Source organism: Impatiens glandulifera, chromosome 4, assembly GCF_907164915.1.
Source record: "Impatiens glandulifera chromosome 4, dImpGla2.1, whole genome shotgun sequence".
NCBI classification, from domain to species: domain Eukaryota; kingdom Viridiplantae; phylum Streptophyta; class Magnoliopsida; order Ericales; family Balsaminaceae; genus Impatiens; species Impatiens glandulifera.
Genome location: NC_061865.1, coordinates 2796987 through 2869075, shown reverse-complemented (window position 1 = coordinate 2869075; position 72089 = coordinate 2796987). Strand labels below are relative to the sequence as shown.

General features: G+C 26.6%; 6 protein-coding genes and 2 pseudogenes across 6 annotated transcripts; all 8 read right to left on the bottom strand.

Moving 5' to 3' along the window:
* Positions 1-498: 498 nt before the first annotated feature.
* On the bottom strand, positions 499-1024 carry LOC124933832 (aspartic proteinase A1-like). The gene is made up of 3 exons (XM_047474271.1): positions 936-1024; positions 715-891; positions 499-610 (listed from the first exon to the last, which is right to left on the bottom strand). The coding sequence occupies exons 1-3, from the start codon at positions 1022-1024 to the stop codon at positions 499-501; spliced, it is 378 nt and encodes a 125-aa protein (XP_047330227.1).
* Positions 1025-8040: 7016 nt separating this feature from the next.
* LOC124933830 (aspartic proteinase A1-like) lies at positions 8041-10499 on the bottom strand. Its single transcript, XM_047474269.1, has 12 exons — positions 10182-10499; positions 10002-10086; positions 9828-9922; positions 9631-9737; positions 9384-9552; positions 9267-9306; positions 9051-9115; positions 8859-8972; positions 8593-8787; positions 8392-8511; positions 8207-8295; positions 8041-8125 (listed from the first exon to the last, which is right to left on the bottom strand). The coding sequence occupies exons 1-12, from the start codon at positions 10497-10499 to the stop codon at positions 8041-8043; spliced, it is 1482 nt and encodes a 493-aa protein (XP_047330225.1).
* A 7653-nt stretch (positions 10500-18152) lies between these two features.
* Positions 18153-20820, bottom strand: LOC124933829 (aspartic proteinase A1-like). The gene is made up of 12 exons (XM_047474268.1): positions 20497-20820; positions 20351-20411; positions 20165-20259; positions 19971-20083; positions 19720-19888; positions 19602-19641; positions 19456-19520; positions 19264-19374; positions 18985-19188; positions 18778-18903; positions 18615-18685; positions 18153-18243 (listed from the first exon to the last, which is right to left on the bottom strand). Exons 1-12 carry the CDS (start codon positions 20818-20820, stop codon positions 18153-18155), a joined length of 1470 nt encoding a protein of 489 aa, XP_047330224.1.
* Positions 20821-27899: 7079 nt separating this feature from the next.
* LOC124934366 lies at positions 27900-30318 on the bottom strand (annotated as a pseudogene).
* Positions 30319-38601: 8283 nt separating this feature from the next.
* Positions 38602-41088, bottom strand: LOC124934365 (aspartic proteinase A1-like). Its single transcript, XM_047474888.1, has 12 exons — positions 40731-41088; positions 40597-40626; positions 40409-40503; positions 40202-40314; positions 39956-40124; positions 39824-39863; positions 39613-39677; positions 39418-39534; positions 39152-39346; positions 38961-39080; positions 38775-38866; positions 38602-38686 (listed from the first exon to the last, which is right to left on the bottom strand). Exons 1-12 carry the CDS (start codon positions 41086-41088, stop codon positions 38602-38604), a joined length of 1479 nt encoding a protein of 492 aa, XP_047330844.1.
* A 5737-nt stretch (positions 41089-46825) lies between these two features.
* Positions 46826-47586, bottom strand: LOC124933828 (phytepsin-like). The gene is made up of 5 exons (XM_047474267.1): positions 47567-47586; positions 47339-47522; positions 47194-47254; positions 47009-47103; positions 46826-46948 (listed from the first exon to the last, which is right to left on the bottom strand). Exons 1-5 carry the CDS (start codon positions 47584-47586, stop codon positions 46826-46828), a joined length of 483 nt encoding a protein of 160 aa, XP_047330223.1.
* Positions 47587-53730: 6144 nt separating this feature from the next.
* LOC124936105 (aspartic proteinase A1-like) lies at positions 53731-56226 on the bottom strand. The gene is made up of 12 exons (XM_047476565.1): positions 55876-56226; positions 55690-55774; positions 55494-55588; positions 55310-55422; positions 55075-55243; positions 54958-54997; positions 54749-54813; positions 54550-54669; positions 54295-54477; positions 54094-54213; positions 53905-53996; positions 53731-53815 (listed from the first exon to the last, which is right to left on the bottom strand). The coding sequence occupies exons 1-12, from the start codon at positions 56200-56202 to the stop codon at positions 53731-53733; spliced, it is 1494 nt and encodes a 497-aa protein (XP_047332521.1). The 5' UTR covers positions 56203-56226.
* A 7238-nt stretch (positions 56227-63464) lies between these two features.
* LOC124936547 lies at positions 63465-66225 on the bottom strand (annotated as a pseudogene).
* Positions 66226-72089: the final 5864 nt, after the last annotated feature.

Here is a 72089-nt window from a genome sequence, read left to right as displayed (position 1 = left end):
ACTTGTCAAAAACCCTTGTGGGTCACAGGGACATAAGTATGGTTCCCCTTGTAATGCGTTGAATCAATCCCACCAAACACAAGTTCATCTCCTTCCTCTTCTTTTGTATTCCTATTAAGACAAAATGAGAAAACATGATTTCGAATAAGACGCCTTGTTCATCATGTTGTACATGTAGATATGAGTGATTACTCCTTATGTTAAGAGGAATATCACAACTAATTTTAATTAAACATAAGATAGTACATACCATACTGGAACAACATCTCATGATATATCCTCAAATCCAAGGCCAAGAATGCCATCAAACTTGGCAAACACAAACGCAAATCCGGACAGTCTTGTTACTTCAAGGAAGTCATGTAGTTGTAGTAAACTTAAGTATTAATTCATGATGATTTGGAAAATCTAAGAAAGGATATGTTGTATGTAAAACCTGATTCTTGATTGTTCAACCACCAACTAAAACATTGTCTTGAAGCTGAACCATAGTGTATCTCAGCAGATCTTCCTGCTGTGCAAAACAACAACATTATCACCTTTCTGCTTAGTTGCTTTTATATGTTCTTGATCGACGAGCAGAGTATTTGGAATGATAATAACACGTACGCTGCAGCAAAAACAGAGTCAAATTCAACATAATTTTCTCCCCTCGTAGATCATGGTATAATCTTGTGTATAATAAATATGATCAAACATACAGAAAACTAGCACTTTGCGGAAGGTATCCACAAATTAGAGCTCCCTGTATCAAAAACCACAGTGAATTCCTGTGGTGGTGTATAGATTGAAATCTCACCATAGTACTGTATGTTCTTGTAATTCTTTAGCCTTACAATGCCGCCAGCATTTTGAGAATCCAGTATTTGCGTGGTAAGTCGAGCAGCGATCCTGTTGTTTTCATCTAACTTAAACTTTTTCAGTCCAATTCTAACAATCCATCTTTGGATTCAGAAAACACCAGCTGAAGAAGGAGGGATGAAAGAAACAGAGTGATAACTGCCGCTCTAAACTTTGTTCCCATACTTGATCACCTGCAAAAGTGATTTGAAGAACTTGATTCAGAAATGCAGAGAAATACTTGGATGTTTGTGCTTTTTCGTCTTGGCGAATCGATAGTGATGGATGGTGACATTTATAGAGATGAAATTGTTCTCCAAAGAAGTTTTTGCTGATGAAAAGATTGCGTTCACTTAGGGCTGCAAATGAGCCGAGTCGAGCTCGAATTTGCTTGAGCTCGAACTCGACTCGATTTAGTATTTATTAGCTCGACTCGAACTCGAGCTCGAACGAGTTTATAAATTTGAGCTCAAGCTTGACTCGACTATTTACCTATAAGCTCGGTTCGACTCGAAAAGCTCGAACTCAAGCTCGAATTCAAAATCGAGTTCGAGCTCAAACTCAAGCTCGAGCTCGAATTAAAGCTCGAACTCAAACTAAAATTTATTTTCAAAATAAAATATCAAACTTTCATACATATTCAACATTTGAAACATAATATTTAAAATTAAAAATATGAAAAAATTATAACTATTTAAATTCTAAAATCATAATAATCCAAAAAGCATTCAACCACAATTACTAGTCAAAATTCTAAAATATAAAATTCTAAAATTAAAGTACAATACTTTATAAATTGTTTGAATATTCAATATATTAATATTTTTTAAGTCACGTTCTTCAAGCATAGCACAGTACACCTACCTGCATTTAAGCTTAAAAATAATTAATATAAAAATACATGTTAAAACAAATAACTAAAATTTAACTTACTTTAAGGTTTAAGGGTAGATACGGACAAAAACAAATTCAACCTATTTTTTTTAATAAATATTATTATATATAATTAAATTATTTGGGTACAAATATAACAAGAATTTATTGACTTATTTATAGAAAAAATCTATTAATTTATTTATATATTACAATATATTATTAATATTATAAATTCATTTTTTCTCTCAGCATATTATATATAATATATACTAACCTTTTTTATCTCTTCATAATATATACAAAATATATACTAACATTTTTTATTTTTTATTATATATAATATATTAATATTTCAATATTATATATAATATAATATAATATAATATTGTTTACGCATAATAATGTTTTTCTATATAGATCTAGGATCAATATATATTAAAAATATTTTTCTATATAGATCTATGAACACTATTAATATATATAATAGTTTTTTTCCATATAGATCTATAAACAATTATATATATAATAGTGTTTTTCCATATAGATTTATAAACAATTAATATATATAATAGTGTTTTTCCATATAGATCTGTGAACATGAACGATCTATATAAGCACACATTTCTCATAATACAAAAAAAATCAAAGTTATTTAAAAGTATGAGCAATAACTATAGTAGAAATGAAAATATATTTTAATTTACCTGTAGGTTTCTTATGAATGAATGAGAGAAATAATGTAGATGAGAGATAACATAAAAAATGTATTAGCCTATTATGAATGAGTGAAAGTAATGATGAAGACGAAAGAAGAAGAAATAGTGGAGAAGGAAGAAGAAGAAATGGTGAAGATAGAGGAAGAACAAGAAGAAAGAAGAAATGGTGAAGATGAGGAAGAAGAAGAAGAAACCGTGAGGACAGAAGAAAAAAGAAGAAAAAGAGATGAAGAGTCACTTATGAATGATACATTAGAAATTAGGGTTTTGTTTTATGACAATATAATATAATAATGTGGACTATGGGCCTTCTATATGGGCTTTGAAAATAGAGAGAAAAAAATTGTTTTAAATTTTAAGTTTTTTTATATTAAATAAATATATTATATATTATCGGGCCTGAAAAAGCTCGACAAGCCGTCGAGCAAGCATTATATGAGCTCGAGTTTGGCTCGAATATTAAACGAGCCGGCTCGAGTTGGGCTCGAACTCGATCAAAGTCAAGCTCAAGCCGAACTTTGATCGAGCGGCTCGCGAGCAGCTCACGAGCAGCTTGACTCATTTGCAGCCCTACGTTCACTGCATGATCGTGTTAGTGACGATGGGAAAATATCAGTAAAGCAAACCAACAGAATCAGAACCTTTATATTGAAATTTTCAAATTATCATCTTTCTTATTTATTACTAAGAACAATCTCATCGTATTATAATGTTACTCGAACTCTATAATTTTAGGAATCAATATATAATTGATACTAACAAATAGAAATAAATCATTCAAATTATATTAAAAAAAAATTATTTTCAAAACTCAATCATATCACTATCACCTCTTATTATTTGAATATAAAAAAATAATTAATTCATTTTTATATAAATATATTATGAATTATTTTTTAAATAAATTGTTATATATATATATATTTAATATATAGTTATATAGATATAAAACAAATTATTATTTTTTAAATAAGTATTTATATATATTTAATTTATTATTATATAGATATAAAATAATTAATAAAAATAAAATTATTTATCTATATATAAAATTTATACATTAAATTAGAGAAAATAATTTTAATTTTTTTTGGTATAACTTGTACCTATTAACGGTTGAATTTATATTTAAATAAATCAATTCAATTCGTATAACAAGAATATCAAAATAGTCGCGACATACAAATCCTTATCATCAAGAATTAAGTGTTATATAACAATCTGTCATTATTATTATTATTTAATCATTATAGCACTTGAGATTATTAATTTATTTTTATGATTTTATTAATAAATAGATAATTAATATAACTAATAATTAAAAATAAATTATTCAATTTATTTTAAAAAAAAGTTATTCTCAATATTCAATCATATTAATATTACCTCTTATCATTATTTTTTGGTGTGAAAAACGAAAAAAGACAATGGAGTTACATGAGTTTAAAGGAAATTATAGTAAAACCAAACTAAATTAAAGACAATAAAAATATGAGAGATAACAAATAACAAATGAGAATGGAACTTTTTTAATTAAAGTTCAATAAAATCAGTGATGAGGTTATTTAAATATAGAGAAAAACAAATTAATTTATTTTATATAAATATATTATGAATTATTTTAAAAAAAAATGACAAAGAAGTTACATGAGTTACCGTCTATAAAAGGGCAAATGAGTTCCCTGAGTTTAAAGAAATAAATGACAAACGAGAATTTAGAATTAATAATTAAAGTGCAATAAATCAGTGGTGAGGTTATTTGAATATAAGGAGAAACAAATTAATTTATTTTTATATAAATATATTATGAATTATTTTTTAAATAAATTGTTATATATATATATATATATATTTATTATATAATTATATAGATATTAAATGAATTATGTTTTTTTAAATAAGTTGATATATATATATATATATTTAATTATAATTATATAGATATTAAATAATTAATAAAAATAAAATTATTTATCTCTATATATAATTATTTATTATAAAAATATAGAATAAAATTGAAAAAATACTTTAATTAATACATATTCATTACTTTATATATATATATATATATATATATATATATATATATATATATATATATATATATTATTTTCTTTTATTAAATTAGAATAGATAATTTTAAAAAACTTTTGGTATAACATATCACTTACCCGTTAACTTACAATTGAGTTTATACTTTATATTTAAATAAATCAATAATCCACAAATTCTTACCATCCAAAATTAAGCGTTATATTGTAACGAGTTCTCATTCTTTATTATTAACAATTTTTGATTTATTTTATAATTTTATAAATGAATATATATTTAATATAACTAACAATTAAAATAAATAATTTAATTTATATTTAAAAAAATAATTTAATTTATTTTTATATAAATATATTATAAATATTTTTTAAATAAATTGTTATATATATTTAATATATAATTATATATATATAAATATTTTTTTAAAAAATAAATGGTTATATATATATATTGAATATATAATTATATAGATATAAAATAATTAATAATAATAAAAATATTTATTAAAAAAAATATAAAGTAAAATTATAAAGAAAATACTTTAATTAATACACATTCATTACTTTTTTTTAAATATATATATATATATATTTATTAAATTAGAGTATATAATTTAAAAAAAAACTTTTGGTATACGGTTAATCCAATTCATTTTGTTTAACAAAAAATATCAAATCATTTTGTTTAACAAAAATATTCAAATCGCTCACGACGCGCGACACAAATCCTTTATATATATATATGGGCAAATTACCTGGGCGGCCCTCGAACTATCTCAATCGCTCACTTTTGGCCCTTAAATTAATTTTTGAAACAAATCGCCCCTTCAACTTTTATAAAGGTAACTAGTGGCCATTCCGTCAACTTTTTAGTTAAACTTAATCGTTTAAGTTTAAAATATTATTTTTTATATATTATCTTTAATCTTATATTTTATATTTATATATATAATTATTAAATCGCTTATATATAATATTATATATATATATATTATTAAATTTTATATAATTATTAAATCTTTTATATAATAAATAAATAATATATATTATTTATTTTTATCTATATATATAATTTATATAATATATATTTAAAAAAATAATTTAAGTGTTAAAAGTTTTTGAATAATTAGAAGGTTATAATTATTTTTAATCTTTCAAATTATTTTGTAAAATATATATTCTATAAATTATATAAATTTATTTATATATATATATAATTAATGATTAGGGATAATCCATATAATTTATTTTTAAACTTTATTTTATATATATTAAAAATAATTTATTAAAAATAATTGTAACCTTCTAACTACTCAAATACTTTTAACACTTAAATTATTTTTTAAAATATATATTATATAAATATTATATATAAATTAGTTAAAAATAATATATATAAATTATATATAGATAAAAATAAATAATATATATATTATTTATTTTATATAAAAGATTTAATAATTATATAAAATTTAATAATAATATATATATATATAATATTATATATAAGCGATTTAATAATTATATATAAAAATATAAAATATAAGATTAAAGATAATATATAAAAAATTAATATTTTAAATTTAAACAGTTAGGTTTAACTAAAAAGTTGACGGAAGGGCCACTGGTGACCTTTATAAAAGTTGAAGGGGCGATTTGTTTCAAAAATTAATTTGAGGGCCAAAAGTGAGCTATGGAGATAGTTTGAGGGCCGCACAGGTAATTTGCCATATATATATATATATATATATAACCATCTGACCTTTTTTCCTAAGAAAAAGTTATGAATCGAATTCCATATTTGAATAAAGAATCAAATATTTATTGGTCAAATCATTTACTCCAAAGTGTGATAGTTCCTCTGAAGAACTTATTAATCAGACGAGAATAAAGATAGAGTCCCATTATAGTCCTGTGGTAAAAGTCGATATAAGTGACCAAAATGTCATAGATTCAATTACATTTGAAACGTTTTGAATTAAAGAATAAGGAGTATAATGCTAGTTCTTCTCAATTAAAAAAATAATAAAATATATAATAATTTATAAAAGTTCATAATTATTTATATGAAAGTTTTTTTTATATATATAAATGATAAAAAGACATTATAGGAATATATATATATATAAATTTAAAATTATATAAATAAATTAAAAATATTATTAATTTAATTGGTTAAAATGTTGGAGTTATATGGTTAGAAATGTTTACGTTCAACCATTTTTATGTTGAATTTAAAATATAAAGTATTATTATTAGTTTAGTTGACTAAAATATTAAACTTATAGGGTTATATTGGACTTTTGTATCACATTTTTAATTTATTTTTTAAATTTAATTATTTTAAGTTTATAGACGGGTAACTAACGACCAAAGTATTCATTTAATTTACATATATATATATCAAATTTAATTACACTAGCTGTCTATCTCCTCTTCTTTCTCTGCCTATTTAAAGACTAGCTATCTATCTCCTCTTCTTTCTCCCCATTTAAAGAGATGTTAGAGATTCCCTTATGAAACCGATCTTCAGCTGTCCTTATAGCTGAAAGCTAGCCGTTGTAGAGCTGTCAGTTGTACCGGGAAGATGACAAAAGGATTGTACAACTGCTCCTGTATATAAGTCCCAACAAAAATGGGGCTCTCGATTCGACAATTCAGACACTTTGAAATTAAACATTATTATATATATATATTTATTTTAATAAATTTTGCAAATTTTATTTTGTAATGTATTTTATTTTAATGTTTATAAAATATATTTTATTTTTGATCGAATGTATTAAAAAAATGTGACCACAAAGGGGTTAAGCACATAGCCTGCAAACATACTTAAACATTTAATCCAACATAGAACTTGTTGCCTGATGGGCTCAAACACAGGACCTTAGAGTTAATATATACCTCTTATTGCCGCTAGGCTAGAAGAGGGGATGTTGACTGAAATTATTTATATAACCCACCAAAATAGTCTAATGTTATGAGTCGACTTAAATGACCAAAATATCACAAATTGAATTTAATTTGAAAACGTTTTAAGTTAAAGTAGTCATGTTCTCCTTAATTATAATGATAAAAATATAAAATAATTTATAAAAATTCTTATATATTATGGAATGTTATATATATATATATAATTATGAGAAAAAAAAACATGATATATGATATATTAGAATATATATATATATATATAAATTTGAAATTACATAAATAAGTTTAAAATATTATTAGCTTAATTGGTTATAATATTAAATTTATAGGTAATTAATCACAGCTCTCAACCCGGTAATTTAGACACTTCAAAATTAATTATTATCATATATATATAGATATTTATTTTATTTTAATCCTAAAGAATATTTAAATTGATAATACACTCGATCAAAATGTTGTAAAATGGAATAAATTTGACCCAAATATTCTTGTAAACATAAATGAAGTTAACAAATATGTGTTTATTATTATTATTATTATTATTATTATTATTATTATTATTATTATTATTATTATTATTATTATTATTATTATTATTATTATTATTATTATTATTATTATTATTATCTTGCATCTGCAAATCCAACCCTGGATCTTCCATAGTCAAATACTGTGTGGTAACGAATCATGAATGTGTCCCCAAAAATCCTTCATAGAACACATTAATCATATATTCATCAATAATTTTTTTTCCACTTTAACAAGAAAAAGAAAATGAAATTGTGTTACCAGAATGGTCCGTAAGGAGGAGGAACATCTATGGAAATAAAGCCACTTATGCATTTTTTCGCATAACCTTCTCCAATTTTGCTTATATACTAATTCAGGACAAATTAAATATTTTATCAACTAGTTCAATAAAAATACAAAAATATGTAACAATTAAGGTAAAATAAGATAAAACATTTATTTACCTCCTTGGACGAGAGAGTAAAATTTCTACCACCAATTAAAAACGAAACTGTAGGCATGGAGGAAATTTGCGAACAATTCACCACTGATGTTTGAAATGGTCTTGGCAGTGAATCACATAGCTGATATAAACATTCTTTTTATAATTTATTTGATTCATATATTAATTTATATTATTTTGAATAAGAATAATAAATATTTACCGTATTAACATAGTTTAAAATATCATTTTTAGTTTGATGCCTCACTAGCTGACTCTCCATCCACACAACTATCATTTCACAAGTATTGCACATACCGAAAGCAAAAACATCTGATGTTCTTCTATTATTACTTTTCTCGATATTCTTAGTTCCATTAATTGGGCATAATCCAATTAGAGAACAAATTTTCTTAACCTACTAAAAGTTAAGACAACATTAGAATTTGTGTATTTTAAGAATAATCAGATTTCAATAACAAAAATAACCTCTCCTTGGAGCATTTTTAGAATGGTATGTCCATACTCTTCAACAATTGACCTGCATTCATGACTTACTACTCCAGTGACTCCAATTTCATGGTTTATCATGGTAATCATAGCCTACACTTGTTAAAATCATTCATTTTAATCGACCATTGTATTAACAATAAAACAAAACGCTTTTTCAGTTTCACATACCGTTGGACCTGACAACAAAGAAGTTCCAGAATCCGCAATTGCAGAGCAACCAGATCTGCAAATACCTTAAAAATGTACTCTATAATCAATAAATGACATGCTATCTCTTTTTTTTCATGCCACCAACCTAACCTCCCATTAAAATTATCTCTTAGTTTAAGAAATGACCTATTCTTTTATGAATGATTTTTATGAATGATTGTTGAAAGAGTTTACCTATTAATTGACCATTGATTGAAATACTACTCATATCAAACTACAAGAGCAAACACATTATAAGGTTATAAGAGTAACAACCATACAAATTAAAAATATGTATATAAATTTTCCAACCTGCCAATAAACCTTGTGGGTCACAGGGACATAAGTATGGTTCCCTATGTAATGCCTTGAATCAATTGCACCAAACACAAGTTCACCTCCTTCTTCTTCTTTTGTGTTTCTATTAAGCCAAAATGAGAACACTGGATTTCGAATCAGACCCTGGTTCATCATGTTGTACCTGCGAATATGAAAGGTTACTCCTTATTTTAAGAGAAATTTCACAACAAATTTTATTTTTACATAAGATAGTGCATACCATACTGGAACAACACCTTCAACTGATAGCTCTGGAAATCCAAGGCCAAGAATGCCATCAAACTTGGCAAACACAAAACCGGACTGTGTTGTTGCTTCAATAAAGTCCTGTAGTTGTAGTAAACTTAAAGTATAGTATTAGTATTAAAGAAACTATGATTTGGAAAATCTATGAAGGCCTAGTGTTGTATATATAACCTGATTCTTGATTGTTAAACCACCAACTAAAACATTGTCTAGGCTAAAATGACCAGTAATTGAACCTGAACCATATTGTATCTCAGTAGATGTTCCTGTGCAAAACAACATCATGTTTCAAGTCAATATCACCTTCATGCTTTACATGAAGTTATTTATATAAAAGTTGCCCACCGTTCTTTTTATACGTTCTTGAACGGCGAGCATCATATATGTTCTTTTTAGATGTTCTTGAACGACGGGGATAGAAACACCAACGCTGCAGCAGAAACAGAGGCAAATTCAACATAATTTGATTTCCTAATAAAATTTGTATGAATGATACATACATTGTATACATATGATCAAACTTACAGATAAGTAGCACCTTCTTGAGGAAGGTATCCACAGATCAGTGCTTCCTGTATCAAACAGCACTTTGAATTTCTGTGGCGGTGTACCGATTGAAATCTCACCATAGTACTGCTTGTCCATGAAATTCGTTAGCTTTACAATGCTTTGAGAATCCAGTATTTGCGGGTTAAGTCGAGCAGGGATTCTGTTGTTTTCTTCTAATTTAAACTTTTTCAGTCCAATTCTTACGAATCCATCGTTGGATTCAGAAAACACCAGTTGAAGAAGGATGCATGAAAGAAAAAGGAAAATAACTGGTGCTCTAAACTTTGTTCCCATGCTCGATCACATGCAAAGCGATTTGAAGAACTTGATATAGAAAATGCAGAAAGAGACTAATTAACACTGTATTTGAAGAACTTGATATATATAGAGATGAGATAGTTCTCCCAAAGTTGTTTTTGCTGATGGAAAATGTGGCGTTCACAGTTCACTGCATGATCGTGTAAATGACGACGGGGAAAGCAAATGAACAAGGATGTTTAAGGTTATATTTCCTAAATCTGTCCCATTTATACCCCTTTTTTAAATTATACCACTTACTTATTTTTTAAAATTATTAACTTTATGGATTTAATTAAAATAAAATATATATTTTATAATAAAAATCTTATTGTATTATAAAAATAAAAGTAATTATAAAACTTATTAAACAAGAGAAGTCAAATAAAATATATATTTTATTTTAATAAATTTGACTCGAAACATAGCTAGGAGAGACTCCATATGTTTGAATTCACTTTTCAGAGCCTCTTAACCTAAAACATTTTTCATAACTCCATATATATATATATATATATATATATATATATATATTGACTAATAATATGGGTTAATTGTTAATTTAGATCGAGTTTATTTCAGTTGGGTTAGAGTTCCTATATATTTTCTTAATTTGGGTTGGGTTGAATTTAGATCGAGTTTATTTCAAGTTGGGTTAGAGTTATCCAAATTAAATTAATTTAATTTAATTCTCTCCTACCAATCTAATATAAGTTAACTATTTTCCGACTCTAATATTTTTTTTTTAAGTTTTACTACGCTGATCTCCATGATAGTCGAATAAAAAATAATTTAAAATTTTAAAACTCAATCAATGGTCCTTCCTTTGTACATCACTTTCTTTGGTTTGGAAAAAGAAGTGAGTAAAATGAGATTACAGTTGATCTCTATTTTGTTTTCATATATAAGAGTTTGATACATTTACAGAGCATAAGTTACCTATACTTTTGGCCATTGTGGACTCACAACCTGTACAAAGCAAAGCAACCAACAAGAAGGCTCACATAAGTTCAATATAATAAACTTTCATTTCAAATAATCCACCGACCAAACCAAAACCAACCTCTAATGTGCTAAACACAAGTCTCATCCGGCTGGCTACAAGCTTACAATCGATGGCTCATCGGCATTACCAATCACGACCATCTGCTCGAGTTGTAGTGTCTTCACCGGCAGCCTAGATCAAAACCAACAACCATCACTTAGTTTACAATAGTTTCATTATTAACAGAGTCTACTACTATAATAGAAGAAGAAATCAAATCAAATCACCATGTCATTCTTCATAAAATATGCATTAGCTATTATCCAACCCATATTAATTAATGAATAATATGGTTTGGTAACCCAAACTAAAATTTAGTTTATAACACATTTATTATGTTTTTTTACTCGTTTAATATTTAATACGTTTTTGTCCCAGTTAACACATTTTAATTTGTTTGACCTAATTTAATATGTTTTTGACTTATCCAACACAGTTTTAACTCATTTAACAAATATTTGATTCATTTAACATTTTTGACTCTCTTAATATGTTTTTAGTTTTAATAAATATGTAACTCGTTTTAATCCATTTCATACGTTTAATAAGTTTTAGCACGCTTAACACATTTTTGACACGTTTAACACGTCTTAACATGTTACCATATTTTTCACACGTTTAACATACTTTTCACGTTTTTGATACGTTTAATACGTTTTTCATGTTTTTCGGACGTTTAACATGTTTTTCACACGTTTAACTTATTTTTCACGTTTTTGACACGTTTAACACGTTCTTGATACGTTTAACATATTTTTCACGTTTTTGATACATTTAACACATTTTTGACATTTTTAGCACGTTCAACACGTTTTTGACACGCTTAACATATTTTTCACGTTTTGACACATTTTTCATATTTTTGACACGTTTAACACATTTAACTTTATTTTCACGTTTTTGACACGTTTAACACGTTTTTCATGTTTTTGTCATGTTTAACACGTTTAACTTGTTTTCACGTTTTTGACACGTTTAACACGTTTTTCACATTTTTGGCATGTTTAACAAGTTTTGATACGTTTTTCACATTTTTGGCACGTTTAACATGTTTTTAATACATTTAACACGCCTTTTTTTTAACGTTTTTACACATTTAACACATTTTTCACACATCTAACACATTTTTCTTGTTTTTGGCACGTTTAACACGTTTTACACGTTTCACATATTTTTCACGTTATTGGCACATTTAACACGTTTTTACATGTTTAATACGTTTAACACGTTTTGATACATTTAACACGTTTTTCACATTTTTGCACGTTTAACACGTTTTGACATGTTTAACACGTTTTGACATGTTTAACACGACTTTGACACGTTTAACACGTTTTGACACGGTTTGACATATTTTGGCACATTTAACACATTTTGAAATGTTTTAAACATTTTGGCACGTTTAATACACTTGTGACACATTTAATATTTTCACACCGTTTAATAAATTAATTTATTTTTGAAAATTAATAGAGTTTACCATATTCAAGACTTTATTTAGTATTAATGATTTAAATATTATTTAAATAATTCATATTAATCTCACATATTATTTCTTCAACGAAATTAGTAATTAAAATATCAAAATAATTTAAAAAAAACAAAATTATGTTAAACGGATGAAAAATATGTATAATAATGTCAAAGACATATTAGACGGAGCAAAAAATAAATGTGCCAAAAATGTATTTAACGTGCCAAAAATGTGTTAAACGTAAAAAAACATGTTAAACGTGCAAAGAAACGTGTTAAACTTGTCAAATGTGTTAAACGTGACAAAAACGTGTTAAATGTGCCAAAACATGTTAAACGTGTTTAAATAACAAAAAAATGAAAAACGTGCTAAATGTGCCAAAAATGTGAAAAACGTGTTAAACGTGGCAAAACGTGTTACGTTTCAAAACATGTAAAACTTGTCAAAACGTGTTAAATATGCCAAAAATGTGTTAAACATGTTAAACATGTCAAAAACGTGTTAATCTTGTCAAAATGTATAAAACGTGTTAAACACGTCTAAAACGTGTTAAACATGTTAAAACGTGAAAAACATGTTAAATATGTCAAAAACGTGTTAAATGTGCCAAAAACGTGAAAACATGTTAAACTTGTCAAAACGTATTAAAAATATCAAAACGTGTTAAAAATGCCAAAAACGTGTTAAACATGTAAAAACGTGTTATAAATGTGAAAATATGTTAAACATGTCAAAACGTGTTAAACGTGTCAAAAACGTGTGAAAATGTGTTATAAGTGTGAAAATGTGTTAAATGTGTTAACATGTCAAAACATGTTAAATGTGCTAAAAATGTGAAAAACGTGTTAAACGTGTTAAATATGTCAAAAACTTGTTCGACTGTAATGAAAATAAATGTAGTAAAAATCAAGAGAATATATATTAAAGTTGGAAAATAGTTAGTTTATATTGGATTAATAAGAGAGAATTAAATTAAATTTATATAATTTGGATAATTTAGGTAACCCTAACTAAACCCAAATTAAACTCAACACATACTCAACCCAACTCAAATTAATTTACTCAAATTAATATTTTGAGTTGGGTTAGGGTTGGGGTTTGGGTCAACCCAAGATATGCTCACCCCTACTATTGAACGTGTGAAAAAGTGTGTTAAACAAGTTTAAACGTGTTAAATGCATCTAAAATATGTTAAACGTGCCAAAAATGTGTTAGACGGATTAAAACGAGTTACATACTTGTTAAAAAAACTAAAAACGTATTAAACGAGTCATAGACGGGTCAAACGATTTAAAATGAATCAAATATTAGTTAAACATGTTAAAAACATGTTGAATAAGTCAAAAATGTATTAAATGAGGTAAATTGAATCAAATAATTGTTAAATGAATCAATGGGTTAATCGAGACAAAAATGTGTTAAATATTAAACGAGTCAAAAATATAATAAATGTGTTATAAATTAAAATTTAATGGATTACCCAGCTTATATTATTCTTTAATATGAGTTGAATAATAAATTGATTAAATTAAATTTGAATTGAATATTAGTTGAATTTATGTCTTGCACACACACTATGGGTTAGTACCCATTAATATGTACTCAAATTCTTTATAATCACATTAATCATAATCAATATTAGTGAATTAATACCTAATTTTCTAAGATTTAAAGTTCAATTTTTTTTACTATTTAAAAATAAGAATTAATCTTAACCCACTAATATAGTTCAAATATAAAGAATTTCAATAAGAGATTAAAGATCTCATGATTAAGAATCCATTAAAGTGGGGATATCACTCACTGCGGGATAATTCCACCTTCTTAAATTCATAAATTTTTAAACCTTTTTCATTTTCGAAAAAAAAAAGAGAAATAAATTGTGTCAAACCAGAGAGGTCCTCGCAAAGTAAAATCTATGGAAATAAAGTCAATTATACATTGAGCCGCATCACTTTCTCCCCTCATTAATATATACTGATTCAGGATAAATTAAATATTTTATAACAGATCATTAAGAATACAAAATATGTAACAATTAAGGTAAAATAAGATGAACACTTATTTACCTCCTTAAGAAAGAGGTAAAAACTCTACCACCAATTAATAACAAATTATAGAAGAAATTAACGAACAATTCACATATGATTATTGATTTGGTCTTGGTAGCGAAATTAGGCCAAAAATTAAGATACACTATTGGGAAAATAAAATTTATAAACATTATTTTTAATATTTATTTGTTTCATATGTTAATTGTAATTATTTTGTGTGAGGATAACAAATATTTACCCTATCAACATAATAAAATAGCATCTTTTGTTTGATTCCTCTTATGATGACTCTCCATCTACACAACAACAGTATTGCACATAGCAATAACGAAAACATCTAATGTCTTGTATTATTACTTTTCTCCTCCAAAACACTCTCGACACACTTAGTTCCATCAACTGGGCATAATCCAATTAGGAACAAATTTTCTCAAGTAGGAACAAATTTTCTCAAGTTGCGCATATTAAAAGTGAAAAGTGAAGACATTATTATAATTAGTGTATTTAAGGAAAATCAGATTTGAATAACAAAATAATAACCTTTACTAGGAGTATGTTCAGAATGGTTTGTCCAAACACTCTAACTATTGACTTGCATTTATGGCTAACTACTTCGTTGACTCCAATTTCATGATTTATCATGGTAATCAGAGCCTACACTTATGAAAATAATTCATTATTTATCAGCCATCATATGAACAACAAAATAAAACCCCTTTTCTGTTTCACATACAGTTGGAACCGTCAACAAATAAGTTCAAGAATTCACAATTGCAGAAAAACGAGACCGGCAAACACTACTTAGTATAATCAATAAATGCCATGTTCTCTTTATTTATTTTTTCATTCCACCAACATGACCTCCCATTAAACATTATCTTTTAGTTAAAAAATGACATATTCTTTTATAAATGACAGTAGAAAGAGCTTCCTATTAGTTCATCCTTGACGAAAACATCACCTATATCAAACTACAAGAGTAAGCACATTATAAGGTTATAAAAGAAACAATTTAGAATAAGTTGCGCGGTATTTTGAATTAGTGATTTCGGCTAAACATATTTGACAAGTATTATGGGTTTTGGTATTGGTACATTTCTGTCTAAAAGATATCTTGGTAGGCCTCTTGGTGATAGAGCCCACTCCCAAGCCTCCTAGTACCCAATTATCTCAAAAATGGAGAAGAAGATACCTATTTCGAAGAGAAAGATGATTTCAAAATTTGACCTTTATGCCTACTTTTGATCATTATCAAAAGTGCATTGACCTTTATGCCTACTTTTATGATGTCCTTGTTTTTAATCCTAAAACCATAGCAGTGAAGATTGAAAGAATTATGTGCAAATTTATTTGGAACCTCCGAGTCCTCCTTTAGTCATTTGGTGAGTTAGGATAAAGTGAAAAGAGTCAATGGGACTTGAAAATTATAGATTTGATTTCATTTAACAAAACTCTCTTGTAAAAATAGTGTAGGAGATTCTCAACTGTTTATGGGTTAATATGATTAGATGTAAGTACGGACATGATTAGTTTGGATGGTTCACTAAAGCTAGTTTTCGACCAGTTGGTTGTAGTGTTTGGAGAGAAATCTCTACTATATATATTTTTTGGGCATTACATATTTTTGGTTGCGACGACTCATCAATCAGATTCTGGGACAATGTTTGGTGTAGTGTCAAAAGTCTTGTCTTGTCATTTCCAACCATCGCTTCAACATCGATATGTGGAAATGCATTGGTCAAAAAAAATTCGATCAACATTTAAATAGTTTCGTGAGTAGAATTAGATATATGAGAAGACTTAATGATAGTGAAGTAATCTTAAATGAAAAAATGTTGCTTTTAGTGGGCACAAGGCAGTGATTCCTTCTCCGCGCGATATTTTCTTTAGCAAGACATGGATTCCTTTAAGGTTGGTTATTATTACACATTATTTTCAGAGATTGCTCCATATGATTTCTTATGGGAGAAGTTATTTGATTATAAATTCCCTTAAAAAATCTCGTGTTTTGGATGGATTGAAATGTATGGAGAAATTTTGACAGACGATAAATGCATAAGATAAGGGTGCATTATAATTAGTCGTTGTAGAATGTGTTGCGAAGAGATGGAGACAACACATCATCAGTTTTTGCATTGCAAATGAGTGTTTGTGATTTAAAGCCTATTTTGAAATATGATTGAAAATTAATGGGTGGTGCCTGAGTCAATCGCCGATTATTGAGATTTATAGATAGAAACTGTGAGCTCGATCGGATTGAATCGATGAATTCCCATCCCGATTATTTTCAAGTGGACTATTTTCTTTAAAGAAACCGTATGACGTTCAATGATCGCGATCGACCGATGCGTTTACCAAAAACGTTATTATTATGGCGATTGTGGAGATCAATTCTGGAAAATCGCTAGAGACAGTCAGTGAACTCATTGATCTTCTTGAAGATCTTTGAGCTCGTTAAAATTTGATTTTATGTTATGTTTGATTGTTGGTGAATATTTTTGACCTTTGTTTCCATTGTTGTTCTCAATGATTAATCTTGTTGTGTTTGGTGACAATGTTGACTAATTCCGGCGAATTAAACACATAGCTTGTAAACCCACTTAACCATTTAATCAGACAAATAACTTGCCGTTTAACGGGCTCAATCCTAGGATTTCAGAGAGATTGAGAATATCCACCTCTTATTGCCGCTAGACTAGATAATTGTTAATACATACCACACATGTTTTGTATTATTTTTCAAAGATATTTATTTTATTTTATTTTGGCCTTAATTTGGAGTTAATTAATATAAATAATTATTCCCAAATAATTATTTAATTTAATTTAATTTTTTTTCTTTTTGAATTTATGAATAAAATATTTATTTAAAATAATCTTTTAAAATTTATAAATGAGCGTGAATTTGAATAGATTAAAGCAATTAAATTTAATGCATGTTTAATTATAAATGATATTTTAATTGGTAATCCATATTGTAAATAGACTCAAATAATTATAATTATTGTAAATGGAGTTTTTTTTACCCAAATATTATTGTGAACATAAATGAATTTAACAAATATGTGATATTATTATTAATATAATGCTGCATCTGCAAATCCAATTCTCGATTCGCCATAGTCAAATACCGTGTGGTAACGACCCATGAATATGTCCCCAAAAACCCTTCATAGATCACATTAATCATAATCAATCAATATTAGTGAATTAATACATAATTTTCTAGACTAGTTTGACATATTATGAGAAAACTTATTATATAATTTTTCTAGCTTTTAAAACAAAAAAAATTATCATTTATCTAATAAATCAAAGATCTAAAGTTCAGTTTTTTTTAACTTTTAAGAATTAATCTTTTAACTTAGTAATATATTTCAAATAAAAAGAGTATTTGAATAAAAAAATTATTAATATCATGATTAAGAATCCTTTAACGTGGGGATAGCCACTCACTTGTGAGATTCGTTCTACTTTCTTAAATTTATAAAAAAAAAATCATTTTTGCAAATAAAGAAGAGAAAGAGATTGTATCAAACCAGAGAGATTCTCTAGAAACAAAACCACTTATGCAATCATGACCTCCACCTTCTCCCGTCTTCATTATATACTGAATCAAGACAAATTAAATATTTAATCAACGAGATTAATAAAAACACAAAATAGGTAACAACTAATGTAAAATAATATACATTTATTTACCTCCTTAGGCGAGATTGTAAAATTTCTTTCACCAATTACAAACGAAACTATAGGCATCGAGGAAATTAGTGAACAATTCACATATGAATGTTTATCTTGATCTGGTCTTGGCAGCGAATTACAGAGCTGATGTAAACATTATTTTTTATCATTTATTTGTTTCATATGTAATTTTAATTATTTTAAGTAAAATTAATAAATATTTACCTTATTAACATAATTTAAAATAACATCTTCTGTTTGATTCCTCCAAAGCAGACTCTCCATCCAAACAACTATTATTTCACAAGTATTGCATATATCGATTCTTCTATTAATAATTTCCTTGTTACACTTATTACTTTTCTCGATACACTTAGTTTCATCCACTGGGCATACTCCAATTAGGGAACAAATTTCCTCTGGTTGTACCTATTAAAAGTTAAGATAACATTAGAATTTGAGTGTTTTGAGGAAAATCAGATTTCAACAACGAAATCAACAAACTTTTAGGAGCTTCTTCAGAATGATTTGTCCATACACTTCAACGAATGAGTTACATCTATCGTTAACCACTTTAGTGATTCCAATTTCATGATTTATCATGGTAATCACAGCCTACACTTATGAAAATCAGTAATTATTTATCGACCATTCCATGAACAACAATAAATAAAACATTTTTTCAGTTTCACATACAGGTGGACCCGTCAACAAAGAAGTTCCAGAATCCACAATTGCAGAACAACCAAATCTGCAAACACCTGAAAAATGTACTCTATAATTAATAAATGACATATTCAAGAAATGACATTCTTTTATGAATGACCGATGAAAGAGTTTACCTATTGGTTGACCCTTGAGGAAGATGTCACCCATATCAAACTACAAGAGCAAACACATTATAAACTTTTAAAAGAAACAACCATAAAAATTAAAAATATGTTCATAAATTTTCTCAACCTGCCAAAAACCCTTATGGGTCACAGGGACATAAGTATGATTCCCCTTGTAATGCCTTGGATCAATCTCCCCAAACACAAGTTCACCTCCTTCCTCTTCTTTTGTGTTTCTATTTAGCCAAAATGAGAACACTGGATTCTGAACCAGACCCTGGTTCATCATGTTGTACCTGCAAACAAATATGAGTGGTTACTCCTTATCTTAAGAGGAATATCACAACTAATTTTAATTAAACATAAGATAGTACATACCATAATGGAGCAACACTTCCAGCTGATATCTCCTTAAATCCAAGGCCAAGAATTCCATCAAACTTGGTAAACACAAACACATTCCCGGACAGTTTTGTTACTTCAAGGAAGTCCTTAATTTAGTTGTAGTAAACTTAAATATTAATGAAATGATGATTTGGAAAATCTATGAAAGGATATGTTGTATGTATAACCTGATTCTTGATTGTTAAACCACCAACTAAAACATTGTCTTGGCTAAACTTTCCAACTATTGAACCTGAACCATAGTGTATCTCAGCATATGTTCCTGTGCAAAACAACAACATTATGTTTGAAGTCAATGTCACCTTCATGCTTACATGAAGTTGTTTCTATAAAAGTTGCAACAGACACCCAACCCTTCACTTTATATGTTCTTGATCGACCGGCATTGTATTTGGAATGATAATAACATGCCCACTGCAGCAGAAACATAGGAAAATTCATTATAATTTTGTTCCCTAGTAGTATATATAATCTTGTGTATAAATATGATCAAACTTACGGAAAAGTAGCACTTTGAAGAAGGTATCCACAGATTAGAGCTTCCTGTATCAAAAACCACAGTGAATTTTTGTGGTGGTGTACCGATTGAAATCTCACCATAGTACTGCGCGTTCATGTAATTCTTTAGCTTTACAATGCCGCCAGCATTTTGAGAATCCAGTAGTTGCGTGGTAAGTCGAGCAGATATCCTGTTGTTTTCATCTAACTTAAACTTTTTTAGTCGAATTCTAACGAATCCATCGTTGGATTTAGAAAACACCAGCTGAAGAAGGACGGATGAAAGAAACAGAATGATAATTGCTGCTCTAAACATTGTTCCCATGCTTGATCACCTGCAAAGAATTTGATTCAGAAATGCAGAGAAATACTTGGATGTTTGTGATTTTTCGTCTTGGCAATAGTGATGGATAATGACATTTATAGAGATGAAATTGTTCTCCCAAAGTAGATTTTGCTGATGAACTGGTGGCGTTAAATGCATGATCGTGTTCATGACGACGGAAAAGAATGTTTAGGGTCATATTCCCTGAATCTCCATCAATTTATTATTGAAATGTTCAAATTACCATCTTTTTCATCAAATTATTATCTTTTTTATATCTAAATAATTAAAATAAAGATTAACTTAAATAATATATATGAAAATAAAATATATAATATACAAGACATTCAATTATATTATAGGAAAAAAGTTCACTTAGAGTATATACTTGTAAAACTATCACTTAGATGTATATACTAATAAAAGGTCATTTAAACCTATGTACTATCAAAAATTAGCTCATTTAGCCTATTTTCATAACCATGATTAATTTTTATTTTTAAATTTATATATTTATTAATTAAATATTAATATATTTTCTCTCTTATTCTTTTTCATTAATTAAACTAGATAATTTATTTTATTCTTAAATTTTTTATTATTTTAATATTAATTTCTCTTTTATATTTCATCTTCTTTTTTTATTAATTTTTATTTCTCATATTCCTTAAATTGTCATTTTTTTTAAACAATTAACAACTTATTTATGAATTTTATGTTTTACTATAATATTTTTTTGAAGGATTTTTTTTATTTAATTTAATATAATAAAAATGAAAAAGGATTTTTTTTTTATTTAGTTTAATATAAATAAAAATGAAATTAATAATTTTTTATTTAATTTTTATTCACGACTTATATTAGTAGTAAATGAATTGTTTTGTCTAATTGTTTGATGAATAAGTTTTTATTATTATTTAATTCTTAATTAATTTATTTTTGTGTTGAAGGATTTTTATTTTTGAAAGAATTTTCATTGTTATATTCAATTACTGGGATCAAACAATTTTAAAATAATTAATAATTAATATGAATATAAAAAAAATATATAAAAAAAAGAAGAAATATAGAGTTAAAATAATTAATGATGAATGCGTGTATATATATATATATTAAAATTAAAATAATCAACTATAAATACTCATATAGAAATAATAAAAAATTATAAATAGAGAGAGAAAATAGAGGGTTCATATATTAGTAATAAATGAAATAAAAATAAAAAAGAAAGAGAGAGAAAATATATTAATATTTAATTAATAAATATATAAATTTAAAAATAAAAGTTAACCATAGTTACTAAAAAGGCTAAATTAGCCAATTTTTGATAGTAAGTACGTTTAAATGATATTTTATTAGTACATACGTTTAAGTGAGCTAGTTGTACAAGTGCATACGTCTAAGTGAGCTTTTTTCCTATATTATAATATAAGTCAATATATACCCATAATCGAAATATTTTATTATTAGATACATTCTCATTTTGGCACCAACATATTTTTTAATCCCCAATCGAACTATTATGCATCATAGTCAATTCATTATATTATAGCGAGATTCAAATCTTTATTATGAATTATGAAGACGTAACCATTATATCATTTAATTGTTAATTTATTTTATAATTTTATACATTAATATAAATACATATATATAATTATATAACTAACAATTAAAAATAAATCATTCAATTTATATTAAAATAAAATAAAATTATTCTCAATACTCGATCCTCCTCACTATCACTATTTATTGTTTGAATACAAAAGAGAAACAAATTAATACATTTTTATACAAATATATTATGAATTAATTTTTAAATAAATTGTTATATATATAAATATTTAATATATAATTATATAGATATAAAATGAATTATTTTTTAAATAAAATTTTGTATATATATATTTAATATATAATTATATAGATATAAAATAATTAATAAAAATAAAATTATTTATCTATATATAAAATATTTATTTTAAAAATATAAAGTAAAATTAAAAAGATAAGACATTCTTAATTAATACACATTCATTCATTTTTTAAATATATATATATATTTTATTAAAGTAGAGAAAATAATTTAAAAATAAAATTTTACCATTAAGAATTAATATATATATATATATATATATATATATATATATATATATATATATATATATATATATATATATATATATAACTCAACGTAGTCTCATTGTAAGATGTCGGCTTAAGTGACCAAATTATCACGGATTCAATTACATTGGTAAACGTTTTAAGTTGAAACAGAGGTGTCACAATAGTGCTCTTTAATTAAAAAATATATTAAATAATTTATAAAAGTTTATAATTATATATGAGAAGTGATAGAGGAAAGGAAATTGATGAAAGTGATGAGAGAAGGAATGCAATGATTATTGGTTGAAAAAAAAAATGAAGAGATAAATTATTTTATTTTCAATCAAATTGCGTATTATAACTTTCTTCTCCTTTCTCATTGTATATAAATAATTTTGAGAAAAAAATATGATAGGAATATATATATATATATATATATATATATATATATATAAATTTAAAATATTATGCTTAGTTGTTAAAATATTAAAATTATATTGCTAGAAATATTTAAGTTCAATAATTTTTAGGTTGAATTTAAAATCTAAAATTAAAATGTTAAATTTATATGGTTAAGTTGTAAGCTTGAGACTTTTGTATCACATTTTTAATTTAATTTTTTAAATTTAATCATTTCAAGTTTATGGATGTGTCATCAACTCATCATTTACTTTACGTAAATATCCAAATTAATCATAAACTCTCGACTTGACAATTCAGACACTTTGAAATTAAGCATTATTATATATATATATATATATATATTTATTTTATTTTAATAAAATTTATTTTATAATGTACTTTATTTTAATGTTTATAAAATATATTTTATGTTTGACTGAATTGTCAAATCAAGGATTGGGGTCAATAAAAAATTTCATAACTATTATTTTAAACCTCACAATAGAGGACTTATTATTGTTAAAGTTATGTATAACTGAGTTTTATTTTAACGATTTTAAATGTCGTTAATTTATTATTTATAAATAAAAAATTATTTAACTAATTTAACAACCGAATTTCATTAAAATTCGTTAATCAAAATTATCACATCGATAGTTAAATTAGTGACATTATTCTTTTATTTAGTTATTTATAAATATTTTTATTTTTATTTATATTTAATATATTTTATTTTAATATTTGTGTAATATATTTATTTTAATAAATTTATAATAAATTTGACCTACAATTCTCAATCATAGTTTTTGATAACGAAGGGACTATTCTTAAAAAGAAATAAAAGAGATTTAATGCATATTTAATCCTAAAGAATATTTTAATTGATAATACACTCAATATAAATATTGTAAAATGGAATAAATTTGACCCAAATATTCTGGTAAACATAAATGAAGTTAACAAATATTTGTTTATTAATATTAATATTAAACTGCATCCGCAAATCCAACTCTGGATCTTCAATAGTTAAATACCTTGCGTGGTAACCATCTAAATATGTCCCCCTAAACCCATCATAAATACATTAATCATAAATTCATAATAAAACTTTAATTTATTTTTTCTTTTTAGCAAAGAAAGATAAAGAGATTATGTTAAACCAGAAGGGTTCCTAAAGAGGAAAAACATCTATGGAAATAAAGCCACTTTTGCATTCTTCCGCATGACATTCTCCATTCTTCAATATATACTACAGAAGAAATTAAAATTTTGAATGACAATATCATTTTGACAAATTAAATTTCTACATAAGAAATCGTTATCACCCTCATTCATTTCATAATTTCTACACAAAAATTAGAATGATTTCACATCAATGATTTTAAAGAGTCCGATTTCTATAAAGAAATCATTGAATACATCATTAATATCAACATCAATGGCTAGAGTCATTTTAAGGAGTCTCATTTTTATAAAGAAATCATTGACTACCCATTAATATCAACATCAATTGCTAGAATCATTTTAAGGAGTCTAATTTCTATAAAAAAATCACTGACTACTCCCATTTATCTCATAATTTATACACAAGAAATTAGAATTGTTTCAATATAAATGACTAAAGTCTTTTTATCACGTTAGATTTTTACAAAAGAAATCATATAATTATTTATCTATAGATATAAAATAATTATATAGATATAAAATAATTAATAAAAGTAAATTATTTATCTATATATATATAATTATTTAAAAAAAATATAAAATAAAATTAGAAAGAAAATAATTTTGACATTCTTAATTAATACACATTCATTTATATATATATATATATATATATATTAACGTAGAAAAAATAATTTTTAAAAAAACTTTTAGTATAACTTATACTCATACCTATTAACTTAGGGTTGAATTTATATCTAAATAAATCAACTCGATTCATTTTGTTTAACAAAAATATTCAAATTATTCACCACACGCGACCAAAAAATCCTTACTATCAAGAATTAAACGTTATATATATAATTTATGATCAAGGTAGCCCAGTTGTAAAGAATCCACTTAATTAATGACCAAAATATCATAGATTCAATTTTATCTGTAACCCTTTTAAGTTAAAATATGGGTGTCATTATAGTTCTTCTTAATTCAAAAAATAAAATAAAAATATAAAATAATCTACAAAATTTTATAATTATATCTAAGAAGTAATAGAGGGAGGTAAATTGAGAAAGGTGACGAAGGAGGAAATAATATGGTTATTGGTTGAAAAAAATAGTGTGAAGAAAATTTTTATTTTTTCAGTTGTTGCGTGACATCATCAAATTTTTCATTCCTTCTCTATCATTTCTCATTAATTATATATATATATATATTATATATATATAAATTTAAAATTATATAATTAAATTTAAAATATTATGTTTAGTTCAATTAATTAAAATATAAAGTATTATTATTAGTTTATCTGATTAAAATGTTAAACTTATATGGTTAAGTTGCGTTTGAGACTTATGTATCACATTTTTAATTTAATTTTTTAAATTTAATCATTTCAAGTATATAGATGGGTCAACTAATGACCCGACCCGACCCGACCAGTGACGGACCCAGAAATATTTTCTCGGGGGGGCCAAATACATAGTAACGTAGCATTTTTTTGGCTATCAAATAAATGCATTTTTAATTAAAATTTTACTCGATAATTACATAAAAATACTAACAAGCACAATTACTAAATTATTCTTATCCATGAGTCGGTACAAAAGAAGACAAAATATTTTCATTACGTTGACTATACCAATCAATCAATTCAAGAAAATTAACTTTATTTGATGAACTACTTGACTCATATGTCCTCGAAAAGGTAATCATTGCCTTAATAGAAAGCGTGTTACATCAAACATTGTCGTTAAACGGGTGCGATAATTTATTTCTATATCACGACCATGTGTACATAAAACGTTTCTCACGTTATGTCTTTGATCTTAAAATGATTCAAATTGAACTCTAGCTTCATTATGACAACTATTTGAAGTTCTCATATGACGATTGAATCTTTCTAATGCCCTTTTCCAATTTTTGTACACATCTCCTATAAATGTATCATCTACGTTTTCTCTATTTAAAGGCTTGAAAAGATAACACCAAAAACAAAATGATGCATATTTTGATATGCTATATTCTAACCATGTATATTTGATTAGTAACATTAGACTCGTTAGTAGGCTCATTAATTGATTGAGAAGACTCATGCTGGTCATGTGATGTAGAATTACAAATTCGTTTATAGAACATCTCCATTATTCTATATCCTATATAAAATAAATAATTAAAAATAAATATGTGTCACAACCCTAGCCCCTAAATAAAATCTAACAAATATAATTCTTTATATTTTAACTTATAAATAAATTTTATTTATATATTAACTAAAATTTATGTATTATTATAAATATTGTTTCTTAGAAAATATTTTTTTTATAAAATAAAATATTAATAATAATTACTTTAATAAAATTATAATTGAAATTAGAATAATATAATTATGAATTAATTTTTTTTATAAAAGAAAGTATGAGAGACGGGTTTGATCACCTGACCTCTATTATATATTTCAGCTCCAAAACCAGTAGGACAAAGCCTAACTTGTTAAACATATATATAAAATATCTTAAAAGTTTTATTCTGGTTGGGGGAGGCCCGGGCCCCCAAAGCCCCCTTGTAGGTTCGCCACTGGACCCGACCCAAGTATTCATTACTCTACATACATATCCAAATTAATCACAAACTCTCGACTCAACAATCCAAACACTTTAAATTAAACATTATATATATATATATTTTTATTTTATTTTAATAATATATGTTAAGTTTATTTTGTAATGTGTTTTATTTTAATGTTTGTAAAATATATTTTATTTTTGATTGAATTGTCAAAGACTCTTTATTGGAGTCAATAAAAATTTCAAAACTATTCTTTTAAACCTCCATCTTGGGTTTACTATTATTAAAGTTATATAGAATGAAGTTTTGTTTTGAACGATTTCAAACGTCGTTAATTTTTTATTATTTTGATATTTATAAATAAAAAGTAAATAAAAAATTATTTAACTAATTTAACTTCGAATTTAATTGAATTAAAAGTTTTGACTAACCATTCTTTAAAATTCGTTAATCAAAATTATCACTTTTGTTAAAATTTGATAGTGAAATTAGTGACATTATTATTTTATTTAGTTATTTATAAATATTTTAATTTTTATTTAATATATTTTATTTTAATATTGGTGTATTATATTTTATCATAATAAATTTATAATAGATTTGACCTACAATACTCCATCATAGATTTTGATAACAAGAGACTATTCTAATTTAAAATATACTAACGATCTTAAAAAGAAATAAAAGAAATTAATAAAAGAGATTTAATGCATATTTAATCCTAAAGAATATTTTAATTAATAATACACTCAATATAAATAATATAAATACTGTAAAATGAAATAAATTTGACCAAAATATTCCTGTAAATGAAGTTAACAAATATGTGTTTATTATTATTATTAAGCAGCATCTGCAAATCCAACTATGGAAGATCCATAGTCAAACACAGTGTGGTAACGACCCATGAATATGTCCCCCAAAACCCTTCATAAAACACATAAAACACGTTAATCATAAATTCATCCAAAAAAATTACATTTGGCAAATAAAAGAAAAAGAGTTTGTGTCAAACCAGAATGGTCCATAAGGAGGAGAAACATCTCTTGAGATAAAACCACTTGTGCATTCTTGCGCATCACCTTCTCCAAACTTTATTATATACTAATTTAGGACAAATTAAATATTTTATTAGCAAGAAAACAAAATATGTAACAATTAAAGTAAAATAAGATAGACATTTATTTACCTCTTTAGATGAGAGAATAAAATTTCTATCACCAATTAAAAACGAAACCTTAGGCATTGAGGAAATTTGCGAACAATCCACAAATGATGATATTTGAGATGGTCTTGGCAGTGAAACACATAGCTGATGTAGACATTATTTTTATAATTTATTTGATTATAATATTAATTTAAATTAGTTTAAGTGAGAATAATAAATATTTACCTTATTAACATAGTTTAAAATATCAATTTTTGTTTGATTCCTCGCTAGCTGACTCTCCATCCACACAACTATCATTTCACAAGTACTGCACATACCTATAGCGAAAACGTCTGATTTTCTTCCATTATTATTTTTCTCAATATGCTTAGTTCCATTTACTGGACATAATCCAATTAGGGAACAAATTTTCTTAACCTATTAAAAGTTAAGATAACATTAGAGTTTGTGTATTTTAAGGAAATTCAGATTTCAACAACAAAAATAACCTCTCTTAGGAGCATTTTCAGAATGGTTTGTCCATACTCTTCAACGATTGACTTGCATTCATGACTTACTACTGTTCCGGTGATTCCAATTTCATGGTTTATCATGGTAATCACAGCCTACACTTCTTAAAATCATTTATTATTTACCAGCCATTATAACAATAAAATAAAATGATTTTTCAGTTTCACATACCGTTGGACCTAATAACAAAGAACTTCCAGAATCCACAACTGCAGAACAACCAGATCTGCAAACACCTTAAAAATGTACCCTATTATCAATAAATGACATGTTCTCTTTTTTTTCATGCCACCAACATGACCTCCCATTAAACATTATCTCTTAGTTTAAGAAATGACCTCTTCTTTTATGAATCTTACCTATTGATTGACCATTGATTGAAACATTACTCATGTCAAACTACAAGAGCAAACACATTATAATAAAAGAAACAAACATACAAATTAAAAATATTTATATAAATTTCTCAACCTGCCAATAACCCTCGTGGGTCACAGGGACATAAGTATGGTTCCCCTTGTGATGCTTTGGATCAATCCCACCAAACACAAGTTCACCTCCTTCCTCTTCTTTTGCGTTTCTATTAAGCCAAAATGAGAACACTGGTTTCCGAATTAGTCCCTGGTTCATCATGTTATACCTGCAAATATGAGAGGTTACTCCTTATCTTCTTAAGAGGAATATCACAACAATTTTTATTTTGACATAAGATAGTGCATACCATACTGGAACAGCATCTTCTTCTGCTAGCTCCGGAAATCCAAGGCCAGTCAAACTTGGAAAATACAAAACCGGACAGTCTTGTTGCTTCAATAAAGTCCTGTAGTTGTAGTAAACTTAAATATAGTATTAGTATTAAAGAAATTATGATTTGGAAAATCTATGAAGGCCTAGTGTTGTATATATAACCTGATTCTTGATTGTTAATCCACCAACTAAAACATTGTCTTGGCTAAATTTACCAGCTATTGAACCTGAACCATAGCGTATTTTAGCAGATGTTCCTGTGCAAAACAACAACATCATGTTTCAAGTCAATATCACCTTCATGCTTTACATGAAGTTATTTCTATAAAAGTTGCCCACCGTTCTTTTTATACGTTGTTGAACGACGAGCATCATATATGTTCTTTTTAGATGTTCTAGAACGACGGGGATAGAAACACCAACGCTGCAGCAGAAACAGAGGCAAATTCAACACAATTTACTCCCCTAATAAAATTTGTATGAATGATATATGATCAAACTTACAGATAAGTAGCACCTTCTTGAGGAAGGTATCCACAGATTAGAGCTTCCTGTATCAAAAAGCACAGTGAATTTCTGTGGTGGTGTACCGATTGAAATCTCACCATAGTACTGCACGTTAATGAAATTCTTTAACTTTACAATGCCGCCAGCATTTTGAGAATCCAGTAGTTGCGGGTTAAGTCGAGCAGGGATCATGTTGTTTTTATCTAATTTAAACTTTTTCGGTCCAATTCTAACGAATCCATTGTTGGATTCAGAAAACACCAGCTGAAGAAGGATGGATGAAAGAAAAAGGAAAATAACTGCTGCTCTAAACTTTGTTCCCATGCTTGATCACTTGCAAAGCGATTTGAAGAACTTGATTCAGAAATGCAGAGAAATACTTGAAGTGATGGATGGCGACATTTCTAGAGATGAAATTGTTCTCCCAAAGTAGTTTTTGCTGGTGGAAAAGGTGGCGTTCACTACATGATCGTGTTCATGAAGATGGGAAAAGCATGACTAAAGCAAATGAGTTTAGTTAGTGTAATATTCCATGAATCTGACTATTTATACCGAATTTCTAGAGCTGAAATTGTTCACCCAAAGTAGTTTTTTCAGATGAAAAAAGGTGACGTTCACTGCATGATCGTTTTAGTGACGACGGGAAAGCAAATGAACAAGGAGGTTTAAGGTTATATTTCCTAAATCCCTTTTAAAATTATACACCTTATATTTTTTTTTTTATAAAAATTATTAACTTTATCTATTTTATTAAAAATAAATATTAATTTAAATATCATATAATACTTTATATAATAATATAAAACATATTACAATAAAAACCCTATTTTTTTATAAAAATAAAGTCATTATAAATGTTATTAAACAAGAGAAGTTAAATAATATATATTTTATTTTAATAAATTTGACTCCGAAATATAGCCAGGAGGGGAAACTCTCTATTTGTTTGGATTCACAATCAGAGCTTCCTAAACCAAACCCCTAATAGACACAAAAAAAAAAAAAATAAAAAAAAAAAATAAATAAATAACTCTTTAAACTATTATACGTGTATTCATTTATTTTTTTTATAGAGAAATATATATGTTTTCGACACGTGTTAAAATTTATTAACATATTTATATTTATTTGTAGACGTAAACTCTTTTATATTTTTAATAACACCTATATATATGTTTTGAAAACAACAAAGATATATCATGCAACTAACATTTTTAGTAAATTTAATATTTTTTATCAAAAATAAATATTATATACAAAAAGACACATAATGAAATAACTCCATTCATTGTGTTAAGAATATACACCACTGTCATATTCATTGATTTAAATTTATTAGGACTAATATTTCATACCATTATTATAAAACTTGTTATAAGTCATAAAAAGATTTTACAAGAAATTTCTTTTTCATCTATTTTATAAAATTTTCATGAAGATATTATTTCTTCAAATTTGTATAAAAATAATGTCAAAGAAAAGCCATTTCTTTCATTTCAAACCCTTAAATTTAAAAAATCGAATACAAGACATTTTTCTTGTTATTTACTTATATTTGTTAAGTTGTACAACTTTCTCTTTTTTTTGTAAAGAACCTATTTCTTAAATAATAAATTTATCTATTTATTTATCATAATATGTACAATAATATTTTGTGTTATTATCATTAAAAATAGTTGCCATCACGGTTGGTACTTTTAAATCACACATATATGTGAATTAAATCAAAAGAATTGCTTCATTAACAATTTTTTTTTTGTTATACTTATTATTCAATAAATAAATAAGATAACTATTATGGTGAATATTTAAATGAATAAATCATTCCTACATAATTTTTATACAAAAGATTATAATATTTATTCATATATAATTTTTTTTTATGTAACCTCTACATAAAAAATTATAATATTTAATTAATTAAAATATTTATTTCAACACATAATTTCTACAAAAAGAAATCATAATATTTCAAGTATCGGACGAAATCACTTGAACATTTATTTTTGGTTGCATTTTTCATCCCATAATATCGACACATTTGTCACATTATTTCTGAAATCAAACAAGATTTTTTTTGTTTGTTTTAGAAATATCAAATTAAACTAGTCTTTTATGATGAAATTGCACACAAACTTATCTGGTTAGTAATTTTTACTTGACTTTTACATAATAAAAGTATAATATTACAAAATAATTTAAATAAATAATAATATATTACGGGTAATAAGTAAACATATTATAACATTTTAATCGAATTTATATACGAATACCCCTACTAAAATAAAATAAATATACCCGATATAAAAAGTGGACCAAAATACATTGCAGATTTTCATCTTTGTTAACAAAATGATGGACACTATAACAAAATAATTTCAAAATGCCCATCATAACCAGGTCAATAACATTCGCTTTGCTTATATTCTAAACACAATATTACATCAATAATTCAAGTTTTTCTTCGAACGCGTAATAGTGTCAGAGATTCAATGATCGGCTTGCCTGACAATATCGTTAACAAGGTTAGAATTCATGAAAGGAAAACTGGCCTTCTTTGACTTGGATATTCCTATTCATCCTCCCATCCCAGCCTGCATTAATTCAATTCAAATAAAGAGAAACCGAATAACATAAATAAACTGGAAGGAACAAAAGTGGCTGGTATATATGCTGTTTTGGTATAGGTTTTTGTCAAATTAGTTATAATACAGCAAAATATACATTTGGCATACAATTCTAACACCAATCACTTTGATTTTGGAATCATTGTTGTTATGAAATTCCGATGAATCTATCAAATCCACATAGTTATGGTTCTAAATAAATTGTCTTGATTAGGTTGACCTACTTTGCTTCCAACCTTAACAACTCTTTAAGCATACAAACTTCAGGGTATAAATTAGTGAAAGGTTGTTTTTTTAGAAGGCTGGGTTCTTCTTAATAAATTTGACTCCGAAACAATATAGCTATGAGGGGAAGCTCTCCATTTGTTTGGATTCACAATCAGAGCCCTAAACCAAACCCCTGACTAACTAATAGAAAGAAAAAAAATGTCTTCAAACTAATATTATATATTCGTTTAGATGACTGCATACTTTTTAGAGAAATATATATTTTTTCGACACATGTTAAAAATTTATAAACATATTGATTTATAGACGTAAAATCTTTTATATTTTTAATAACACTGATATATATTTTTGAGAACAACAAGATATATCGTGAGGTGCAACTAGGTGTGTAAATGAGCCAAGTCGCTCTGAGTGGTTTGATCAAAGTTCGATTCGAGCTCGGTCAAAATCGAAATCGAGTCGAGCTCGAGCCAACTTGTTTAAGATTCGAGCCGAATTCGAGCTTATGTAAGACTCGCTTAATGGCTCGTCGAGCTTTTTCGAGCCTAATCAAATAATTATTTTTATTATATATTACTTTTAATCAAAATTTAAATATACCCATAAGCCTATCTATATACTTATTTTTTATGGGCCTCCCCAAAATATATATAAATTAAAAAATATATGTTATATAATACTTATAAGGAAATAAATATCTTTAATATTAATTTAATTATAAAAACATAATTTTTGAAAATCAAATCAAAATATAATTTTACTATAATATTATTTAATACATGCAATCTCAATGTATTATATTTTATAAGATATACAACTATTTTGTTTCACTATAAAGTATTTATGAAGATATACCAAAATAATATTTATAAATTAAAAAATAAATATTTTATAATATTTATAAGTTATAAGGAAATAAATAAATTTGACATTAATTTAATTATAGAAATATAATTTTTGAAAATCAAATCAAAATATAATTATATTGTAATATTATTTAATATATGCAATCTCAATGTATTATATTTTATAAGATATAATTTTTTTTATTTATCAAGTATTTTATTTTTAAAAATAAACATAAAAGAGTTTAATATATTTTCAAGTCCATCTCAAATACAATACATGACTTAGTATTATTCTTAAACTTGTTTGAACATAAATAACTTTCTTAGGTATTTTACGTGTATTCTTACGCGAATTAATACATCCATTTTTACGTGAACCAAGTCATGACTGAGGAAGAGTTACGGGGCGTAAAACAAAAAAGTACGCGGATGTTTGTATAGTCCGATGAATGGACTCTCTACGTCCATTATGTTTTTTTAATATAAGAAATTAATATATAAATATATTTAAATTCGAGTTTTTCGAGCCTTTTGAGCCGAACTCGAGCCTATGATTATATGATCGAGTCGAGTTCGAGCTTAATATTAAAAGCTCGAGCTCGAGTCGAGCCAATAAAAAACGAGTCAAGCTGAACTCGAGCTAGGGCTAGTTCGAGCTTGGCTCGTTTACACCCCTTTGTGCAACTAACATTTTTAGTGAATTTAATCATTTTTATCGCATTTTAACGAAAATAAATATTATATACAAAAAAAACACATAATGAAATAACTCCATTCATTGTGTGTACGATGTACACAACTAGAGATCAAATCTGTTATTCCAAAATTTATGTTTCACTTTGTACCACCTTCACAAAATATGTGGACTTTTCATTCTCTCTCTTCATTACTTTTGACTTATTAAATAAAATTATTAATTTTTATAAAGGTGATACATAATGGAATATGTTATTTGGAACATCATATTTGAACCCACAACTATCACATTCATTAATTTAAATTCACTTAAAATCATAATATGACTAATATTTCATATAATTATTATAAAATAATTATTATAAAATTTGTTATAAGTCATAAAAAGATTTTACAAGCTAATTTTCTTTTTCATCTATTTTATAAAATTCTCATGAAGATATTATTTCTTCAAATTTGTAATAAAATAATGTCAAAGAAAAGCCATTTCTTTGTTTTGTACAACTTTATCTTTTGTAAAAAACATATTTCTCAAACAATAGATTCATCTATTTATTTATCATACTATGCACAATAATACTTTGTGCTATTATCAATAAAAATAGTTGTCACCACATTCGTGTTGGTACCTTTTAAATCACACATATATATATAAATTTATTAATCAAGAGATTGCTACGCAATTCATTAACAAATTTTCTTTTATTATACTTATAATTCAATGAATAAGATAACTATTATTGTGAATATTTAAATGAATAAAACATTCCTACATAATTTTTATACAAGAGATTATAATGTTTATTCATATATAATTTTTTCTTTATGTAACATCTACCTAAGAAATTATAATATTTAATCAATTAAAATATTTATTTCATGAACACATAATTTCTTTTGAATATTTCAAGTATCGGCCGAAAGCATTTGAACAATTATTTTCGGTTGCACTTTTGCATCCCAAAATATCGACACATTCGTCACATTATTTCTCAAATCAAACAAGACTTTTCTTGTAGTATTTTTTTTTTAAAAATATATGACCAAAATTATATATATATATATATATATATATATATATATATATATATATATATATATATATATATATATATATATATATGTATATATATATATATTATTGTTTTCTTACTTTTAACCACCAAAACCATCAATTATAGTCTCAATTATCTATTTATACATAAAATATTTAACTTAATTATCTCCACCAACAAATATTTTCATATATATAGTCAATAACTTAAAAACATAATCGAATAAATAATATATCATTTATTATTAAACAAATATATATAATTTTATATATCATTAAAAATATCTTTATAAAATATATAATAATTAATTAGAATATTAATTATTACAATTAATTAAAATATTGATCATTTATATGTAATCAAATATAAAACTAACTAATTATTATAAATAATTATTTATATCATCAATTATCCATTTCTTAATTAATAATATAACTTTTAACTTTCTATTAAAAAAAAAATCTAAATCAATAAAAGACACACAATTTTGTGACAATTTTCAAAATTATCTATTAAAAAAAGATACATAATAGATCTTTATTCATATATGTATACAATTTGCTAGATAATCATACTTATTATGAATAACATGAATCATATTATTAGTCAATATACATCACTTAGCAACATAATCAAATAAAATATAACTACAAATGTATTTTATGTCTTAATCGAAACACTTACATTGTCACGTTTTGAACAATAATCGACGTGAAGCAACTATGCACGCTCAAAATAAATCTAGGTAGATTGTTCTCACCGAGACGCGAATTTTTCTTTTGACTAAAATCGCCATGTCTCTTTAAATGAATAATTAGAATAAGTTCTAACACAAACAACTTTTTTAATCTCTTTATAACCTTCGTTTTCTGTCATCTAACTAGAATATTAATTATTACAATTAATTCGAATATTGATCATTTATCTTTAATCAAATATAAAACCATTTAATTATTATAAATAATTGTTTATGTCATCAATTATTTGTTTCTTAATTAATTAGGATAAACAATAGATCTTTATTCATATATACAAATTGCTACGTAATCATATGAATGAATATGAATCATATCATTAGCCAATATGTATGATATATATTAAAAATCACTTAGCAACATAATTAAATAAAATATAACTACAAATGTATTTCATGTCTTAATCGGAACACTTATATTGTCATATTTTGAATAATAATAATCGACATTAAGCGAATATGCATGCTCAAAAAACAAATCTGGGTAGATTGTTCTCATCGAGATAATTTTTGCAAAGACAATTTCAACGAAAATAGTTAGTGTCTCTTTAAATGCATGATTATAATAAGTTCTAAAACAAATAACTATAGAAGAAATTAAAATACTTCAAAATACTAATGATAACATCATTTTAAGGATGTCTGACTAAATGAGATTCGAACAAGGGACCTTTCTTCCGCCACACACTATTGCGTCCAAATTTCGAACCACTATACCAACACACCCTTTCAATATTTTATTGCTTTTTTTGGTCTTCTGTCTTGTTTTTAGAGAAAACTTATTATTCATATTTTCTTCTCTAACTCAACTTTTTTCTTGAAACATTAAAGTTAAGGATATTCGATGGCATAAGCTACTAAAAAGCAAAGTACATGAACTTATTTTATGATGGTTAGTAATCTTATCTTGAAATGACATAAAATATAAAAGTATAATATTACAAAAAAAAATTAAATAAATAATAATATATTACGGGTAATAAGTGAGCATATTATAGCATTTTAATCGAATTTATATACGAATACCCTACTAAAATAAAATAAATATACAAGATATGAAAAATGATGGGAATACTAGATTTAAATAAAAATTTTATATATTTAAAATTTTATATATCTTGTATTATTGAAAATGTAAAAATAAGACAATTTTTTTTTTTTATAAAATTTAACAAACTTTTACATATTATTTTAGTTGCAACATTCTATTCTTTGAAGAATAAAATTCATCTATTATACATTTCGAATCAATATCTTCAACAAACTCTCACTCAATATAAATTATCATAGTATCCACTAACCAAGAGATTCAAGAGAGGGGCGGATAGTGGATGGTAGTTGAAGAAAAATTAAATAAGAAAAACGTAAGAATTTAAATTATTTAGGTTTTAAATAAGTGAAGACTAACTATATAAATAAAGAAAAATATAAAAATTTAAGTAAATATATAACCCACCTCAACCCGGCATGATGTTTGTACTTCTATAATTACTTGCAAGGAATGACATGTTACAAATCAAGCAATGTTACGAGATGTTTGATCTAGAATGCAATAAATCGATATTCTCTACTACCTTCGACATTATGTAGATAATAACTTTTTTTCAATTGAGTTTATGTTATCCTGTTTATGAAAGTGCATGTTAACCTCTCCATTATTGGTGTGAACAAATACTCTTTTATAATCTCCCCATATCAACAAAATTCCGGATACAATATACAAACTTGTTGTTTGACTTGCCAAAATAGCAAAAACACATCATCAAATAGTTAGATGACTACTATATATGTTTAAAAATTCGACTAAATGAACATTTACAAGTCAGATCTCATTTTTCTAAAATCAAAAGGAGATCATTGTTTATAGTTGTTTCTGTGATACAGATCATGCCTATGCTAGATGAATCCTGGTTAATCCCATGGATCAACCATTTCAAATAAAATGCATGGCATTATAAATTATAAATTCAAAAATAAAAAATTCTATTTAATTAATTTAATTACCGAATTTCATCAAATTAAGAGTTTTGACTATCGATTCTCTAAAATTCGGTATTTAAAAGTATCAATTCGTTAAAATTCGATAGTCAAATTAGTTCGACATTAATATTTTATTTAATTATTTTTAAATGTTTTGGTTTTTATTTAATATATTTTATTTTATTAAATTTGACTTATAATTCTCTATCATAGTTCTTGATAATGAGACTATTCTAGTTTAAAATATACTAATGAGTTAAAAAAGAGATAAAAGATATGAATAAATGAGTTTTAATGCATGTTTAATCATAAAGAATATTTTAATTGATAATATACTCAATATAAATATTGTAAATGGAATAAATTTACCCAAACATTATTGTAAACATAAATGAAGTTAACAAATATGTGTTTATTATTATCATGCAGCATCCGCAAATCCAATTCTCGATCTTCCAAAGTCAAATACGGTATGATAACGAACCATGAATATGTCCCCCAAAATCCTTCATAGAACACAATAATATAAATTCATCAATACATTTATTTATTTATTTTCATTTTAGCAAAAAAAGAGGAGAGATTGTGTCAAACCAAAAGGGTTTATAAGGAGGCAAATTATCATCCAAAGAAATAAAGCCACTTTTGCATTCTTCAGCAGCACCTTCTCCCATCTTCCATATATACTAATTTAGGACAAATTAAATATTTTATCAACAAGTTCAATAAGAGCACAAAATATATAACAATTAAGGTAAAATAAGATAGATATTTATTTACCTCCTTAGACGAGAGGGAAAATTTTCTACCACCAATTAAAAACGAAACTATAGGCATTGACGAAATTTGCGAACAATTCACAGTTGATGCTTGAAATGGTCTTGGCAGTGAATTACAGAGCTGATATAAACATTATTTTTTGATTATAATGTTAATTTAAATGATTTTAAGTGAGAATAATAAACATTTACCTTATTAACATAGTTTAAAATATCATTTTTTGTTTGTTTCTTCACTAGCCGACTCTCCATCCACACAACTATCATTTCACAAGTATCGCACATACCGATAGAGAAAACATGTGATGTTATTCTATTACTACTTTTCTCGATACGCGTAGTTCCATTAACTGGGCATAATCCAATTCGGGAACAAATTTTCTTAGCCTATTAAAAGTTAAGACAATATTAGAATTTGTGTATTTTAAGAAAAATCAGATTTTAATAAGAAAAATAACAACCTCTTCTAGGAGCATTTTTAGAATGGTTTGTCCATACTCTTTAACAATTGACTTGCATTCATGACTTACTATTCCCTTGACTCCAATTTCATGGTTTAGCATGGTAATAGCTGTCTACAATTATTAAAATAATTTATTATTTATCGACTATTATATTAACAACAAAATAATTTTTTTTTCAGTTTCACATACCGTTGGACCTGACAACAAAGAAGTTCCAGAATCCGCAATTGCAGAACAACCAGATCTGCAAACACCTTCAAAATGTACTCAATAATCAATAAATGAAATGTTCTCTCTTTTTCTTTCTTTTTCATGCCACCAACATAACTTCCCATTACACACTATCTCTTAGTTTAAGAAATGACCTCTTCTTTTATGAATGATTGATGAAAGAACTTACCTATTGATTGACCATTGATTGAAACATTACTCATATCAAACTACAAGATCAAACACATTATAAGGTTATAAAGGAAACAACCATACACATTAAAAATATACACATTAAAAATATATATATAAGTTTCCCAACCTGCCAATAAGGCTTGTGGGTCACAGGGACATAAGTATGGCTCCCCTTGTGATGCTTTGGATCAATCTCACCAAACAAAAGTTCACCTCCTTCCTCTTCTTTTGCGTTTCTATTAAGCCAAAATGAGAACACTGGATTCCGAATCAGTCCCTGGTTCATCATGTTGTACCTGCAAATATGAGAGGTTACTCCTTATCTTAAGAGGAATATCACAACAAATTTTATTTTTAGATAGATAGTGCATACCATATTGGAACAACACCATAATCTGTTAGCTCCGGAAATCCAAGGCCAAGAATGCCATCAAACTTAGCAAACTTAAATATAGAACGGGACACTCTTGTTGCTTCAATGAAGTCCTGTAGTTGTAGAGAATTTAAGTATAGTATTAGTATTAAAGAAATTATGATTTGGAAAATCTATGAAAGGCTAATGTTGTATATATATAATAACCTGATTCTTGATTGTTAAACCACCAACTAAAATATTGTCTTGGCTAAACCTGCCAGCTATTGAACCTGAATCATAGTGTATCTCAGCAGATGTTCCTGTGCAAAACAGCAACATTATTATGTTTCAATTCAATATCACCTTCCTGCTTACATGAAGTTATTTCTATAAAAGTTGCAACAGACACCAACCGTTCTTTTTATACGTTCTTGAACGACGGGCATCGTATTTGTTCTTCTTATATGTTCTTAAACGAGGGACATAGAAACACCAACGCTGCAGGAGAAACAGAGGCAAATTCAACACAATTTTCTCCCCTAATAAAATTTGTATGAATGATATATGATCAAACTTACAGATAAGTAGCACCTTCTTGAGGAAGGTATCCACAGATTAGAGCTTCCTGTATCAAATTGCACAGTGAATTTCTGTGGTGGTGTACCGATTGAAATCTCACCATAGTACTGCATGTCCATGAAATTCGTTAGCTTTACAATGCCGTCAGCATTTTGAGAATCCAGTATTTGCGTGGTAATCTGAACAGGGATCCGGTTGTTTTCATCTAACTTAAACTTTTTGAGTCCAATTCTAACGATTCCATCGTTGGATTCAGAAAACGCCTGTTGAAGAAGGAGGGATGAAAGAAAAAGAGTGATAACTGCTGCACTAAACTTTGTTCCCATGCTTGATCACCTGAAAAGTTGATTCAGAAAATGCAGAAATCGACTAATTAATTAACTGACACGACATGTATATATATAAGATTGCTGATCACCTACAGACGCCTCCTCCGTAGCAAAACGAAGACGCAATGAATCGATGTTGATGGATATATATCGACATTTCTAGAGCTTAAATTGTTCTCCTAAAGTAGTTTTTGCTGAATGCTGATGAAAAGGTGGCGTTCACTGGTTGATCGGGTTAAAATGACGACGAAAAGTATCAGTAAAGCAAATTAACCAGATTTAGGTTTATATTCTCTGAATCCGACCATTTCAATTTTTTTCAAATTATTAACTTTTCGATATTTTAAGTCAAATTTCTCCCATCATCTCTCGTTTGGTAATAAATTGCCGTTCTTCATCGACAAACTTTTCATTTAACTAATAAAAGTACATATAGTATTTAATGTACTTCTTAAAGCAAATAGAATTATGTATCATTTGATTACATGACTAACAAATGACTTACAAATATTAGTGTAAAGTCTAAGTATTGTTTGGGCGACATGCTCTTCCAATAGGTCTATTATCAGGTTTAAAAACCTAAAAATATATTTTCTTCTAATAGGCAAAATTTTGTTTTCGTTCTAAACAATTTTAAGGTACCTATCAGAATCGACCAAAGAGCTGTGATGCCCTAAGTTTGGTGGGTAGAATATTTTTTTTGGTTGAAAATTAATTAATTTTAGGTTCACCTTCATTTTTCATTTTTAATTTTTTTAAAATTTAAATTTTAGTAATCAAATTTCATAATTTACTTTATTTTTGTGCGCTCGTGAAAGATCGAGTTCTTAGACGTGTATGGTGCTCTGGTTATCGCAGAACAACTCCACTTTATCATGCTTCACCACAAATTCACCCGAGACCCTTCAACTAAAGTGTCTCCTTGACACCATCCGTCATAGCGATATACTTGGCGGCTTCTGTTGTTGAAAGGACAACTACAAATTGTAATTGTACCTTCCAACTTACCAAGCATCCAAATAGGGTAAACACATATCCCGTTAGGGACCATCACTTGTCCAAGTCATCTGCAATATCAGCATCAACATATCCTCTCAACATATCATTCCCTACACCCGCCCATTTAAAACAAAGACTGACATTTAAGGATCCTCCAATGTAATGGAGAACTCATTTCGTCGCCTCCCAATGTTCTTTCCCCGGGTTGGCCATAAATCGACTAACAAGACTAACCGCGTGAAAAATTGGGCTGCGTACATACTATGACATACATTAATTAAGCTCCCGACATCTCGCATATGGGGTGTTTTCCATTCTCATTTTTTCTTCCTCGATATTGGGTGATAATTTTGAGGAGAGTTTGAAATGAGTAGCTAATGGTGTTTGAACCGCCTTAGCGCCAGGCATCCCGAACTTGGCAACCACTTTTCAAAGGTAGTCGTTTTGAGACACGAACATGGAGCCTTTCTCCTAATCCCACTCAATCACCATCCCAAAATTTTATTTCTCGGTCCCATATCCTTAATCTCAAATAATTCCCTAGCAAACTCTTGACCTTGTGAACTTCTTCCTTATTTCCCAATGCGATTAACATATCATCCATGTATAACAATAGAAAGACCCCATAACCATCAACCCACTTGATATAAACACAACTATCGAAATTGTTCCTCACAAAATCATTACGAACCATGAAATCATCAAAACAAAAATACCATTGTCTTGGAATTGTTTCAAACCATAAATCAAGTGTTTAAGGAGACATACCTTTCTTTCATGACCGGGTTTGACGAACCCCTCGGGCTGCATCATAAAGATCTTCTCATCCAAGTTCCCATTAAAAGTTTTGTCTTTACATCCATTCGCTCGAGCTCCAAACCAAACTGATTCACTATAGCGAGCAACACATGAATGGACATGTGTTTCACTACCATGGAGTTGATCTCGTTAAAGTCGACTCATTCGCGTTGTGTAAAACCCTTAACTACCAATTTTTCCTTAAACCATGCTTTGTTATTATCCCTCTACACTTTTTTTCATTTGAACACCCACTTTGAACCAACCACTCGCTGACTCTTGAGTTTGTCAACTAATTCCCATGTCTCATTTTTGTCAAGCGATGTCATCTCCTCCGCCATAACACGCTTCCATTTGATTCTCTCCTTAATCTTCATCGCTTCTCTAAACGATATTGGCTCTGAATCTTGTACCTCATCGGCCACAAGGAATGCAAAAGCCGCCAAATCGGAGTAATTAAATCTCTTTAGAGCTCCGAATGTCATATGGTCTCTATATCGCGCTAACCGGTAGGAATTAAGATTTTCTTCCAGATCCGTATCTTCCTCCTATACTTGACCGTCCGAAATCAAGGCCAAGAATTCCATCAAAAATTGACACTCTTCTTGCTTCAATGAAGTTCTGTAGTTATAGTGAACTTAAGTGAAGAAATTTGTATAATCAAACCTAACGAAGGAAGAAGGAATGCGAATTCAACTGAAAGTAAGAAAACTTGTTAGTGCATTATTATTGATAAATTTGTGAGCAATTTTGGATTATTTGATAAAAAAAAAAAAAATCAAATGAGGGTGTAGGTAAAGATGTTGGTGAGATTTTTTTGTTTTGGTTGACTTTTACGCTAAGGCATTGTTTGTAGGTGTATTTTGGCAGATTTAATTACTTAAGTCATTTTCGATTTAAGAAGGATCTAAACATTTAAAAAAAAATTAAGAATAGAAATGACTCAAAATAATTTTTAAATTTCTGACACGAATCGTTCATCAATTTTCGGTCCATATTTGTCACCTACGCGGTAAGTAATTCAATTAAACTTAAATGAAATACTCTACTGAAATGTCTTAGCCTAGATGAATTTTAGGTAGAAAGAGCATATTTCTTTCAAATCTTAGACTAGGGTATCTCTTTAAAATCTTTTAAAGAGAAACGAGGTTAGGTTCAGGATTTAAATCTAAAAATAATCGTGTAACATGTCATGATAAAATAAACAAATCAAATTTGTTTTGGAATAGAGACCGTTAATTTTGTCGAGTGTGTGGAACATAGCGCCAAGGCACTTTCTCATGCGTAACCAAGCGACGAGTCGAACCATTTTTTTTCTAAAATTTGTCTTTATTAATTTCTCAATAAGGAACTAGGTGACAACTCTTGAAAAGAACTAAAACTATGTCTAACTATTATTAAGTTATATTTCGATTTCTAATATATATTTAAGATGAGAAGACTCAGTCATTTTTTCGTTTCATTTTACGAGATTTGAGCGCAGGGAAGGTAAATCACGTGACTTAACAAAATAATCGACTACAAATTTTTTAAATGTACTTGGGTCGAGCCTACATTTAAAATTCTTCGTCTCTTATCGCGGGAGCAGTCGAGCGAAAAATAAGGCATGAGACTAAAACCAATCGCGAGCTACGAACCACCCTTAAAGACGGAGTTTAAAAGATAAAAAAACGAGGCAGAACAAAAAAAAATATGACGCACAAGACTCAAATATAAATATTGTAAATGGAAACAAATTTGACCCAAATATTCTTGTGAACATAAATACATTTAACAAATACGTGTCCATTATTTTTATTATTAATAATAATATTATGCTGCATTGGTAAATCATAATGTCCCATGAATAGGTCCCCCCAAACCCTTCATAGATCACATTTATCTAATTAAGATCAATGAATTAACACATATAGTTGTCTAAACTAGTTTGACATATTATGAAAAAACTTATAATGTATATTTTTTAGTTTAAAAAAAAAATCAGCTTTCAAATAAAAAGAGTATTTAAATAAGAGATTAAAGATGTAAGAATTCTATAAAGTGGGGATCCCATTCACTATAAGATTCATTCTACTTCTTAAATTCATCAATAAATTTTTCATTTTTTTTAGTTTTGCAAGTAAGTATAGAGAAGATAAAAGATTATATCAAACCAGGGTCCACAAAGAAAAAGAAGATCTCTAAAATAAAGTCACTTTCTTCCTCTTCAATATATACTGATTCATGACAAATTTAATATTTTATTAACCAGATCAATTAGAAAACAAAATACGTAACAATTAAGATAAAATAAGATAAACAATTATTTACCTCCTTAGACGAGAGAGTAAAATTTCTAGAACCAAATAAAAATGAAACTATAGGCCTTGAGGAAATTAGCGAACAATCCACGTTTGATTTCAGACTTGGTATTCACAACCAATCACAGAGGTGATGTAAACCTTCTTTTTTATTATTTACTTGATTCATATGTTAATATTAATTATTTTAAGTGAGAATAATAAATATTTACCTTATCAATATAGTTTAAAATATCATTTTTTTCATTGATTCCTTTTATGCTTATTCTTCATCCACACAACTATCATTTCACAAATATTGCACATATCGATAGCGAAAATATATGATGTTCTTCTATTATTACTTCCATAGACTGGGCATAATCTAAATTAGGGAATAAATTTTTTTCAGATGGTGATGTCTATTAAAAGTTAAGACAACATTAGAATTTGTGTATTTTAAGAAAAATCAGATTTCAAAAAAAATAACAAACCTTTACTAGGAGCATGTTAGAATCATTTGTCCATACTCTCAAACGATTTGTCCATACTCTCCAACGATTGACTTGCATTTATGGTTAAATACACATACTTCAATTTTATGGTTTAACTTGATAATCACAATCTACACTTTTGAAAATCATTCATTATTTATCGGTAATGATATGAATTACAAGAAATAAAACTCTTTTTCAGTTTCACGTACCGTTGGACCTAACAATAAAGAAGTTCCAGAATCCACACTTACATAACAAAAAAAAACACCTGAAAAATATACTCTTTAATCAATAAACGACATTTTCTCTCTTTTTCTTTAATTCATTCCACCAACCTGACCTCTCAAACAATATCTCTTAGTTTAAGAAATAACCTCTTCTTGTATGAACAACCGAATGGAAGAGTTTACTTATTGGTTGACCCTTGACGAAGACATCACCTATAACAAACTATAATAGCAGACACTTTATAAGGTTGTAAAAGAAACAACCATATATATGGTTCCCCTTGTAATGCCTTGAATCAAAACAAGTTCACCTCCTTCCTCTTCTTTTGTAACACTCGATTTTGAATCAGAATCTAGTTCATCATGTTGTACTTGCAAATATGAGTGGTTACTTCCTTATTTTAAGAGGAATATCATACATGAGATAATACATACCATACTGGATAAGGATGGAATATGAAACTTCCCTAAGAAAATCGAATCGAATTGTCCCATTTGGGACGGTTTTTCCCCAAAATCAAACGGGGATGGCGCGGGAATGGTATTTGTGTCTCCCACCCCGATTTCACCCTGATTCTACCCCGAACACTATAAACATAATTAAATATATTAAATCACCAATATATTTATTTATTCACTATATATTTTATAAGAGTAATAAGTTTAATTATAATAATATATAATTTTAATATATTACAATATAAAAATTCGTTTATATAATTTTTTTTGTATAATTTTTTTTATTTTTTTTAAAAATATTTTATTAACGGTGCCTTGCGGAATTTTTCGAAACCGAAAAAACCAAACGGAGCGGGGATGATATTAAAAAAATTCTCGAAATAAAAACGGGACGGTGATGGTAAATACATTCTCCGCCCCGAACCGCCCCATTGTCATCCCTAATATTGGAACAACACCTCCAGCTGATATCTCCTCAAATCCAAGGCCAAGAATACGGAATACCATCAAACTTGGAAAACACAAACTTAAACTCAAACCCAAACTCAAACTCAAACCCAAAGCCGAACAGTTTTGTTACTTCAAGGAAGTCTTGTAGCTGTAGTAATGAAATGATGATTTGGAAAATCTATGAAAATGTTGTATATATATGTATAACCTGATTCTTGATTGTTAAACCACAAACTAAAACATTGACTTGGCTAAACTTGCCAGCTATTGAACCTGAACCATAGTGTATCTCAGTAGATGTTCCTATTCAAAACAACAACATTATGTTTCAAGTCAATATCACCTTCATGCTTACATGAAGTTATTTCTATAAAAGTTGCAACAAACACCAACCGTTCACTTTATATGTTCTTGATCGACGGGCATAATATTTGGAATGATAATTACACGCACGCTGCAACAGAAACAGAGGCAAATTCATCATAATTTTCTCCCCCTTATAGTGTATAATCTTGTGTATAAAAATGATCAGACTTACATAATAGTAGCACTTTGAGGATGGTATCCACAGATTAGAGCTTCCTGTATCAAAAACCACAGTGAATTTCTGTGGTGGTGTACCGATTGAAATCTCGTACTTTGTGTTCATGTTATTCTTTAGCCTTACAATGCCGCCAACATTTTGAGAATCCAGTATTTGCGTGGAAAGTCCGGCAGAGATCCTGTTATTTTCATCTAACTTAAGCTTTTTTAGTCCAATTCTAACGAATCCATGGATGGCGACATTTCTAGAGATGAAATGGTTCTCCCAAAGTAGTTTTTGCGCATGAAAAGGTGGCGTTAAATGCAGATCATGTTAATAACGACGGAAAAGCATTAGTAAAGCAAATGAGCTGAAGGTTTAGTGTTACATTTCCTGAATTCGACCGTTTATACAGAATTTTTCAAATTACCATCTTTTTCTTCAAATTATTAACTTTTCTATATCTAAATAATTAAAATAAAGATTAACTTAAATTTGGAAATTAATTTTGTTTTTTTTAAAAAAAGATATATATTAAAAATAAAAATAAAAATCGTTTAAGCATAACAACAGAGCATGACATGAAAATAACAAATAAGAAAAAACAATACTAATTAATAAGTTATCAAGCTCGTAAATTCCCGACGTATCTCAAAAAACATCATAATAATAGTATTATAAATTATGTGAATCGGACGACTACGATCATTGAAAGTTCGACAATTTCTCTCCAACTAGATAGTTCACCAAAGAATAATTGGGATGTTAACCCAAATATGTAGGCATGCTATATCAGTCACATCAATCCAAACTTCTCAACAACTACCTAAAGACTCCGGCATCACTCAATGAATCTTAGTAATACTTCACAAAAGACTCCAAATACTAGTCACCCCTCGATAATGTAAAAGTAAGCGAGGTGCTGATTCAACCTATTCTTGACACACATGACAACGACTAGCCATAATACAATATTTTTTCATGCACGTATCATCTGTTAGAATTCCACCATGAATAACGCTTCATCCAAAGAATGAGATCTAAGATGAAATCTTTGACTCCCAAAGTTTTTCCCAATAAAAATGATATAGAATCATCTTAGCGAACAACTTGTAATAATGCCCCCACATGGAAATTATCCATATATTGTCAATGCATAATTTCTTGTTTAGATGGTGACACTTGTTTGTGCCCTACCAATAGTAAAACTCTATTATGGGACTAAGTTTTCATAATGTTTAATCTCCTTCTATATCTAATTCGGCGAACGAAACCACTAGACCGATGATCAAACATGTCATTAACTGTGACATTTCTACCTATAACAATGGAAACAAGTTTAGGATACGTCGTAGCTAGACTTTTGATACTACACCAAATGTCATCCCAAAATCTAATCGAAATATATATATATAGGAAAATAAAAGACATTATATAAGACATTCAAATAAAATACATTAAATAAAACAAAATAAAAATATATTATAATATAAGTCAATATATATTATACAACTTATTAAAGATAAATTAAATAAAACTATTCGGACATATCCCTTACCCCAATTGAATTATTATTCAAAACATTTTGTAATACAACCATCTTATCATATTACAGACTTTATTATTTCGGTCAACTAATATATCACTTGCAACTAACGAGATTCGAACTCTTGATTTTTATTATGAATTATGAACACTAAAGATTATTAATTTATTTTTATAATTTTATATACAAATATATAATTAATATGTCTTACAATTAAAAATAAATCATTCAATTTATATTAAAAAATATATATTCTTAATACTCAATCCTTCACACCATCACCTTTTATTCTTAAATATAAAGAATAACAAATAATCTGACAAATTAATTTAATTTTATATAAATATATTATGAATTAATTTATAAATAAGGTGTTATATATATATATATATATTGAATATATAATTATGAATATATATATATATATATAATTAATTAATTTTTAAATAAGTTGTTATATATATAATTATTTATTAAAAAATATATAAAAGAAAATTAGAAAGAAAATATTTTTTACCTTCTTAATTAATACAAGTTCATTAATGTTTTTTTAAATATATATATATATATATGTATATATATATATATATATATTATTAAATTGGAGACATTAATTAAAAAATGACTTTTGTATAACTTACTCCTACACGCTTATATATTTAAATGAATCAACCCAATTCATTTTGTCTAATAAAAATATTTAAATCGTTCACAACGTGAACCCATAAATTTTTACAAATCCAGAATTAAGTGTTATTATATGCAGTAAAATCACTATTATAAATTAAAACTCAATAAATTAATAACCTCGATTAAATTAATAATTTGTCTAGTCCCAACTTGGACTAATACAAAATTAGACTCCAATCAATAAAATAATAAAATAATAATATTTTTGAAATCTTAGACCCAACGAAACTATAAATTAATAATTATTAAAAAATTTCAAACTTAGACTGTCTAGTAAAAAAGGAACTTATAGTCACTTATTTTTATTTAAACTTCAAATTTATATTAAGTTCATCTATATTTACTTGGACATTTTATATTGATTAATTTCTAACCATATTTAATATAGGTACAACTTTTTTACCATAAACTAACTTTTTATTTAATTAAAAATTCAATTAATTTGTGAATGTACATTCATAGATTTTGCATTAAAATTGTTTTTGTAATTTATTTTTTTTCTAACTAATATACCTTTTAACTGGTAAATTGGACTTAAAAATTTAAAGGTTATATGTAAAATCTCTTTAAATTAATAAATTATTAATTTAATGATATAATAATATCTCACTAAATTAATAAAATATCTTCGTTCTAACATTTTTAATATATATATATATATATATGATCAACTGGAAGTGTTTTTTTTTTTTTTAATTAAAGTGGAGGGTCATAATTATGGGTGTTATCTTATTTATGAGAAAAAAATATGATACGAATATATATAATAAAATTATATAAAGGAATTTAAAATATTATTAGTTTAGTTGGTTAAAATATTGAAATTAAATGGTTATAAATGTTTATGTTTATAAATTTTTATGTTGAATTTAAAATATAAATATTGATAGTATAGTTGGTTAAAATGTTGAATTTATATTCTTAGGATGCAAGTTTGAGACTTGTGTATCACATTTATAATTAAATTTTTTAAATTTAACTATTTCAAGTTTATGGACCGGTCAATTCACGACCCGACCCAAATATCAATTTACTCTTATATACATATCAAAATTAACCACAACTAAATTAATCAATATTATATTATATACATATATATTATTTTATTAAATTTTACTAAATTTATTTTATAATGTATTTTATTTTAATGTTTATAAAATATATTTTATTTTTGATTGAATTGTGAAATTGGGGCTATTTATTGAGGTCAATATAAATTTCGAATCTATTCTTTTTAAACTTTACAATTTGAGTTTCTTATTGTTAAAGTTATACAAAACTAGGTTTTGTTTTAATGATTCCAAACGTCGTTAATATATTATTTACTTTGACATTTATGTTTAAAAATATTTTGAAAAAATCATTTAACTAATTTAACTTCCGAATTTCATCGAATTAATAGTTTTGATTATCGATTTTTTAAAATTCGGTAATTAAAATTATCACTTCGTTAAAATTCGATAATCAAATTAGTGGAACTAATATTTTATTTAGTTATTTATAAATGTTTTGGTTTTTATTTAATATATTTTATTTTAATATTTGTGTATTATATTTTATTTTAATAAACTAGCATAGACACCTTGCATTGCAAAAATTAATCTGTTATATTATAATTTTAAAAAATAGCTTTTCAATTTAAAATTATTAATTAAGATCACATGTTTAAAAAACATTTAATAACTATTCAATTAAATTAACAAATATCATAAGATAAAAATTGATAATAAAAAAAATTAAACACATAATTGAATAATTATAGTACATAAATAAATATTTTATTACATTTTAAATGAATTTATAATATTTTTTTTAATATTCTATTTAAACATTCAAAATTAGCATAAAAAAAGAAAGAAAAAAATGATAGCTAAATGGATATTAAAATTAGTCAAATTAAACTATATTGTTTGTTCAGTTTAAAAATGTCAAAATTTAAAATTGGTAAACATTTATTTTACTTTATTTTAAATGTGTTTATTATTTTCTCATAAAATATTTTAATTGATTTTTTCAAATCATTATACACATTTGTCAAAATAATAAGTAAAATATACATAAAATATTAAAAAATGTACTTAAAATTTAAGAAAAAAATTATTTTACATATCTTATCCTCTAAGGATTTCCATTATTAATGGCATTCGAACCATTTATTCCTCGATTCGAATACACATACATAATCATATCTCTTATCTATAATGTTTCATTATTAACGGCATTAGAACCATAATTCTTTCATCCTCAAATTCAAACCACATTTTCTCGATCTACCTCATCTAATTCAAATTCACATATTCCATGAAGAACTTTACCTTACATATTTTATCCTTTAATAATTTCCATTATTAATGGCATTTGAAACCATCATTATTTCATCCTCAAATTCGCACCACCATTCCCTCAATCATTCTAATTTGAATTCTCATTATACACCACCCTTAAGTTTAAACCACCATTCTTTCATCCTCAAATTTGCAACACCATTCCCTCAATTATTCTTAATTCAAATTCTCATTATTAACACCACCCTCAAATTTGAACCACCATTCTCTTATCTATAAGACCACCATTTTCATCCTCAATTTTGCACCACATTTTCTCAATCTATTTTATTCGAATTCACAATTTCTATCATCATATCTTATTCTTCAAAAATTAAACTTAAGAAGAACTTTACCTTACATAACTTATCATTTAAGGATTTCCATTAATAATGGCATTTAAAACTACCATTCTTTCATCCTCAAATTTGCACAACATTCCCTTAATCATTCTTAATTCGAATTCTCATTATTAACACCACCCTCAAATTCGAACCACCATTTTCTTATCTATAATTCACATATTATATCATCATATCTTATGCTTCAAAGATTAAATTTAAGAAGAACTTTACCTTACCTGTCTTATCTTTTAAGAATTTTCATTTCGATCCCTCAATTCAAATTCACATATTCCATCATCATATCTTATCTTTCAAAGATTATATTATGACATTCAAACCACCATTATTTCATCATCAAATTCGCACCACCAATCCTCAATTCCTATCCTTCAAAGATTTTATTATTAATGGCCTTCGAACCACTATTCCATCCATCTTTTAGAATTAGAATCTCATTATTAACACCACCTAAATTCACACCACCATTCTCTCAAATATGAATAAAAAAATAATCATATAAAAAAATAAATATATATAGAATATATAAAAATTAGTAATTTTTAATAATAAAAATAAATAAAAATATTTTTAAAATTTAACATATAATTATATATTATAAAATAATTAATATAAATAGAATTATTGATATATATATATATAATTTATTTAAAAAATTAAATTAAAATAATAGTTACAATAATAATATATCTAATAAATATGAAGATAAGTAAAAAATATTTTAATATAAATAAAAAAATATTAGAGATTAATTTAATAAATATATATAGAGAAAAATATATTAATAAAAATGAGAGACAAATAATTAAATCAAAATTATTTCTTTTTATTTAATATTGAGAATTAATTTTTAAATAAATTATTATATATATATATTTAAAATATAATTTATATATTAAAAAATAATTAGTAAAAATAGAAATAATTTATATATTAAAAATTATTTAACCACTCAAAAAAATTAAAGTATAATTAAAAAGAGAAACAAAACTTTTCACATTAATAAAGTTTCATAATTATTTATTTCTTTTTTTAAATAACTTATATTCATATCCGTTACTTAGAATTGTTAGTTAGGGTGGGTTGAGTTTATATTAATGAATCAACCCTATTATTTTATCTAACAAAAAAAAGTCAAAAAAAAAAAAAAAAAAAAAAAAAAAAAAAAAAAAAAAAAAAAAATCTACCCACTAAGTTACTATTTACCAATATAGTTATTAAATATATATTTTATTTTATTTGACTATAATTCTCCCTCCTAGTTCTAATGAGAGACTATTCTAGTTTAAAATATACCAATGAGTTAAAAAAATATAAATAAAAGAGATTTAAGGCATATTTAATCATAAAGAATATTTTAATTGATAATACACTTAATATAAATATTGTAAACGAATAAATTTGACTCAAATATTATTGTAAACATAAATGAATTTAATGAATATGTGTTTATTATTATTATTATTATTATTATTATTATTATTATTATGCAGCATCCGTAAATCCAATTATGGATTTTCCAAAGTCAAATACGGTGTGATAACGTGCCATGAATATGTCTCCAAAAATCCTTCATAAAACACATTAATCATAAATTCATCAATACATTTATTATTTTTTGCATTTTAAAAAAGAAAAGAAAAAGAAATTGTGTCAGACCAGAACGGTTTGTAAGGAGGAGAAACAACATCTATGGAAAGAAAGCCACTTATGCATTCTTGATCAGCACCTTCTCCAATCTTCCATATATACTAATTCATGGAAAATTAAATATTTTATCAACAAGTTCAATAAGAACACAATATATGTAATAGTTAAGGTAAAATAATAAGATAGACATTTATTTACCTCCTTAGACGAGAGAGTAAAATTTCTAGCACCAATTAAAAACGAAACTATAGGCATTGAAGAAATTTGCGAACAATCCACATCTGACGCTTGATATGGTATTGGAAGTGAACCACAGAGCTGATGTAAACATTCTTTTTATAATTTATTTAATTCTAATGTTAATTTAAATTATTTTAAGTGAGAATAATAAATATTTACCTTATTTACATAATTAAAAATATCATTTTTTGTTTGATTCCTCACTAACTGACTCTCCATCCACACAACTATCATTTCACAAGTATTGCACATACTGATCGATGTTCTTCTATTATTACTTTTCTTCATACGCTTAGTTCCATTAATTGGGCATAATCCAATTAGGGAACAAATTTTCTTAGCCTATTAAAAGTTAAGACAACATTAGAATTTGTGTATTTTAAGAAAAATCATATTTCAATTAACAAAAATAACAACCTCTCTTGGGAGCATTTTCAGAATGGTTTGTCCATACTCTTCAACGATTGACTTGCATTTATGATTTACTTCTCCTCCAGTGACACCAATTTCATGGTTTATCATGGTAATGGCAGTCTACACTTATTAAAATTATTTATTATTTAACGACCGTTGTATTAACAACAAAATAAAACCTTTTTTCAGTTTCACATACCATTGGACCGGATAACAAAGAAGTTCCCGAATCCGCAATTGCAGAACAACCAGATTTGCAAACACCTTCAAAATGTACTCTATAATCAATAAATGACATGTTCTCTCTTTATTTTTTTTTCATGCCACCAACATGACCTCCCATTACACATTATCGCTTAGTTTAAGAAATGACCTCTTCTTTTATGAATAATTGATGAAAGAGCTTACCTATTGATTGACCATTGATTGAAACATCATTCATATCAAACTACAAGAGCAAGCACATTATAAGGTTATAAAAGAAAGAATCATACAAATTAAAAATATGTATTTAAGTTTCCCAACCTGCCAATAACCCTTGTGGGTGACAGGGACATAAGTATGGTCCCCCTTGTGATGCTTTGGATCAATCCCACCAAACACAAGTTCACCTCCTTCCTCTTCTTTTGTGTTTCGATTAAGCCAAAATGAGAACACCGGATTTTGAATCAGACCTTGGTTCATCATGTTGTACCTGCAAATATGAGAGGTTAAAGAGGAATATCAAAACAAATTTGATTTTACATAAGATAGAGCATACCATACTGGAACAACACCACAATCAAATAGCTCCCGAAATCCAAGGCCAAGAATGCCATCAAACTTAGTAAAGTCAAACACAGAACCGGACAGTTTTGTTGCTTCAATGAAGTCCTATAGTTGTAGAAAATTTAAAGAAATTATGATTTGGAAAATCTATGGAAGGCTAATGTTGTATATATAACCTGATTCTTGATTGTTAAACCACCAACTAAAACATTGTCTTGGCTAAACCTGCCAGCTATTGAACCTGAATCATAGTGTATCTCAGCAGATGTTCCTGTGCAAAACAACAACAGTATTATGTTTCAAGTTAATATCACCTTCCTGCTTAGTTACTTACATTAAGTTATTTTTATAAAAGTTGCAGCAGACACCAACCGTTCTTTTTATACGTTCTTGAACGACGGGCATCGTATTTGTTCCTTATAGATGTTCTTGAACGACGGGCATAGAAACACCAACGCTGCAGCAGAAACAGAAACAGAGGAAAATTCAACAAAATTTTCTCCCCTAATAAAATTTGTATGAATGATGTGTACATTGTATAAATATGATCAAACTTACAGATAAGTAGCACCTTCTTGAGGAAGGTATCCACATTTTAGAGCTTCCTGTATCAAACATCACAGTGAATTTTTGTGGTGGTGTACCGATTGAAATCTCACCATAGTACTGCTTTTCCATGAAATTTGTTAGCTTTACAATGCCGCCATCATTTTTAGAACCCAGTATTTGCGGGGTAAGTCGAGCAGCGATCCTGTTGTTTTCATCTAACTTAAACTTTTTTAGTCCAATTCTAACGAATCCATTGTTGGATTCAGAAAACACCAGCTGAAGAAGGATGGATGAAAGAAACAGAATGATAACTGCTGCTCTAAACATTGTTCCCATGCTTGATCACCTGCAAAGCGAATTGGAAGAATTTGATTCAGAAATGCAGAGAAATACTTGGATGTTTGTGTTTTTTCGTCTTGGAAATAGTGATGAAATAGTGATGGATGGCGACATTTCTAGACAGCGGCGGACCCAGAAATGTTTTCTCGGGGAGCCCAATACATAGTAAACATTTTTTTGGCGATCAAATAAATGCATTTTGTAATTAAAATTTTACTCGGTAATTACATAAAAATACTAACAAAAACAATTACAAAATACTAATAAACACAATTACTAAATTATTCTTTTCTATGAGTCGGTATAAAAGAAGACAAATTTATTCTACGAGATTCCATTTATTGAAAATATTGCAATATTGACTCATTTTCAATTGTTGAGAAAATATCTTTCTCAACATATACAACTAAACTATCATTCATCCATTCATCTCTAATTCGATTACGCAAATCAGTCTTCACGATTTTCATTGCAAAAAAAACTCTTTCAACGGATGCAGTTGCAACTGATAAAACTAAAGTAAACTCTATCAATCGATAAACCAATAGAAAGACTATATGTTTTTATATTGCAATCAATTTCTGAGCAAGAATTCTCAAGTCTTCAATTGAAGAAAATTGAGGATCATCCCGCAAATTAAATACGTAAGCTCGAAATTGTTGTTCCAAAAATAAATAATCACTGCTTGTGAAATCTTCGGGATAAAGTTTAGCAAGACGAATGAGTTTAAGAATATCAAATTGGGAGAATGATTTTCTGGGATGAAGACATGATATACAGCCAAGTAATTATGTATTAACTTCTGAAAAACGATTATTGATTTTTGCATAATTAAGTCAACAACTTAGCATTAAATAATAAATAATAACTATTAATAAATAAGAAATAATAACTATTAATAGATAAGAAATAATTTTTATTATACTTGACAAAAGATTTCCACACGATAATGATGAAGATTAGTGATGAGTTCCCCTTTTCCTCTCCGCCTATCATTGCTATCGATTATCATATGCTCATTCATATCAAGTATCGAGATCGAGTGTAATTGACAAAAACTGTTATCTTGGTCCAAAATATTATGCCATCCATCTTCTCTAAATTTTTGTAATTGATTTTTCGAACTCGCAATCAATGACATGGCTTGAACTATATTTTGATCTCCTCTTTGTAGGCAAAATGACAACTCACTTGTAATTCCCAATAAATTTTTCATCAAATACAACACAAAAACAAATTCATAAAACACTAACTATATAAAAAAATATATGAAAATCTAATTTAATAGATTTCAACTTAGTTTGATGAGAATATAATATATATATATATATATAAATAAGAACAAAAATACAAAAACGTGATAAACACATATTATTAAGTGAATAAACACTCGAGATACCGAACCAAACCAATGTAACTATTTTAACTTGTTTATTAATGTTAATTTATATTTTTTTATACAATTTTGAAATAGTTTAAAATTAAGAAATATAAAACACTATTATTATTTTAATTTTTATATTTTACCCTTACAAGTAATTTGTATTATTAATTATATTGAAATAAATAAAAAATAATGTATAATTATTATATAATTTTAAAATAAATAATATTAATATATGATTTATATTATTTTATATATAATTTTTTTATACTTTATTTATATAAATAAATCTTATTTATATATTAATTAAAATTTATGTATTATTATAAATATTTGTATATTAGAAAATATTGCTAGTATAAAATAAAATATTAATAATAATTATTTTAATAAAATTATATTTAAAATTAAAATAATATAATTATTAATTAGTTTATAGATAAATTATATAGATATAAATTATATTAGTTTTTATTATATTTTAAAATATAATAAATAAAAATTGAAGGTGAGGCGTTAGGTTACCAAGCCAACTGGACTAAGAGTTACATATCAAATATATATATATAATGTTTTATTTTAAGGTTGGGGGAGGCCCAGACCCCCGGGCGCCATTGTTTTTAGAGATGAAATTGCATGTTCTCCCAAAGTAGTTTTTGCTCATGAAAAGGTGGCGTTCACTACATGGGAAAGCATCAGTAACCAGGAGGTTATATTTCCTAAATCCGTCCATTAACCTTTTCAAATTACACACATTATTTTTCATTAACTTCATCTATTTAATTAAAATAAAATATATTACACTTAACAATAAAACCCCAAAAGAGAAAAAAATGAATTTCAATAAACAAAGATAGACAGACCTAACTTTGTTGAAAATATCAAATGAGTTTCAAACAAGAAATTACAAAACTAATAGAACAACAAATAATTAAATTACAAACAAGTCATCAAACAAGAACTATTTGAACATTTATTTCCTTGTAATGATTTTATAGGAGATATTTCATTTTTGACTGAGCTTTCAATTGTCTTCATTAATCGGAATCCCCTCCATGTATGTTTGAGAGCGTTGCCATCAGAAAAAATATCATCCCAAACTTTTCCTTCTGTTCTCTTATTCGTGCTATTAATTCTTATATTTTTTTCTCTAAGTATTGTAGACCAGGGCTCTAAAAAAGCATTTGAAAATATTTGCATAAAAAATATCACTCTTAGCCACTTATAATTGTTAAAATAATTTTATAATTTTATATATGTATATATATATTTTGTAAGTTACATTTTAAATAACTATATATATTATATAAATTTTTCATAATCCTACAAAACAAAATTTAATAAAAATAATTATATATTTATCATACTATTAAATAAAAATATTTCATTAATAACGATATATAACATTATATATAATAAAAATAAATTATCCTAATATTAAATAAAAATATTTCGTTAATAATGATATAGACCCAAATATCCAATTACTCTCACATATATATATTTAAATTAACCACAACTCTCGACCCGAAAAATTTAAATTAAGTATTATTATTATTATTATTATTATTATTATTATATATATATTGTCGTGAATTTATCAAATTTTGTGTAGTATTTAAAATATAAAATCGTATTAGATTAGTTGGTTAAAGAATTTTACTTATTTTTGTTAGGTTGAAAGTTTAAAACTTACCTATAACATTTATAATTTTATTTTTTAACCGTTTCGAGTTTATGGGCGGATCAACCCACAATCTGACCTAAGTATCCATTTACTCTCACATATATATCCAAATAAACCACAGTTCGTGGCTCGAAAAATTCAAATAGAACATTATATATATATATATATATATATATTGTTATGAATGTTGCGCGTTCATCAAATTTTGTATAGAATTTAAAATATAAAGTCTTATTAGCTTAGTTGGTTAAAGGGTTTTACTTGTTTTTGTTAAGTTACAAGTTCTAAACATATATATAGCATTTTTATTTTATTTTTAACTGTTTCAAATTTATGGGTGGGTCAACCCACAATCCGAGTCAAGTATCTATTTTACTTTCACATATATATCCAAATTAATCACAGCTTTCGACCTGACAAATTCAAATTAAGCATTATATATATATAATATATGTAGATTAATAGTAGAATTTAAAATATAAAATCGTATTAAATTAATTGGTTAAAGGGTTTTACTTTGATCGATATATTATTTTGAGGAAGTGGAAGTTTATTTTGGGTGTCCTCAATTTTCAATAAATATCTGATTTTGATAAAGTAGACGATAAAAGTTCGTCTTGGATCTATTCGGTATTTTGATTTCAGTCGATTGTTGGACTTGAAAAATAAGACACTCGGTTTGTGGCAAACAAAGGTAATGATTATTTTGACATAATAAAGAATTGTTAATTCTAATTCCCGCATATGTCAACGGGTATGAACAAAGATTGAGAAAAGTTGTTGAATATCTCTCGTCGTTGAAATAACGTATTTACCCAAATTTATTTGATGTTATAAACTCTATGATTTTATCTTCTAAGGGCTTTTGAGCGGAAGTAGAGGTATAATGATTTATCTTGTTAATGGCTCGAGCAGTGAAGATTGATGTGTGTCTCATAATATTTTGATGGCATGATATACGTGATGGTGGATATTGTTATTCTTATAAGGGCTCTTGAGTGGAAATTGAGGTACGAAAAGTTATCTCATGAATGGCTTGAGCAAGGGTGAAGATTGAAGTGTAGACCCACTTATTTCTTGATGGCTTGACTTTTGTCAAGGTGGAGATTGATGGGTACGGCTCGTGTGTTTCCTAAGGGACGTGAAATTCGTCAAGGTGGAGATTCTTGAATTTGTAATTTATTCATTACATCTCAATAAGCGCGGTATTCACTCAAGGTGGAGATTGTTGGGTTTTGGACTCATTTTTAATTAGAGTTTATATATTCTAATTGGGTCTTAAGCCTTTATTGGGCTTAGGAGCAATAGTTTAGTCTTTTGGCTTTTGATGTACTTATATAAATAGAGACATTGTAACATAGGGTTACTTGGACCATTATTCCATGGAATATCAATAGAATGGACGACTTTCCGAGGATGTAGACATTGTTGGTTGAACCTCGTTATATCTTGTGTTCTTTATTATTATTACCAATTTATCTTTATATCTTCTTTTATCGTGTGTTTAGATTAGATCTTTTCTCAACACACCTGTTGGTCTCCACTCATATGTGATTCTCATGATAGTAGATTTTTCTTTCATGTCAACCATTATAATATTATTTGGCAATGTGCTACAATGATTCGCCTCTATGCTAATTCTAGCAAAGGATATATGCTCTTCTCTTTTTTATTGGGTCCATGTATAATAGTTTTCCAATAACCCTGCAAAATGACTAATGGTTTATTCTTTGTACACGTCTGTAGGGATATTCCAAAGCTTGAACCATATTTGTGTTGTCTCCTTAGGTTTACTTAACATGTTCAAATCTTCGAATCATATTTCCAACTTCATTCAGTTGGATCCAATATATATGTATGCCCATTTTTCAGAATTTCATCAAGATTCGACTCTTTCTTTAATTGCAAAAAGTAGAGATCATGAATATTTGCAGAGATCTTCTTCAGCCCATTTTCCTTCCACTGTGTCATTAAAACTTCTTTGATGATTGCGAATGATACTCGATTTTTCCCAATATAATTCTCTACCACCACATTTTCTCTTTCGTTTATGCAATTTTCTTCTACTCCATTGGGCAGTTTAAATTTAAAAGAAGAAATAAGTACATCCACTTTTGTTTTAACATCCCAAAAAAAGATTTTCCCTTTGTAGGCGTGGTCTTCAACTTTCTTTCTTGCATTTTTATTCCATACATAATTTACTTTCCAAGTAGAGTTGCTCCTGATAGTATATGTCTTCGATTTAGGGTCTCATTATAACCATTGATCAATTACTATCTCTACATATTCTTCTTTTTTAGTAAATTCCAGTACTGAAGATAATGAATATTGAGTTGAGTTTTTATATGCTGGACTTTCTTCTTATTAATAACAATTTCTCCTTTTTTAGAATGGATCAGAAGTTTGGTGATTTCGTTTTTTTGAGGCCAAACAGTTTAACCATTTCATTGTAACCAACATTCCAGATTCCTTTCTTCTTTCATTGATTTCCTGCATTATTTTTTTAGAAACCTTCTTCGTCTACTTTCCTGCATTACTTTTTTCAGAATTTTTCACAATATTTGATTTTTCTTTAATTTTGTCCTATTTTTCTTGAATAACTTTTTCAACAATCATTTCGATATTTTTAGCAATAGCAATCTCCTTGAGACTTTCCATAACAAATTCCTTGACTTTCTTGGCTTTATTACATTTTTCTTTTTCTCCATTGTTGAAGAGCATATCACACTAATAAAACAGAGAAAATGCAGAAATATGGCAATTCAGAAACCCTGAAGATTCAGTGACTAAATCGCTTCGAAAGTCAACTTTCCAAAAACACCCAAGATTAGAGAACTAACAAATGCTCGCGACCAGGAAATTAGCATCCAGAAAAGACTAACGCAATTCTGAGAGATTTAAGGTTAGCGACACTTACTTTGCGAATCTTGTCGTTCGTGCCGATCATGTCGTTCTTGTCGTTCTTGTCGTTGATTGTGTTGTGTCGACCGTATCGATCGTGTTTGAATCGACGAATGAAATTTCTTGCTTTTAAATTTTGTTAATTTCTCTTCAAAACATTTTAAATGAATTAGTTAAAATTATATATTTAAATCAAATTTCACTCTTTAATTAATGTTTGAATTTATATAAAATTTATTTGATTTATTACCCACGTCCTAATTTCATTATAATTCAATAAACTTGTTAGTAAATTAATATTGATAAATTTGTGAGGATTTGATAAACAAATGAAAAAAAAAATCAAATGGGGGCTAAGGTTAAGATGTACGTTGGTAAGTTTTTTTGGTTTGGTTGACTTTTACCGTTGACCAGTCTGGTTCAACTCTAAACCGCGTTCACCCAACTAGTTAAGGGCTAAGGCATTGTTTGTAAGTGTATTTTGACATTTAATTATTTAAGCCATTTTTTATCTAATAAATTTTTAAAAATTAAAAAATAATAATAAGAATAAGAATAGAAAATGACTCAGAATAATTTTTTTATATTTCTGACCCGAATCGTTTATTAATTTTCCGTCCATATTTGTTACCTACGTTGTAGATAATTCAATTATATTTAAATGAAATTTTATCTACTGAAAGAGCGTATCACTTTCAAATCTTAGACTAGTCTAAGTAAAATCTTTTAAAGAAAAACGAGATTAAATTCTGAAATTTAAATTTAAAAAGAACTTTGTAATATGTCGTGATAAAATTAAAAAGGCCTAATTTGTTTCAAAATAGTGACCCTTCATTTGGTTGGACGAGTGGGACATAGCATCAAAACCTTTTTCCACGCCAAAAAAAAATGTAATTTTTTCCCTTAATTTCTCGATAATTAACTATGTAACGACTCTTAAGAAGAACCAAAAGTATGTCTAACATCTCGATTTCTCATTTCAACTTCAGATGAAAAGACTCTTGATAGAGTTATTTTCTCATTTTGTTTTACGAGATTCGAGAATATGGTAAACCACGGGACATAGCAAAATAATTGACGAAAACATTTTTTTACAAATACTCGAGTCGAGCCTACATTTAAAATCTCTCAAGTCTTATCGTAAAACGAGACAGAACAAAAGAATAAGACGTACAAGACTCAAATATAAATATGGTAAATGAAAACAAATTTGACCCAAATATTTTGTTAACATAAATGAATTTAACAAATAAGTGTACATTATTTTTATTAATAATAATAATAATATTATGCAGCATCCGCAAATCCAACTCTCGAATCAACTCTCGAATTGACATAATCAAATACTGTGTGATAACGGCCCATGAATAGATGCCCCAAAACCCTTCATAGATCACATTAATCATAATAAGATTCATTAATACATAATTTGTCTAAACTAGTTTGACATATTATGAAAAAACTTATGATGTATATTTTCTAGCTTTTAAAACAAAAAATTATAATTTGATTATGAAATCAAATCTTTCAAATTCAATTTTTAACTTTTAAAAATAAAAATTAATCTTAAGACACTAATCTAATTTAAATTAAAAGAGTATTTGAATGAGTGATTAAAGATCTTATGATTAAGAATCCTTAAAAGTAGGAATGCCACTCCCTATAAGATTCATTCTACTTCATAAATTCATCAATAATTTTTTTTCATTTTTGCAAGTATAGAGAATATATAAAGATTATGTCAAACCAGAGAAGTCCGCGAGGAGAAAGAAGATCTCTGGCAATAAAGCCACTTGTGCAATTAGTCGCAGTCTTCAATATATACTGATTCATGACAAATTAAATATTTTATCAACCAAATCAATAAGAAAACAAAATATGTAACAATTAATGTAAAATAAGATAAGCATATATTCACCTCTTTAGGCGAGAGGGTAAAATTTCTAGAACCAATTAAAAACGAAAATACAGGCATAGAGGAAATTCGCCGACAATCCACTCTTGATTCCAGATTTGGTGTTGGAAACGAATCACATAGCTGATATAAACATTATTTTTTATCATTTATTTGATTCATATGTTAATATTAATTATTTTAAGTGAGATAATAAATATTTACCTTATCAACATAATTTAAAATAGCATATTCTCTCTGATTCCTCTTATGTTGACTCTCCATCCACACAACTATCATTTCACACTTATTGCACGTATCGACATCGATAAAATCTGATGTTCTATTATTACTTCCATAAACTGGGCATAATTCAATTAGAGAACAAATTTTCTCAGGTGACTCCTATTAAAAGTTAGGACAACATTATAATTAGTGTATTTTAAGGAAAAATAGATTTCAACCAAAATAACAAACCTTTACTACTAGGAGCTTGTTGAGAATTTTGTGTCCATTCTGTCTAACGATTGACTTGCATCTATAGTTAACTACTCCTCTGATTCCAATTTCATGGTTTATCATGGCAATCCCAGCCTACACGTATAAAAATTATTCATTATTTATCGGCCATTATATGAACAATAAAATAAAACTCTTTTTCAGTTTCACATACAGTTGGACCCGTCAACAAAGAAGTTCCAGAATCCGCAATTGCAGAACAACCAGAAACACCTGTAAATACACTCTATAATCAATAAATGACACGCTCTCTCTTTTTATTATTCATTCCACCAACATGACCTCCAATTAAATGGTATCTCTTCTTTTATGAAGGACCTCTTCTTTTATGAACACGATGAAAGATCTTACCTATTGGTTGACCCTCCACGAAGACATCACCCATATCAAACTACAAGAGCAAACACATTATAAGGTTCTAAAAGAAACAACCATAAAAAATAAATATATATGTATAAATTTCCCAACCAGCCAAGAGCTCTTGTGGGTCACAGGGACATAAGTATGCTTCCCCTTGTAATGCCTTGTATCAGTCCCACCAAATACAAGTTCACCTCCTTCCTCTCCTGTTGTTTTTCTATTAAGCCAAAATGAGAACGATTGATTCCGAATCAGACCCTGGTTCATCATGTTGTACCTACAAATATGAGCGGATACTCCTTATCTTAAAGAAGAATATCACAACAAATTTTAATTTGACATTAGATAGTACATACCATACTGGAACAACACCTCCAGATGAGATCTCCCGTAATCCAAGGCCAAGAATGCCATCAAACTTGGTAAACTCAAACACGTACAGAACCAGACAGTCTTCTTGCTTCAATGAAGCTCTGTAGTTGTAGTAAACTTAAGTATTGTATTAGTATGAAAGAAATGATGATTTGGTCTATGAAAGGATATGTTGTATATATATATATAATAACCTGATTCTTAATTGTTAAACCACCAACTAAAACATTGTCTTGGCTAATGTGGCCAGCTATTGAACCTGAACCATAGTGTATCTCAGTATATTTTCCTGTGAAAAACAGCAACATTATGTTTCAAGTCAATTATCACCTTCCTGCTTAGTTGCTTACATAAAGTTATTTCTGTAAAAGTTGCAACAGACACCCTACCGTTCACTCTATATGTTCTTGATCGACGGGCATCATATTTGGAATGATAATAGCAAGCAGGCTGCAGCAGAAACAGAGGCAAATTCAACATAATTTTATCTCCTAATAAAATATGTATGAATGAAGTATAAAAATGATCAAACTTACAGAATCGTAGTAGCACTCTGAGGAAGGTATCCACATATTAGAGCTTCCTGTATCAAAAACCACAGTGAATTTCTGTGGTGGTGTACCGATTGAAATTTCACCATAGTACTGCATGTTCCTGTAATTTTTTAGCCCTACAATGGCGTCAGCATTTTGAGAATTCAGTATTTGCGGGGTAAGTCGAGCAGCGATCATGTTGTTTTCATCTAACTTAAACTTTTTGAGTCCAATTCTAACGATTCCATCGTTGGATTCAGAAAACACCAGCTGAAGAAGGACTGATGAAAGAAAAAGAGTGATAACTGCTGCTCTAAACTGTGTTCCCATGCTTGATCACCTGCAATAGCGATTTGAAGAACTTGATTCAGAAAATGCAGAAATCAACTAATTTACACAAGATTACTCACCGTCGTCACCGACAGACACCGCCTTCGTACGTAGCAAAACGAATAAGAAGTAGAAGTGCAAGAAGAATGACGAATCGATAGTGATGGATGGCGACATTTATAGAGATGAAATTGTTCTCCCAAAGTAGTTTTTGCTGATGAAAAGGTTGCGTTCACTGCATGATCGTGTTCATGACGACGGGTAAAGCATCAGTAAAGCAAATGAACAAGAAGGTTTAGGGTTATATTTCCTGAATCCGACCATTTATACAGAATTTTTCAAATTATCCAACTTTTTACTCATTTGTTTTCATATTATTAACTTTGCTCTGTCTAAATAATTAAAATATTGATTAACTTAAATGATTGTTTGATTTTGGATGGAATCTAATAATGTTTAATTTTTAAAATTTTCAAATTAACTCCTATATTTTTATTAATATATTTATTTTAATTATTTTCATATTTATTAAATAGTTTATTATTATTATTATTTATTTTATTTTATATTTTTATTAATTATTTTATAATCTATAATTCTATATATTAATTATATTTATATTAATTATTTTTTAAATTATATAATTATATTATATATATAACAACATATTTAAAATAAATTATCAAAAATTTACCTAAAATATATATATACAAAACTAAAAATTAAAATCAACAATCACAAATGGTTTAATAGTTAAAGTATTCTCATTTCATATATGAGACCATTGGTTCGAAGAATTTGAATATGGGCATGATAATGGTGGAGTATATATGGGGATGAAGAAATTGAATGAAAAGATATGTCAATATAAGACTAAAATATAGATTATGATATGTTGGTATAAGACTAAATTGATAATAGTGGTTGTATATGTGGGTGAGAATTTGAGAAAATGTGTTATTGCTTAAAAAAATTATTAAACAAAAAATAATTTTGATAAAATTATCTTTATTTGGTCTTTCCTCTCTAGTTTGTTTATAAAGTAGCTCGAACTAGATAAAATTATTATTGTCTCGTGTGTCTAAAATTACATAATATAAAGATACGAGTTTTCTTTACCATTTAAGGTGTTGCACTGAATCGTAATTTGTAATGGAGTGAGAAAGATACGACAACAATGAAGAGATTTTTTTCAATGAACTCCTTCGATTCACATCTGTGAATCTTGACTATATTACTGAAATGATAAAATTTATGATCATTCGTTTTTTTTCTATTGATTTATCATTATTATCAAGTACGAAGATTGCAAAATATTAATAGATTGTCAATTTCATGTGTTTGATGACTTCATTGGACGTATTTCACGAGATTACCATTATTTGTTTTTTACTATAATATAAGTCTACATTTTCAATATTCGTTACCTTAGTTAGTGAAGAATCATACAAATATTTATGCTTTCTATATTTCTCCAATATTACTTATGATTCTCATATTATTTTTTTAGTATTTTAGTTTTTGAATATTTAAAAAACAAATTGAGGAACGGAGTAAATTTGGCGAGATTAAAAAACTAAAATGTTTTTTACAATCTTGCGGACCATATGGTAAAAGTTTATGTCGATTATTTTTCTTGATTATAGTTTTTTTTATATATCAATTTATAAAAAAGAATATAACACTAGTTCGCTATATCTATGTCCAAGCGAGGAAGAACATGTAACAGATGTACTAAATAATTTGAGTGAATGCTTGATAATTACATTGACTTTATATATATATATATATATATATATATATATATAATTTTAAAAAATTTAATTAATATAATCATAAATTTTTTCTTATGATGATTTTTCAAAACGACCCATTATTATTGAGTTCTTATAAATGACCGATTTTCGTAAAGACAAATGAGTAAATGCGAGAAGATTATATATATATAACCGTTGTGACATTTGACTATTCTAACATTATGCATTAAAAAAATGTTTATAGTTAATAAATTTTATATTATATTACTTTTTACTCTTAAAACAAATCAAAGATTTTCATTACTAATATCACAAAAGTTAATACAAAAGTCTAACTACTTTCATGTTGAAACTCTCAGAAATCGAATTAAGGATAACATATACACTTTTTTCCATTATTATTTTTTAAATAATTTATACACATTCATTAAATCTTCATACATCGGTTAGTGAAGAACCATGCAAATATTTACACATTTTATGGTTACACGACGAATTACCCTATGAAGTAATTGTGAAGTTGAATTATTCAAACTAAAAGTTGAGTCATCTAAAAAAATATTATCATTTTAACTTATATATTAAATTATTCTTTATTTGTTTTAAAATTTGTTTGACATTATGCACTTATTTATTTTTAATATACTAAATTATAATATATTTTTGGTCAACAAGTTTAAACTCAATAAATAAATTATATATAAGCGATTTAATAATTATATATATATATATATATATAATATTTTAAGCTTGATCAGTTATGTTTAACCAAAAAGTTAAAGGAGGATCATTGGTGACCTTTTTAAAAGTTAAAGGACGATTTGTTTTAAAAATTAATTTGAGAGCTAAAAGTGAACGATCGAAGTAATTAGAGTACCGTCCAAATAATTTGTCATATATATAATAATGTTTAAAATTTAAGATCACCATAATCCTCCACTTCAATAAATATTTTATCTCTCCTCTCTTTTACTCTCTATTTCTTTATAAAGCGGAAGTGTAGGTCAGCAAATAGAATAAAAATTTATTAAGTCACTTTTTAATTCTCTCTTTTTTTTAATCTCTCTACCTTAATTATTTTTCTCCCTCAGTTTTTATTTTAAGTAATTAAACAAACTAGCATGTAGTTTGTGCATTTGAAAGAGTAATGATATAAAAATTGAGAAAAAAAATTTACAGTTAAAATTTGATAGTGTATAGATTAGTTAGTTAAAAAATTAAACATATATTATTAAAACATCTCGCGTTCATCAAATTTGGTGTTGAATTTAAAATATAAAGTCTTGTTAGCCTAGTTGGTTAAATGGTTGTACTTGTTTTGTTAAGTTGCAAGTTCCAAACATACATATAGCATTTTTAATTTTATTTTTAACCGTTTGAAGTTTATGGGCGGGTCAACCCACAGTCCGACCCAAATATACATTTACTCTACATATATATCCAAATTAACTATAGCTTTCGACCCGGCACTCCGGACACTTTGAAAATTAAGCATCATTATATATATATATATATAGATTAGTTAGTTAAAAAATTGAACTTATATTGTTAAAACGTCCCGTGTTCATCAAATTTGATGTTGAATTTAAAATATAAAGTCTTATTAGCATAGTTGGTTAAATGGTTGTACTTGTTTTGTTAGGTTGCAAGTTTGAAACATATCTATAACATTTTTATTTTATTTTTAACCGTTTTAAGTTTAGGAGTCACAAGATTATGGTCAATGAGTGATTTTCCCAAGAGATAAAGAGACATATGAGGGGATATAGAGACATGAAAATGTGTGAGGTACAAGATCAGGGTCAGTTGAGGAATAGTAGTTGTGTTTTGAAAATGGATAAGAGGTGTATGATCAATTGAGATTGATTGTTGATTTGTTGAAGTGAGAATAAAAGAGAAGTTGACTAAGAATGGTGAGTAGTTTGTCGAGAAATTAATAGACATATGAAAAAGTGTGAGTCACAAAAATATGGTCAGTGGGTGGTTTGCCGAAGGGATAAAAAATACATGAAAAAATGTGAGTCAAAAAATGATGGTCAATTGGGGGGTTAGTGGTTGAGTTTAATGAGAGATAAAATGTGTGTAATCAATTGAAGTCGACTAAGATTGGTGCGTGGTTTGACGAGGAGATAAAAGAGGCATATGAAAAAGTATGAGTCACAATATAAGGGTCAATTGAAAGATTAAGTGAGTGTCAAGGGGATAAAATATATGTTAACATTAAACTAATTATAAATTAATTACTTAATTAGGTTTAAAGATGCATTTATAAAAAAAAAAGAAATTGTTTATATATATAAATAAATAGAATAAATAGAATAAATATGTAATATTATATATAAATATAAAAATTATAAAGGTATTTGCATTTATAACAAAAATAAATGTTTATATAAATAAAATAAATATGTAGTATATGAAGTAGGTACATTTGACTAGGGGATAAAATATAAGTTAACATTAAACCAATTTTAAATTAATTACTTAATTAGATTGAAATAATGTTAATTTTATCTAAAATATTTGTAGATAAATAATATTTTGTATATACTTTTTCACGGAATAGTTATTTATAAATTCACCTAAAGTTAAACATAAAATAGAAATAAAATAAAAAATTATTTTCACACTTTCTTAATTAGTTTTTCTTAATATGTTATCGATTATTTTTTTTAAAATTTTCATTAATTAAAACCAAATAATATTTTTATTGTATTTTATAAATTTTAAATTAAAATACAAAAATATTATTAATAATTAAACAAATTACAATTTTAAATAGCGTGTGTTACAACAAATACAACAAAAATACTAAATAATTAATTGATAACATTTTATATGCATTAATTAACATGAAAATAGTCATTTATAGTATCAAATCTTCAATAAACATCTTTTAGGAATATAAATGAAATAAAAATGACTATTTTTTTATATTTTTAGAATTTATATGACATAAAAGATAATAGCGTATACCAAATTATAAATGATAAAAGTTTAAAAAAAATTAAAAAGAGTTTATCTTAATATATATATATATAATTTTATAAAAATAATTTTATAAAAATAATTTAGATATAAATTTTGATTAAAACGATATATATTAATGTTATATTATTTAAAATTTACATATATTATTTGTAAATGTGATTAAATTATTTACAATTATATGAAATAATCTTAAAAAATTAAAAACTTTAAATCTAATATACATATATAAATATATAAATAATGATGCTTAATTTTCAAAGTGTTCGGATTCCGGATCGAGAAATGTGGTTAATTTGGATATATAAGTGAGAGTAAATGAATACCTGGGTCGGATTGTGGGTTGACCCACCCATAAACTTCAAACGGTTAAAAATAAAATTAAAAATGTTATAGGTATGTTTCAAACTTGCAACCTAACCTAACAAAAACAAGTACAACCCTTTAACAAACTAGGCTAATAAGATTTTATATTTTAAATTCAACAGCAAATTTGATGAACGCGGGACATTTTAACAATATAAATTCAACTTTTTAATTAACTAATATATATATATATATATATATAATGCTTAATTTTCAAAGTGTCCGTATTGTCGGGTTGAAAGCTGTGGTTAATTTGGATATATATATATAAGAGTAAATGGATACTTGACTCGGATTGTGGGTTGACCCGCCATAAACTTCAAACGGTTAAAAATAAAATTAAAAATGTTATATGTATGTTTCGAACTTGCAACCTAATAAAACAAGTACAAACATTTAAACAAGTGTGATTGACATGTGGTTTGTCGAGGGATAATAGACCGGTATCAATTAAAAGTGGTTAAAATATATGAATCAAATATTTGATTGACCAAAGTGTGAGGTCACGATGCTAAATGTTAAAAAATATAAGTCAAATATTTGATTTTTCAAAATGAAAGTATAAGGTTACGAGATGAGAGGTTCATTCGGAAAAAATATATGATGAGATATGTGAGAAAACATGTTTTTATCGAATGAATAAAATGTAGAATGAGAGTGTTCTTTTTTTTAAATATATTATTCGTGATTTATTAAGAATTTTAAACATTGAATACATATTATTATTATTATTTATTTTATTATATTTTTATCCGTGTGAATCGCCCGAGAATCTTTCTAATTTTATTAACAA

Bases quoted from the DNA above. Each gene is read 5' to 3' on its own strand.
- LOC124933832 (XM_047474271.1), bottom strand. From the start codon at position 1,024: ATGGGAACAAAGTTTAGAGCGGCAGTTATCACTCTGTTTCTTTCATCC. The intron at 892-935 runs GTTAGAATTGGA...TGAAAACAACAG, and splicing joins TCTGAATCCAAAGATGGATT to GATCGCTGCTCGACTTACCA. The intron at 611-714 runs GTGCTAGTTTTC...TTTTTGCTGCAG, and splicing joins TTGTGGATACCTTCCGCAAA to CGTACGTGTTATTATCATTC.
- LOC124934365 (XM_047474888.1), bottom strand. From the start codon at position 41,088: ATGGGAACAAAGTTTAGTGCAGCAGTTATCACTCTTTTTCTTTCATCC. The intron at 40,125-40,201 runs GTATGCACTATC...TCATATTTGCAG, and splicing joins TATGGTGTTGTTCCAATATG to GTACAACATGATGAACCAGG. The intron at 38,867-38,960 runs GTAAATAAATAT...GTCCTAAATTAG, and splicing joins TTTCCCTCTCGTCTAAGGAG to TATATATGGAAGATGGGAGA.
- LOC124936105 (XM_047476565.1), bottom strand. From the start codon at position 56,202: ATGGGAACAATGTTTAGAGCAGCAGTTATCATTCTGTTTCTTTCATCC. The intron at 54,814-54,957 runs GTAAGCTCTTTC...TACATTTTGAAG, and splicing joins AATCAATGGTCAATCAATAG to GTGTTTGCAAATCTGGTTGT. The intron at 53,816-53,904 runs GTCTGACACAAT...TGTTTTATGAAG, and splicing joins CCTCCTTACAAACCGTTCTG to GATTTTTGGAGACATATTCA.
- LOC124933828 (XM_047474267.1), bottom strand. From the start codon at position 47,586: ATGTCGCCATCCATGGATTC. The intron at 47,523-47,566 runs GTTAGAATTGGA...TGAAAATAACAG, and splicing joins ATGTCGCCATCCATGGATTC to GATCTCTGCCGGACTTTCCA. The intron at 46,949-47,008 runs GTTATACATATA...TCATTACTACAG, and splicing joins GTTTAACAATCAAGAATCAG to CTACAAGACTTCCTTGAAGT.
- LOC124933829 (XM_047474268.1), bottom strand. From the start codon at position 20,820: ATGGGAACAATGTTTAGAGCAGCAATTATCATTCTGTTTCTTTCATCC. The intron at 19,889-19,970 runs GTATGTACTATC...ATTTGTTTGCAG, and splicing joins GGAAGTGTTGCTCCATTATG to GTACAACATGATGAACCAGG. The intron at 18,904-18,984 runs GTAAATATTTAT...TGTTTACATCAG, and splicing joins TTTTAAATTATGTTAATAAG to CTCTGTAATTCGCTGCCAAG.
- LOC124933830 (XM_047474269.1), bottom strand. From the start codon at position 10,499: ATGGGAACAAAGTTTAGAGCACCAGTTATTTTCCTTTTTCTTTCATGC. The intron at 8,296-8,391 runs GTAAATAAATGT...GTCCTGAATTAG, and splicing joins TTACTCTCTCGTCCAAGGAG to TATATAAGCAAAATTGGAGA. The intron at 8,126-8,206 runs GTAACACAATTT...TGTTCTATGAAG, and splicing joins CCTCCTTACGGACCATTCTG to GATTTTTGGGGACACATTCA.